Source organism: Zingiber officinale, chromosome 2B (genome assembly GCF_018446385.1).
Source record: "Zingiber officinale cultivar Zhangliang chromosome 2B, Zo_v1.1, whole genome shotgun sequence".
NCBI lineage: Eukaryota > Viridiplantae > Streptophyta > Magnoliopsida > Zingiberales > Zingiberaceae > Zingiber > Zingiber officinale.
In genome coordinates this window covers 112,216,486-112,288,574 of record NC_055989.1, presented here as the reverse complement: position 1 = coordinate 112,288,574, position 72,089 = coordinate 112,216,486, and the positions used below count along the sequence as shown (strand labels likewise).

The following is a 72,089-nucleotide window of genomic DNA, read 5'->3' as shown; positions in this document are numbered from 1 at the left end:
GGCCCCGGGCCGTTAGGCCGGAGGTATATTGTACAAGCCGCACGCTCGATAGCGAAGACCCCTCGCCCCTCGGCAGGGCGTATATAATCAGTTAAAAGTTAGCCGTAAAGACCGTCGAGCTCCGACGTTAAATATCGAGAGACGAGCCGACGTCTATAAACGTCCGAGAGGAAGACCGTCGAGCTCCGACGTTAAATATCGAGAGACGAGTCGGCGTCTATAAACGTCCGAGCGGAAGACCGTCGAGCTCCGACGTTAAATATCGAGAGACGAGCCGGCGTCTATAAATGTCCGAGTGGAAGACCGTCGAGCTCCGACGTTAAATATCAAGAGACGAGCCGACGTCTATAAACGTCTGAGCGGAAGACCGTCGAGCTCCGACGTTAAATATCGAGAGATGAGCCGGCGTCTATAAACGTCCGAGCGGAAGACCGTCGAGCTCCGACGTTAAATATCGAGAGACGAGCCGGCGTCTATAGACGTCCGAGCGGAAGACCGTCGAGCTCCGACGTTAAATATCGAGAACGTCCGAGCGGAAGACCGTCGAGCTCCGACGTTAAATATCGAGAGACGAGCCGGCGTCTATAAACGTCCGAGCGGAAGACCGCCGAGCTCCGGCGTTAAATATCGAGACGAGCCGGCGTCTATAAACGCCCGAAGGAAGACCGCCGAGCTCGACGTTAAATATCGAGACGAGCCGGCGTCTATAAATGTCCGAACGGAAGACCGCCGAGCTCGCGTTAAATATCGAGACGAGCCGGCGTCTATAAACGCCCGGCGGAAGACCGCCGAGCTCCGACGTTAAATATCGAGACGAGCCGGCGTTTATAAACGCCCGGCGGAAGACCGCCGAGCTCCGACTTTAAATATCGAGACAAGCCGATGTCTATAAACATCCGGCGGAAGACCGCCGAGCTCCGACGTTAAATATCGAGCGACGAGCTGGCTTCTATAAACGTCCGAGCGGAAGACCGTCGAGCTCCGACGTTAAATATCGAGAGACGAGCCGGCGTTTATAAACGTCCGAGCGGAAGACCGTCGAGCTCCGACGTTAAATATCGAGAGACGAGCCGGCGTCTATAAACGTCCGAGCGGAAGACCGTCGAGCTCCGACGTTAAATATCGAGAGACGAGCCGGCGTCTATAAACGTCCGAGCGGAAGACCGTCGAGCTCCGACGTTAAATATCAAGAGACGAGCCGGCGTCTATAAACGTCCGAGCAGCTCGCATTGTAAGAATCTAGTGCAAACCCCTTTGAGATAAGGCGCAAAGCTAGAGATGGTTAATTAGAATTAAAAATGTGAGCAAGTGAACGAATGACGTTCGAGTGCCGAGCGGCTACCTAGTTGCATGGCGAAAGATGTTATTGAAGGCAAGCCGCTTGAGTCCACGCTATAGCGTAAAGCCGAGCGGAGGAGTTATAAAGAACACTTAAAATGTGACGAAAGAAAATTTTCTTATCAAAACAGAAGTTGGAGGAACAGAAAAGATTATCTATTATGCACTGGGTGAACCAAAAAAGCTACTACAAAGATAAGTTGAGACGAACGGCTGGAATACAAAAAAGTTCAAAAAACGCTAATCACGCGTCAAAGTCAAAAAGTGTGTCTGGGATGGCGCCCATCACGGTCGCGAGGTCCTCGGGCAGCTCGGCGGGCAAGTGGCCCTTGGTCTTCAGGTAATCTACCACCGCCTTGATCGCTTCTTCGAAAGTGAGGGATATCTTGTCAGTAAACTTCTCTCCGAAATCCTCCGAGCGGAGATACGCCTTCCTCACTTCGTCCGAACGGGCCGACTCCCCCCCTTGATATTCTTTGAGCGCGGCGTGGGCAGCGTCGCTGGCGGCTTGGAGATCCTTCAAGTCTCCATCAAATCTTTGGAGATCGGCCGAGCGGCTCTCCTTCTCGGTAGCTAACAGAGCATCAAGATCCTTGATGCGTTGCTCCAGCCCTCGGATCTCCACCTTCATCCGGTCCATATCGTCGATGGCCTGGCGCTTCCGGGTGGTCGCCGTCTTGATCTCCTTATCTCGTTGCTTGATCATCGCCTCAAGCCGAACGACCTTGCTCGCCAGATCGGAAGCCCTTTTCCGTTCGACTTCCAGTGACTTTTTGGCCTTCTCCAGAGCGGCCGTCGATTGTTGGTTGTCCCCGGCGGCTTTAAGTTTTCTCAGTTCATCCTCCAGCTCGGCCAACCGATTGCTAATGGCAATCTGCTCCACCCAGTTCTACAAGCAAAGGTGAATAGGTTAAAAATTTAATTCAACTACACCAATAATGAAGAAGAGCATACCCCGGTGGCCTGTTGGAGGTTGCTGTCGCCGAGCTGCCCAGGAGTCATCGCTTTTATACGACGCCGAGCGTCCTCCCAAGCTTTTGCAAGGGGGCCCGTCAAGGTGATCTGCTGCTCGGGGACCACTGGCCGATCAGCAGCAGCCATATATTCCTCTGAGGGGAGGCGCAGAACGGTCTTTATCAAATTCGAGCCGCTCGGCTCGCTCTGAGAGGCATCGGCCTTACCGGTGGACGGGGAGGGAAGCTCACCCAAACGCCTGATACGGCGCAAAGTTCTAGAAGGGCTGGATGGCGGCACCTCAGAGCTGGCCCTCGGAGAGCCATGTGGGGTCGGAGTACTCTCGAGGGAAACCGTCCCGCACAACATCGGAGCATCCGCGCCCCGCTCGGGCTGTGGCTCTTCAAGGCGAGTGGAGGCAGACGCAGATTCCGGTCGGCGGCGCTTCCGAGTGACTAGCGGAACATCGTCGGCCGAACGGCCCTCCACCTCGACTTGGGTAGGAGGTTCTGTGTCGCCCGCTGCCTCCTCGTGGGAGGTAGTAGCTGCTACGGTTTCAGGGGCATTCTGAGTCCCCTCACTTGCTTCGCCGGTCAGATCAACTAGACCAAGGCCTCGTTCGGCGACCTCTTTGTTCTTCACCGCCTCAATCTGAGCGGCTTTCAGCTTGAGCTTTTCAGTCGCCTTGCCGCGCCACATGACTTCAGCTGCAGAAGCAAAAAATAAATCAGTTAGAACAAAACAAATGGGGGGATAAGGGAACTTACTCATGCTGCAGGGCAGATCGGCCGGGGTAGAAGACAAGCCAAATATGTACATTACTCCCGGGAGAAGTAGCTTGTCGATATGATAGCGTTGGCCGACCAGCCGTTCGGCTGCCTGAAGGTAGGTCGCATCACCTCTAAATTTGCCGAGCTCCGGTTGCGCTGGCATCGCCGTCTGCCACTTGGTACGAAAAGTTGGCCGCTCGGGAAAACGTATATAGAAAAAATGCTCCTTCCAATGTTTGTTGGAGCTCGGCATATTATCAAAAAGGACGAAGCCTATCCTAGACTGGAAAACAAAGGTGCCCCACTCGGCTTGCTTGGGATAAAAAAAGTAGTGGAAAATTTTTGGGTCTAAGGGGATGCCGTTCAGTTTGAACAAAACTATCATTCCGCTCAGGAGCCTAATAGAGTTGGGAACTACCTGGCCGAGCGGAATGCGAAAATAATTGCAAACTTTTAAGAAAAATTGGTGGGGTGGAAAACGCAGTCCGGCCAGAAATTGGTCTCGGAAGAAAAGAACTGTGCCGGACGGCGGTTCATGAGGCCGATCGGCCGGTGTGGCTAACACTATTTGGTGGTCGTTCGGCAGGTCATAGGTTCGAGTAAGGCGCAAGGCGTCCTCCTCGTCGAACTAACGCAGTCCGGCCAGAAATTGGTCTCGGAAGAAAAGAACTGTGCCGGACGGCGGTTCATGAGGCCGATCGGCCGGTGTGGCTAACAATATTTGGTGGTCGTTCGGCAGGTCATAGGTTCGAGTAAGGCGCAAGGCGTCCTCCTCGTCGAACCGGCTTTCCATGGCCGAATACCAAAGACCCGGAGCACCGCCGGTCGATTGCGAAGTACTGGTCATGATCGAAAGACAAGAATGCGGGACAAAAGGGGAAGGTTCAAGCGAGGAATGCATGGAAACCGACTGAAGGAGACGATTAACAGAAAAAAAAGAAAACATTGGGAGCGAGAAAAAGGGTCTTACGAGCAAGGAAGATGGTCTGAAGAAGCTGTAGGGTCGCCGGAAAGCCGAAACGCAGGGTCGCCGGCGAAAGGAGGAGCAGCGGGATGCCTGGAAACGAGGAGGTCGAAATGCGGCGAAGAGCAGGGGTCGGGAGCTTTATATGGGCGACCGCCATCAATTTCCACCGTCCGATTCAGGTCACCGATATCAAGGTCGTCATCCAGCCGTTCATTTCAAACGGCGGCTGTCCCATCGGAGGTGACGCCACCGCCATACGCTGACAAATGCACGATCGCCACGTGTCAGCAGGATACTGGCCGCAATTAATGAACTCCCCTTACCGTGCGCAACGCACGTGATTGGTAATAGGGGGGAGCATCGGACAGGGATTCTAAGAAGACACAAAGGCATGGACAAGATACCGCCGAACGGATGAGCATCCCTACGCCTGGCCGAGCGGCCCAATGCGGCAATCATTGCTCAGTCAGATCGGCAGTCCAGTCAGTCGGACTTCGCCTCTTTCGACTAGACTCGAGGGGAAGGCAAGTGATCCGGTGGTAAAAGCCCGGGACCCCCTAACGAGGGGTCAACGCCACGTGGAGGTCAAATGCCCAAGTAGCCCGCCGGAGAATGGTGAGCCGACCGGACTGGGAAGAAATGGATAAGACCGATCAGCCGACCAAGGGATATTCGGTAATAAAAGGCGCCCCGACCAGGTAGGGGTTCCGACGCTCTGTCGAAACAGTAGTTAAGAGCCGAGCGGAAGAACCAGGAGAAAATGACACTGCTAACAGTCTCTACATAGCGCCTACTGGAAATTTCCCCAGCACACCAATGTCAACGGCAGGCCGGACGCGAGGTGAGTGTCGTCCGACCAGCGCGTAAAAGGAGGAGGGGTCGGCTGGACGGACTCCCTGTCCAACCGGTCGGACGCCCCGGATTATGAACAGTAAAGAAGGGGGAACATCTTCTGACAGCCGTCAAGTCATATGGCTAGGCCATACTCCTAGTCTGACCACGGGGTGTCCTGTTGTCCCATCGAAGGCGCAATGGGACTGTTGCAGTATGGCGTCAGGTAAGCTCTCTGACAGGTGCATACCGGGGTATAGGCTGCAGACACGTATGCACCTCGGTGGACGTGCATTAGTTCTTTCACCGCTCTATATAAGGAACCTCTTACTTCGTCGGAGGTACGCACGCGACAAGTTTTGGAGCCCCTTTTCTCTCTATTGAGCTTTGCCTGACTTGAGCGTCGGAGGGTCGCCGCCGGGAACCCCTTCCCGACCCGACTTTTGTGCAGGTTCGCCGGATATTCGTGCGACCAGACGGAGGAGTACAACATTGACTAGGAGTGCGCCACGTGCCCAGCGTCCTTTGGTTCGGCGATTCGGACAGCATCACTGAATATATCTCGGTCAGGCGTTGACCAAGGTGAATAATAAATGGAACCTTGTGTTTTATAAGGCTAGCCTATACTATGCACAGCTCTGATATACATGTGTGGTAATGTCAGAGATCTAAGTGAGATACCGTTCGGTTCTTAGAGTCGCTCAAATATATGCTGGGAGTCTAGAGCTCTAAGTAAAATACTGTTCGATTCTTAGAGTCGCTTGAATATATGCTGGGAGTCTGGAGCTTTGAGTGAAAAATCATCCGATTTTTAGAGTCACTCGAATATATGATAAGCGTCTAAAGATCTGAGTGAAATATCGTTCGATTCTTAGGGTTCCTCGAATATATGTTGGATATCTAGAGATCTGAGTGAAATCATAGAAGCGGATCCCTTGAGCCCGGACGATTTTATGGTCGTCCTGCTGTATATATACAGGACCACTCGTCTTCTAAGAGAATGGAGAACTAAGTCCCTACGGACCAAACCAACCTTTCGGTTGGGCATCCTCACAACTAGGGTCTAGTCCATAATCACTAAAGTAATATCTCGAGCCGTTTAGATCCAGTCAAGTTATCGACCGCGCCTAGGACTGGGTGCTCGTTCCTCGGGCAGAATCGGCTGTCCTTGAATTGTGGGCCTTAGAACTATATGAGAGGCTGAGCTAGCCCGAGGTTCTCATTTAACACCTCATATCAATCATGAAACCCCCTTGTCTAGGGTTTCTCTCGGGTTGGAAAATGCCTCTCACTCAATTGGCCTTACTCTCAATCGATTTCCATGTCTGATCGACCATTCAAAACCTATAGAATGACTCTTTTCGCCCATCCAATCGATTGGCGATTGACAACTGGAAACTTCTAATCGATTGACACAATCGATTAAGAAGCTTTTTGTTCTCATGAAAAGAACTCCAATCGATTCGCCTAATCTATTGAACCCTACTGAATCAATTGCTTCAATCGATTCTAGCACCTCTATATTGTCGCGAGAAATCAGCCAATCGATTGTCCAATCGTCAATCAATTACCCAGTTGATTTTAGGACATGTTGTACTCCCGAATAAGGCCTTCAATCGATTACATCAATCGATTGCTCTAATCAATTACCCAACTCTAAGCTTTGATACGAGTTTAGGATTCCTTTGCCCAACACTAAAGTCAATTGTGACTCGTTAGGACTTTTCGTTGCCTAACATTCGGTCAACCTTGGCCTTCCATGACTTCTTCATCAAGTGTCCGGTCCTTCTTGACCCACTTGGACTTTTTCTTTCTAATTTCCTGTTAGACTTCCGATCACCAAGTGCCCAGTCATCCTTTGATCCACTTGGACTTTTCCTTTCCAACCTTCCCATTGGACTTTCCTTGCCTAACTCTAGTTAGGACTAGTCACTCGGTAGACTTCTCACCTGCCTAACCTTCAATTAGGTTTTCTTACCTAACCTCAGTTAACTAGTCACTCGGTAAACTTCTCACCTACCTAACCTTCAATTAAAACTTTTCGTTGTCTAACCTCCAGTTAAAATCTTCCATTGTCTAACCTCCGGTTAGGATTTTTCTTTGCCTAACCTCAGTTAAAATTTTTTGTAATCTAACTTCCAGTTAGACCTTTCCGTTGTCTAACCTCCAGTTATGACTTTCCCAGTCAAGGATTCAGTACTCCCTTCACCTACTTGACTTCTCTATCACATATTGTCAAATATCGAAACTCAAACTCAAGTCAATCCGAGCTTAATCAACTTGGTCAGCCTTAACCCTATGACGATTGCACTAACAATCATATGAGAGAGTATTTCTCTCGACTTTGTTGGAAATCGACTCTTACACCCATTCTTGTAAGTTTATCATACGATGACCAACTCGATTGTGTCCGGGGCTTGAAATTGCAACTCACGCACAAAGGGGATCACGATCACATCTCCAACTCCTCCCTAACGAAGCTTTCCTCATCACATTCGCACGCCGTCATCAACGCTACCTCTCCTCCACCAAACGCCACCATCGGAGCTCCACACCGCAAACCACCACTGGGACAGAGGGGGATTCCCTTCCCTATTCATCTCTTCCCCCCCCGGACAGCAAGCTCCATCTAGATCTATCCATCTCCATCCAACACCGGTAACCACACCTTCCCTATCCATCTCATCTCCACCGTCGACAACATCTCATCCATCTCTGAATGCAAGGCAGCGCCTCCACCTCTACCGGAGAGGAGAGGGGATTCCCTTCCTCACCGGATACACGCAGCCCCAACAAAAATACAGTTTTATTTGTTGGTTTTTGTAATGCTCATTTCATTTGACTATTTTAAGTTCTCGTCGTTTATTTAGATATAAATAGATTAGGTCGCTTATACTCCTTTAATTCCCTTGCAATCAATTTAGTGAATTTACATTTCTACTACTAAGTTATATTAGATTAGATTTAGATTTATTTAATCCAAAAATAACAAAATCTTATTACAACATCGAAAACAAAAATCTTAAAATCATTCCAAAATAACATGTGACCGTGAGATTATTATCCCGTAGTTAAATTAATTGAGACACGATTTGAATCATTCCCTATTAATTTAGGAGTGTTACGATAATATCGATGTGGGCAATAGTACTCACGCGATTCAATAAAATGTGTTAAAAAAAACATCCCTTTCATAATTTTCAAAAAGAGGTTTTTCGACTATTTTTTTAATAAATAATTATATGGTTTCGGACTATCACTCATTGCCAATGAAAAGACAGCACGCCAATATCATGAACAATTTGACCCATCAATGTTGTTGTTTCACGTATAAAACCATTTTTCTTTTAAATAAATATAATAAATATGTTAGGAATTAATCATCTGAAACACTGTTATATTTTTCTTCTTAATTTTATGATCATCAAAAGGAGTCCTATTTTTTTTCAAAAAAAAAAAAAAAACAAAACTACGTTTCATTATATTTTTATTCTAATTATATTGTAATAATTTTGATTTAAAATATTATAAATACTGTAAATATTTTAATAAAAATATTTATAAAATTAAAATCGATCAAATTAATCAAAATTGTTCTAACACAATGCAAATTGATTAAAAATTATCGTAAGTAGAAGTAATTTTGATAAAAATTACTCTAACATAGAGTAATTAAGTAAAATTATTTAGAAGTAAAATTATTTGATAATATTGATGGAGTCGATAAAAGAATTTTTAATAAAAAATATATTTAATATATAATATTTTAAATAAAATTAAATTTAAAATTATTTTAATTATATATATATATATATGGACTGACTTATTCAAAGGTCAATAATTTGGAAGTGTTTACTTGTCGGTAATGGAAATTAATTGGTAGCTTGGGTGGGCCAGCCGGCCGGCGTTCTGCAATCCCTATAAATAGCACACGGCGATCCCCAACAAAAATGTACGATAACGATCACAGAGCCGCGCTCCATCAGTCCCCCTTGCTTCCTTCCTATGGAGGAACCGCCGCCGGCCTCCTCCAAGCCCAAGCCCACCGACGACGGATCCAAAGACGATTCCGGCTCCTCCCGCATTTCCTCCCGCACTCGATCCCGGCCCTTCTCCGCTCCCACGTCTCCGACGCCGGCCTCCTCTGCCGTCCCATTCTCCTGGGAGCAGCGTCCCGGCATCCCCAAGGACCCATCGCCGCCTCCCCTTGCCTCCCTTGGATCTCCACTCCCCAACCCCCTCCTCCCCCTTCCGCCCCCTCTCCGCTTCCGCTCCGCCCTCCCTGCGCCCCGCAAGAGGCGATCCGCGTCCTCTTCCTCTCGCGGCGCCGAAGCCCCCTTCGACCCCTTCGCCGCCGCGCTCGCCCTTTGCGCCAGGGGCCTCATGGACGATCATCTCTGTGGCTCATCCCTCCCGCGACGATCGGCGGCGACCGTCGCCGATCGCTTCCGAATCTTCGATTTCTACGGATCCTGCAAGGCGACGTGCGCCGTAGTGGACGACGCCACCGTTCGCCTCCCTCGCCCCGGATCGGTGGCTTTGCTAGGTCGTCGGCCTTGATCGCGATAAGTACGTAAACTATTCCGCAATTGGGTGCTAAACTATGATGTCGATTACTTCCTTGTGTGCTGATCGTTGCCTTGTATCAATTTCTAGCGCTACTGTGATCATAAGTAATAATGAAGTTTGACAAAGTAGTTCATGATATTGAATCCTAGCTACATGTATGGAAATTAAAATCATAAATGCTAGAAAACAATTTGAATCACAACTGATGTAAACTATGGCCGAATGATGTGTTAGCATGTTTAAAAGGTGAGGAAGATTAAAGTTGGACTGTTTGGTGAAAGTAGAAAGTGGTCAGTGGAAGTAGAAAGTGGTAGTAGGAGCCACATCTATTTCTTTAGTGCCTTGAACATGCTGTCATAATCTTGCACAGTGGATGAAGTTGGAGAGTTGAGATCACACCATTCATCCATTTCAGTGGTTCTTTATGCAACTGGTCCAGCATACAAGTGGCCTTTTCGTGAAAAATTATTCACCAATCCAGCCTCAATTGTTGAGCCCTGTGCAGTGGTGTCATCTCCTCTGTCTTTATCTCGTTTTGACTTAGAATTACATGAAATTAACCTCATTAAATCCTTTCAGGTTCTTTACAGCATTCTCTTACAGGTATGAATTGTGAGAAGTGATTTCTGTTTAAAGTTGAAGTGATCTTGATCATTGGTGTAAATGACAATTCGGTGCTTCTGTCAATGATTGTTGTTCTTAACTTCATCCTGATTTATCATTAATTGTGCAGATATTATACTCTCTTTTTTCTTGGTTTCCATCAGTTGTCATCGGATTTATAGCTTAAATAGGTTTATCATTTTTGTTTTATATAGTAAAATTCCCTGTTCCTAAGATGACTCACAAATCTCATTCCTAAGAGGACTGTCAGCAACAATTAGTATGCATTTAGGATTTAATGCCAGTGAGGCAGAACAAGGACACTGATATGACAAGGTCTTAACTTTCTTAGATTGGATACCACCAATATCTAGAGTTGTTGGCAAGTTCATTCAATCCTTGTAGGTTCATGTGCTAAGCATCCTGTAAGTCAACTTAGGGGATTTGCTGACCTCAACAAAGAGACTGGTTCTGTTCTTGAGACACTTTCTTCATTACTATCACCTGAAAACTACTTGCAGCTTTGAAAATTTGAACCAATCTTAAGTATTTGAGGATTCAATTTGCAGAAGTCCTCTGCAAAGAAGTTCTAAAGAGTGCTAGCTCCAATTATTTGAGGTTGACTATACAAATAGGGTCCATGCATTTAATCACTTTAAGCTAGCTTTTATAAAGGTCTGATGCAACTTCTAAACTTTTGTCATTCAGATTTGGGACAGGCATTGGTGGATTCAAGGATAGAGATAGCAAAAATGGGATTAGTTCCATTAGATGTAGTTTTCTAATCTATTAACCGCGGCACCAATGTGCCATTTGGCAGACCTTGAACCCTTGCCAGCTCACAAATCCCTCCTCTTGAATAATTGCATGAAGTAAGCATTATTTTATGCCTTGAGAGTGGAAAGAAGATGGATCTCTGGCAGTCTTGGATCTGAATCATATAGAACAGAAGAAAGTACAGACACAACTGAGATGTGTCAGATGTGTGTAGGGTCGGGTTGCCATATGGAAATGACAGAGGAGTGTGCCTCTTTGTCAATAATATTGCCAGGTTCTCAGGAAGTGCACATAATTTATGCAGTTGATGAAGAAGCAAGCAAGCAATGTACATGGTGGACCTGATGGCCATGTTGTTAATAAGAGAGAGAGATGCTCGCACAATTGTGGTGTAATGGTAAAAGACTCGGAGGAGCAATAAAAGAATCAGGATTCAAATCCTCAATAGGATGGATATCCTAAAAGTTAGACAGTGTCTAAGTGTGCATAAGTTATGCTCTAGATTTATTTGGTGGACGAACGAGGGGGAAGCCATCTATCTCTAAGATTAGTTGGGCGAAATCAAGACATCTTTATTATTGGAGCAAAAGGTGAAGCTATCACCTTAATGATCCTCTAGAATTGCCCCATATTCTCTTAAAGAGGGCAAATCACAGGAGCATTTGTCCTACTGCAGCGGCTTTTTACATGAGAGAGGTCAAAAAATTAAAGATGAATTAAGAGACATCTTTATTATCAATTGGAGCAAAAAATGATATCGCTCATCCCAATCGATCCAGTATTATCAGTCCCATAACACGAGGGATATTTTATTCTAATAAGATGGTCCTTTGTATGGGAGAGACATCTTTATTAGTAGAGAGAGAGAGATTTTTTTTTTTTTTTTTTTTTGATGATAATGACAATAGAGCTTTGATTGGGGACATAGAATTAAATATAGTCATCCTCACATGGCATTAGCTAAATCAAGGAGACTTGAGTACTTTTTGGATCATTAGTAGTTTTGTTTCAGGGACAGCTTCCCCTTCTCTTTACTTGCTGATGTGCATAAAATTATCCATATAGTTACTTGATGATTCAGTACGGCTAATAACAACGACACAAAGTAGGGGTGCAAACAAAGGGACCCGGCTTGAAAAAAATATTTAATTTTTATTCAAAACTATCAAATTCGAGTTGGACTTGAAGCATAAAAACAATTCGAGCCGAATTTGAATTTTTAATATTTTATTAGATTGTTTATGAGTTATTAGCGAACCAAACTCGAACAAACTTTATTTATTTTTATTATGTGGTATACACATGGATTGAATACTTCGATTCAAACTCGAATTTGAATCATTTCAAGTTACAGATCGATTATGTTCGAATCAAAATTCGAACAATTCAAATCAACTCGAGCTCAAATTTTATTTTGAACCAAGCTTAAGTCACAATTATTTATATTTTTGAAATTTAAATTGAATTTGAATATATATATATATATATATATATATATATATATATATATATATATATATATATATTTTTTTTTTTTTTTTGAAACTCAAATTTAAATATTAATACTTTTATATTATTAAGTGCGATTAGATTCGCTTGCACCCCTGGCACAAAGGGAGTCAAGGCCATGTAGAGAAACATCGATCCAGGTAAATTTGAGGTGCCTCCTTGTGAGCTATTTATAAACGTCGATTGGTTTGGCTCCATGTAGCGATAAGAACATGATCTCAAGAGCCATAAATACTAAATAGGACCAAAGTTAGATCACGGAACACTACTAATGGCAAATTAGAGGTGCACACGTGCCTCCGTCTGAACTAACCAGGGTCGGCCCTGGAGAAGGGCGGCACTGGGCGATGGCCCTGGGCTCATAATTTGAGAGGGCCCAAATTTTTTTTTTTTAGTATTATGTATTATAGACATGTAATTAGGGCCTTGAATAGTTTGACTCAAATTCATATTTCAGAATCTTTTGATATTATCTTTTACTTTTATCTTTTTAGGTATGTAATTGGGGTCCAAATTTATTTTGGACATTTTTTTTCCACCCCGGACCTCCTCTGTAGAAGGACCGGAGTTGGAACTAACCACAATGTCGTCTCACTCCAGATATCATCCTTTTGTTGCAGGGCGGTAGTGACGTGACCATGGCCATGTCACGAAATATCAACAAGACAAACTAGAAGTGCACTATATCTTCGTGTGAACTAATCACAAATGCACGACTTATAATAGGGTAAAAAGTTATTCGCTCATCGTTAGTGTTTCAATTAATTCGTCTCTAAATTAATATAAAGAAAATAAATTATGAATAATTATTAATTTTAATATTCATATTAATCCATCTCTAGATTAACATAAAAAAATAAATCATGAGTGACTACTGACTATTAATACAGATAATCAGACATAGGGAAAGATATACTCAGACGTAATAAATTTCTACCTTGAGATTTTATATAGTAACACATCATGTCTTAATCATCACATCATCCGGAAAAAAAATTATAATACGGCTTATAATGTGACATATGAAATTGAATTTGTCCTTATTCAAATTCAAACCCTTTCTACTTTATCTTAGTTGAAAAATCAAAGATCAAAGGGTAGTTTGATTGAATGAAAGTCATTTATAGTCCGAGCAAGTTTGACATTATAAATTTCTTTTGAATTGTAAATTTTGGTAAATCTATATATAAAATATAGGTAAAATTTAGCGATCAAAATTTGTAATTCTTCAATTTAATTTCACTTGTAATATATATAGATTTTTATTGTAATATTCAACTTACACTACTATTTTTGTTATAATTAAAGTTATCATATCAAGGCATAATGCCTTATGAAAACACATCAAAGTGAAATAATAATTAAAAATATATAACTAAGTGGATTTTAAGGATTACAATTGGCCAAAATATCTTGTTCTTATAATTAAAATTTAAATGTAAAATTTCAATTTCTAACCCAATGACCTTTAAAACTCTAAATTATTTAAGCTCTTTTTATTTCATCAAAAAGGTATATATATTTTTAATTTTTTTAAAAATATTTGTTACAATAAAAATTATAATAAATAGAAAATTTTCTTTCGATCAATAAGAAATATCATTTTTTTAAAATGTTTTTTTTTGAATTCAGAGAAGTCATTTTTTAAAATAAAAAAAACAAAAAAATTACAAAAATTTATGTGAAATTAACCAATTAAATTTACACTTTTCCCCCCATTTCCCGACATAATTTTACAAAAAATAACTCTAATTTTCCCATAGATTTTAAAATCTCAAAATTATCATTTATGAGATTAATAGGCCAAAATTATGAAGAAAAGAAGACCCTTAATAACAATTAACCTCAAACAACATTGTGTTTTAAATTTAATTTTATTTTGAATGAGGCAAATATCAAATGCTTATATGCTCAAAGTAATCATATCAAGCGATATCTAATTTTATTTTGATATTAACATTCCAAAATACTAAGAATCAGGCAATTAAACCCTCTTGTAACCCTAGGTTATTAAACATTTTGATTTCAATATTTAATGATCAATGCATTCGGTCTCACACTCTTTGCAAGAGAATAAATTATAGGGGCATTTATCCTAGTACAATAGCTAGATTAGGCATTTTATATCCGCTAAAAATTGACCTCAATATCTATTGGAGCAATCACTCATGTAGATAACCAACTTGTGGGGGCTAATTTGATGTCCTCAATTATAGTAAAAATGATTATGCTCACCACAAGTGTCTCACACAGTCCATTTCCAAATTATGTGAAAGGATAAATCATAAGATTAACTTATTGATGACTGCCAAGTGGTTAAGGAGTGAAGGAATTTTTTTCTATAAGTATGAAATTGATCCCTTTTTTTGTAATAAATATGTCATCTTTTAACCAATTAGTTACCCTAGTGGGGGCTAATTTGATACCTCTAAAACTTACCAAACGCATTCAAATTTCATCTAAATCTTTTTAATTTGTTGAGTGTGAATATTAGATTTTTTTTAAAAAAAAAACCCTTAAATAGATATTAGTGCATGTGTCTTGTAGAGTGTGATTATAATAAAATTGGAGACATTATTTATTCACATTTATGGTTGAATATTAATGAAGTCTAACCATGCCAAGGGACCTGTCATTTAGACAGGTGAATTTGTCATCATGATTTACTTTTTTTTTTTATTTTATCATGCGGCCGACGGTGAAAGGTGTTTGAGATGAACGAGTCTTACCCCATGTTAAGGGGACACGAAAAGAAAAAATTTATGGTTCTCGCAATCTTTGTAAAAGGAAAATGCAAAAAAGGTGAGGATTTTTTTTTCGTATTGTGGGGTTTTATTTTGAGATTTTCTTAAAAAGCGTATTTAATTTTTTGAATTTATCAAGGGTGCATTATACTTTATTTTTTCATCTGAGAACGTACGTAATTTCTAAAATATCCCGCCTATTTGAGACCTAAATTAAAATAAAAAATAATTATTTCTTATTTAACTAATCAAACCCAACCAAATCAGATCAAGAAAAATAATAAAAACTTAATTATTTCATCGAGTAGTTTCATTTAAAAGTCATGATATTAAAAAGCTTATTTTTAAAAAAAAAATTATGTTACTGATTTCCTAAATTTATTCATATTTTTAAAAAATAAAAAAACACTAAAGAATATTAATAAAATAATTAAAAAATTTATTTATTTTTCTTAATCCAATTCGGTTCTATTTGATTTGATTTAAATAATAAAAATTATTTTTTTATTTAATTTAGAACAGAAATACATGGGATTAATTCGGTTCTATTTAGTTCGATTTAAATAATAAAAATTATTATTATTACTTTAATTTAGAATAGAAATACATGGAAAGAGAATTAAGGGCGCCTTTTAAAAAAAACTAAAGTATAATAATGCGCCCTTTGCCCCTTGAAAAATCTAAAATAATAAACACGCCCTTTTATTTTATTTTTTTTGTGAAATTAATAGGCATTCCAATGGGTACACATCTCCACCGTTAATTACCTCCAAAGAACTAAAGAATCTACTGTTAAAGAGCTAAATTTAGTGCTAAACAATAGGATTTCATTCACAATACTCATTATATGAAGAATCAAAATATAATAAATAACAAATACATATTCAAAATGGAAATAAGATATCTATCAATTGTTAAAGCATAAGAACTTGAGTGAACAAAGATTAGCATGGGTAATCAGTTTAAAGTTTGAATGGGCATATAAAAAAGCTGACTTATGTAGAGGTTTGAGATTTAAATAAATTTTATCAAAAATCAAAATTTTATCTAACAAGCTCTAGATTTCATAAAGCATAAAAAATAGAGGTCATCATTGCATATTTAGAAGTTTAAAAAAGTTAAATTAGCACTAGATCATCCTAGAAGTTTTAGTTTTGATTAACTATAAATAATAGAGGCTTTTAAGTAGAGTTTCAAAATTTGAAGAAAACCAATCAACGAAGAAGGTCATCTCAAAACAATTTTTTTAAAATAAATTTGTCCCCTCTCCAATGGTGTTTAGAGGTTTGAATGAGCATTTGTTTCCCAATACAACGGCTCTAACATGTTAGCAACAGAGCATTAATTGTTCGTTACGACTGAAGAGTATTTGAATGCTATTACCGGAAGGTGAAAGATGGAGGAAGACTGATGGTTGGATTATTCCTTGTCTAGGGTTAAACAAGGAGCCTTCTTTTATAGATTTAGAATCTTGGCCATCGTTACTCACGAGTTGCACTCATATTTAAATCTATTAGGTTTGATGTAATCGAAGCCCTAAATTTCAATATAAATAATTACCCTAAATCTTCAAATATTAGACTAAATTTCCATTCATATGGGAGACAATTTCAATCAATTTTTCATTCACTTTTCCAATATTATTGTTGAATCTAGACTTTGAATTGAAACACTTGGATTTTGAAGTCAATTAGTTGGTAACTTCGTGTTGAGTTCAAGCTAGACCCATCAACAACAGCTGAACTAAAAACACTGTAGTAGAACACATGTTCTATTGTAAAATTCCAAAAAATTATAAGCACACCAATGTAGAATATGTTATTCTATCATAGCAGGCAATGAATCCATGAAGTTGTCAATTCATTCGGTCAATTGGTTCAACTAGTCGAATTGCAACAGATTCAGCCAGTCAGGTGTTTGACTGAGCAATGAGAAAGTAAATGTAATTTATATTCTTATAACTACCAAACCGTTTTAACATAAATCTGTTTAAGACATTAGAATTTAAGATAAGGTAGAAAGACAGACTACAAACAGTTCATGGCCTTCCAGCATTAATAGGACTCCAAGTATATTCATTTGCAATAAAACTTCAAATGAACCCAGCTTGTTTTGCATCAAATTGGAGTTAGGCTAAATTTAATGTTTCTAATTCATTTAGCAGCCAGGCATATTGATAATCATTATCAAATTTATCAAAAATGAAATATTTATCCTTCAAATCAAACATGCAATAAGAATGTTTTAAGATAATCCAAACTCAGATTAAGTTTACCTCCAAAAGGTTCAAGCTCGAGTGACATCTTCAAATGAATTGTTTGCCGATCTTTAAAGCTCTAAATTCAATTTGGCCATGATAATTTTTCAATCAACAAAGCTTTTGAAGAACTGCAAGCTAACTTAAATCCTGCAGTATTGAACTCTGGTTTGACCTTAAGAAATCCAGGAGGCCAAGTGGAAGGAAAAGTAGCAAAAATGTATGCAATGGGTTTTTGAAATCATGTACAATTGTCTCTTTGTTTTTTTTCCTTCTCTCATCTTCTCCTCTTCTCTTTCCATCCATGTAAACAGAGTATTGAAGGCACTTGAACTCGAGCTGTTTTGATTTCGCCATCATTGTTGCAATCCTCTAGTTCCTAGCATTCTTCTATTATATCACAGAATATGATACTAATATTAGATATATAGAACTGCTGAAACATAACGGTTTAATTTCACAGCAAGTTTACAAAATTGCAGAGCAAATTGCATTTCATCAACATTTCACCGCCAGGATAACTATTAAGATCACTGCAGAGATTGTTCCTTCAGGTTCTGCAGAATGCCTTGTTCTGCAGATTTAAAGTCGAGCAAATCTTGGGTTCAACCATATCAAAGATAACTTGACTATAGATTGCGTGTTGAAGGATGAAACGGTCCAAACAAGGCATAAGAATCCACGTTCGAGCAGCAGAATTTGACTTCTATTAATCTCCTGCACATTACCATGAGCCATAAGGAAGGCCCGAGAGAAACTCACAAACTTATCTACTTCTTGTATGCATATTGCTGGAAAAGGTCACCTCTAGGGCTGTTGCTTTTGCTTGTTGACCTTGACCATTTTGGCAGAACTCTACCAGAAGGCCCCTGCATTGCAGGCACTGACTCCTCACTCTCATAACCGTCAAGATCAATATCAATACACCGACCATTGCTTGCGGCAGCTGATGGTGCACTTTCTTCATTTACTAGCCTTGCTTGTCGTTTTTTGGACTGAACAGTGCTTTCAGAGAAATCATCATTATTACGTGGGTCACTACTTCCCGAACTTCTCCGTTTCTTTGTTCCATCAGTATTATCATTGCTGCTGCTGCTGCTATTCCTACTTGTTTTGCGATACTCTGCAATTGCAGATTCTATAGTTTCCAGTAGCCGGTCTCCGTACTTGTGCACCTTTGCCCTGGATTAAAATATGTGATTATATATACCTATAGCATTCAATCTACAGTACATTTAAGAAAAACTTACTTGCCAATGCCAGTGATCTCAAGAAGTTCATCTTTAGTTCTGGGTAATTTCTTACTGATTTGCTGCAATGTGGCATTTCTGAGATAGCAATAAGAATTCATCAAGCATCATCAACACAGATTATGGATATGCAGGATATTTGTGCATTAGTTAGTGTTTGTTTTTTTTAAAAAAAACTTACCCAAATATATGATATGCCATGACCCCTTCACCAGCTTCTTTTACAAGTGCCGTTCTTAGCATTCGTAGAGCAGTATAAAGTTTGGCAGAAAGATTCTGCAATTAGAACATAATAAATGTTCAACTAAATCACTTAGCTACCTCTGTTTACCAGAACATTATGACATGTATACGCATGTTACCAAATCTACTCCATTTTGCAAAGGAGCATCCGCATCAGCAACTGTGGCGTTTAACATCTCTTGAAGCAATGAACCCTTTGCTGGTGTCCCTTGAGTTTTGCTCATTTTAGATGGTTTTGCAGAAGCAGGAAACCTGGTGTCATATGAACATTAACTGCTATCACATTTGAACATTAATATAAATGTGAAGCTGCAGTTATATACCATTTTAAACAAAATGTCATCAGTATACTAATAGTAAGTCGCCTATCTCAAGAAAGCTTCTAATCTGAAAGTAATCAACTATACACAAGGATGTTGACAAAACTCTATTGATGAAATTATTTTAGAAACATTTAACAAAAAAATTTAAACTAAATTAAAACACACACACATAGAAATATGCCATCATAAACAGGGAAAAAATGAATAGCATATCTGAGCACTACAGAGTTATGTGAAAAAATTGCCAAAACTCGTAGACAAATAATAGGGAACTGCTATGCATGCTTAGGAAGCGAGCTATCATGGTATTGTTGAATACACAGATTCAAGAATTGGAAAATCAGTTGTATTATGTTACTTGACATCTTTGTAGAAAAATTTGCGAAGTATAAATAGTTAGTACTAAGCTACTTGCCCAATTACTGAGAAGCAGGGAATCATGGAGAATGGAATAAGCTGATTGCCTCTATGTTGCAAAAATCCTGGTGGTAGATTACACTATTGATAATTTATTTCCAAACATCTCAGGTAGAAGACACTAATAAATTTAATCAAAATTTTAATAATTTAAATAGTATTAGTGATATAAGTAGGCATAGAGCTCAATTGAATGATAATATTTATATAGTTGACAAAGAATACTTGGGAAGAACACAACTTGATGATGATGATGATATTGACAACTGATGACAATGATGATCTCAGGTACCCTGCTATCATTTTTACACAGATAAAATGATCTTGCTCCCTTTGTCTATCAGTTTGCATCAAAAGTTCCATGAAACACACGAACACTGCTATAATCAAGCTCACATCAGACGAAGCTTTTAAAGCCAAGTTGATCAGTGAATCAAGAAGAAATCCAATCCCTACTATTAAGTATCGATAAAGTTGACCCAAGTGCTAGAGGGGGGGAGTGAATAGCGCCTTGACGAGCAAACAGATTTTTTTTTCGCGTGTGTCCTTGCAAAGCCAAAAAAATCTGTTAAGTGAAGTGAAAATAAGATAAACCAAAATCATGTAGTGCAAAACTAACACAAGTTGTTTTATGTGTTTCAGACTCCTAGATCCTACTTCACGACCTGCTAACTAATAGATAAATCACCACTAAAAAAATCGCTTGATATTTCTTCTTATCAAAAGTGAAAAAATCTCATATAAAAATATTTCTTTTAAATAAAGATAAAACAAGAAAAAGTAATAGTTTTTATAAAAATGTAAGTTAAAGGCAGAAATCTACCTTTTTTAGTGAGTTCACACCTAGGTAGAAATCTACCTAAAATGTAAGATTATGAATTCTCTCATATTCTCTCACATCTTACTATGAGGTCTTCAAATTGTCACAGCTTTGCGTTACCCAAGAGTACACCTTCTGTCACGTCCTCAACCTCTCAGTGCACTAAGTCACCTACTTGTTCCACATGTCATCCTTTGCTAGGTCATCTATGTAATCCACCTCTTGTAGATACTGTCAAAGTTGTCGAACCAACTCCATGTTCCTTGTCTTATAGTGTGTCATACCATTCTTTGCCAATTCTAATGGACCTGATCAAACCAAGATAGTCATGACTCAACCGTGTCTAATCACAAGCTTCGTGTGCATCCTACCAAATCCATACAAATTTCATAGCACACACCAATCGCATAGGTGAACTTAGTTTACACTCTTTGTCAAACACATCAAACATCTTGGTTGAACATGACCACCTGAGGCACAATTGCGCTAACAGCTACATCTGTTGAGATCATAGGCTCAATACATAAGCATTCTTCCCGAAACCCAAACTTTGCTTCATCAGTAGACTCATCGCTGCCCATTTGTAGCCAACAAGGCTATGGAACATTGATTTCCTCCACAATTGCAACAGAGATTCTGATAGCTTTCAACAATGTGTAGCACACCATTCTCATTTGGTAATCATCTTCCTTCCTCTTCTGATGCAACAAAGATCGTGATTGGTTTCCATTTCATCTTAGATGAGGATTGTGACGATTGCAAGGATCAAGTGATTGGCATTTTCTCTACCTTCATTACTCAAGAGGTTGAGGGATCAAGATGGAACAAAGCCTTCGCCCTCATTTCTCCTCTTCTCTCATTCCTCTTCCAATCCAAGGTTTGTTTCCTTGTATCTCCCTGCTCCCTTCTTGTGATGCTCCTCTCCGTCGCCACTAAAGGGAAATGGGAAGTCACTTGAATTATGCACATTTAATGGCAGAGACTAGAAAGGAAAAGTTTCCAATGATTTGAGTTTTTTCCCCTCTCCTCTAGAACCTCCGTATTCTGTTCCTCTCTTGATTTCAAGCATGTTCCATGCTGTGTTGGCAATGAATGCTATTTAAGTAGTCCTTTTAGCAGTGAATCCTCAGTGAAGAGGTAGGATCTTACCCTCTCTACAATATGGACTCTCCTACATTGTTGTGGTTATTCAACTGCGATGGTTTGCCATTCATTGTTATGAATCTGATCACACTTCTCTCTCAAGTTGATTCCTAGAGTGTGATCTTACTCTTAGGTTCATCATAGTTAATTTCAAGTTTGAAACAGCAAGTTCAGCATGTATGTCTCAGTTAAAACCCAAAGAACAGAGGTTCTTTGAAACAATTTTAGTGTTAGAAGTTGAGGATGGTCAAGGGAATCTAATCCTGGTTAATGACTATAGGCTGCAGAACCCTCAAAATGTGTCTAATGGTGTAACCAATCTAGCTATTTAGGTTTAGTTCGAATAAGTTTAAAGTGCGGAGATATACCAAAATTGAGGTTCACAAGTCCCCATCAGTTGTACTCCTCTTCATTTAGGTGATGATTTAATTCTAGAGTAAAACTAAGGTTAAAATCATCATGATAAAAACCTAGGCAATGAGGAAAACCTTATTTCACCTTTCATATCTTTCACTATGTTGATTTAAAGATGATGGAATGTTAATATGTGCTATCATGGTGGATCTATCCATCAGATCAATCGACCTAGTGAACTGGACAAGTTTGGCACCAAGCATGTTGGGTCAACAAAGCCACATATTTCGAGAGAAATGTTGGAAAAACAGGTGGATTGGACACAAACCACGCAGACCAAGTGAATCATTGATAGAAAGAATCAGATAGACTAAATGAGTAAAACATAGAAAAAAAACATTCCACTGCTTTGCATTGTTACAACTAAACAAAGAAATGAAATATATTGTTCCCTTTTTCATTTTGTTCCATTTCATTTTAATCTTATTCAGATTTGATTTCCTTCCATTCTACCATACCAAACACACCATAAATGCTTTGTCAAAACACAAACCTAACTCAAAGAAGAAAAAAATAAACATGAATCCAAGTGTAGGAAAACAGAGGGAAAAGTGCAAACCTTAATACAACCCTTTGTTTTCCAGAACGAAGCATTTGGACCTTAGACTCATTTACCTGCAGAATCAAAACAAGTTTGGTCGTCATTAAGTGTTGAGGGAATGTTAGATTAGCACACCACTGGGAGAAAAACAGGATCTCATCCCTAAAATAATCTACTAATAGATCACATCAAATACTTTATATTTGACATACTACCTTCAGAATAGAAGACACGGATCCATAAATATCACTCTTCTTGACATCCTCCACAAGAATATCTTCAGTAACCAAATGGTGAATAATTCTTGATGCTTCACCCTTTGCTAGATGCTTTCCAGCTCCATGAAGGCTCAAATTATCATGTCTATGTTTCTTGACCTACAGCATAAGTAAAATATTACTGGCAAAGTTCAAATTTGTTTCCATCACAGTTTGGAACATGAAATTCAGGTAACCAAGTGCACACATTTTGACTGAGGGAACCCCTGTACACGTCAAGAATATGAGATGTTGAGTACTGTTTTCCTGTCGATATTACCAACTCAACCTACAAACCAAGCTCATGGAAACATATGTAAGGAACAAAGTTTTATGGCATGCCAGTGATCTCATCAATATATTCACTTAAAAAAAAAACAGTTTCTAACCAATTGAATTGCAATATCAGTTACATCCTTGTCAACCCAGGTCAACATTTTTGAACAGTTGTCACAGGTTCTTTTGCAGTTGTTTGGGTCAAACTTCTCTCCTAAATGCATCAGTTGTAATAGTCGTCTGCAATCTACATCATTCTCACAATAGGAAACCTGCAGTTGAGGTACAAAAGTGAGCATGGTATCTTGCTTCCAACTTGCTATTAGGAAAGCACCAAGTTTGTTGAGTACCATACGAAGCAGGTTCTCAACATTTGTTTCTAATACTCTGTCGCTGCTTGCTAAAGAATTGCGTCTTGCTGTAGATGTCAAAGGACTTTGCTCAATCACACCCTGGGTAAGCATGTGCTTCACACGTATCTATTCTTGCAAGAAAAAAAAGAAAGTTGCATTGTCAAAGAAATAGTTTAAAATATAATACAAGGTGGCAAAAAGGCGACTATGCTCGCCCCCAGCGCCCCTGCCAACCCGTCCCAAGGCCAACGAGGAGAGGTAAATCATAGGTAGCTACTAGCCTTTGGAATAGTGACTGACACATAAGAGAGACATTTACTCTCGGCTATGCCGAGATTCGACCTCGGACCTCATGGTGACAGCACCTCATGCGCTAGCCGCTAGACCATCCCAAAGGGACAAGTTTAAAATATAATGAGAGAGAGAGAGAGAGAGAGAGAGAGAGAAATGCAATAAGAAGCATGCAACAGCTCACGTAATCACTATAGCTGTAGTATAATACACAAGAGGATCTTAGACCATCTCTACCAGCACGTCCACATTCCTAAGAATCAAAATGATAAACTTTTTAGTCAATGTCATACCTATCAAGAGTTCAAGGCATTATGCCCCATTAAACTTATAAATGAATTTCAAAAATTACCTGATGATAACCTTCAATGGATTTTGGGAGAGAATGATGGATAACAAAACGTACATCAGGTTTGTTAATACCTAGTATGCGCAAATTGGGATCAAGTTTTGATGTCTTGACTACAAATGGAGGAAAATTCTTATGCAATAAATGAGGCAATACCCATTCCAAATGCCACAGTTGCACATATTATATTGATCTCATCTTTACTCCATTGTTTCTGAATGTAAGCTCTTTGAAGAGGATCCATGCTACCATGATAAAATGCTGCTTTATGTCCATATCCCTGAAAATATTGCAGGATTTTCAATAGTGTCTATATCCCTGAAAATATTGCAGGATTTTCAATAGTCTTAATGATGCAAAAGACACTCAATTTTTACAATAGTTATGATCAACAAGCAATCTGGTAGATCTGTTTGCTAAACAAAAAACATAATGAACATACTTCTAATCTTTAGCAAATTTTTCTTTTAAAAAAAATGTCACTATTAAACCTTCACCCAGTGCCAAATATGGTTATCCTATGATCAAGTAATATTCTTTATAAGTCTTAACAACATAATGATTGAGGAAATAAACCAGTTAACAAACTAAGAAACGAACCAAATTAAATTAAGCTTCTAACAAAATTGCTCCAAAATCCTAAATAAGACAACCACTAAGAGACTTCCATTTAAAGATTTATTCTCCTAAAGAGAACTTGCCACAATAAACACTTGCAAATGTAAAAAAAAAAAGACTTAAATTCCTACTTTGCATTATTTTCCCCTATTAAGACTCAACTCGAGGTGAGTTATCAATTTCAATTAGGGTCCTTTTCAATGATTAAGAAAAAGGAGTAAACATCATCTAAAACATAGCCCTCACTAAAGTATAATGTCTCTAAGACTTAACATCATAGGGAAAAAAAATCTCTAAGTATAATGTCTCTAGCAAACACTAATCAATTAATTTTAATTTGCTTGTATTTCAATTTTATTTAACAACATAAGGAAAAAGAATGTTGGCAAAAAAAAATAATTAAATAACTACTTCTGTTATTCCAATGAAGCTTCTTCTACTGCAACAATTGCAACAAAGCATAATTATAAAAATTGGATAGAAAATCAAATTAAATAAGTTCTGAACAATCAATTTAGTGGTTAAACCAATAGATGAATTTATTAAATTATATGGCTATACAAACATTGACCCAACCAAATCTATTAGTTAAACCAACCTTGGTCAAACAATTAAATTGCAAATCTATTGATTGCATTCATATATTATACGCTTAAGTAATGATAATAAACTGAATTGAAGTATCGTAGCTAGACACTAGGTAAACTACAAACAATGACAGTTGAAGGAATGAAGCGTGGAGGATTAGTAACACAAGCGATAACAAGATAAGATCTATAGGATTTCCTTCTATCAACTTCAAAAGCAATTAAATAATCAATCTAATCAAAAGATCTAATATACCCTCCATGTCATTACTTTTTTATAAGGATACATTTGGCATTTTGGATGTGTAAGGTCCAATGCCCAATTTTTCTTGTTTAATTAAAACTTAACATTTGAACCCTTTATTTTCCTTTCACTTCTTCATGAACTAAATCAAGTTGCAAGTTGATTTCGATTTTGACCAATTTTGGCGTCAAGTTGCTCTAATTTATAACTACAGTTGTCAATCGGGCCGACGGCAAGGAGGACCGACCTATGGCAGGCCAACAATATGACAGGGCAAAGTAGGCCAACCCGTCATCTTGGCGGATTAGAAAATCCCCAACTCAAGACAAGTTGCAGGTTAGGCGGGTCAACCTGTGAATCCACCAAAAAATAAAATAAAATAAAAAAGTTTGCGACGGCTTGGGTTGGCCGATTGCTCATCTAGTTAAGAGAAAATGCTCATCGAGCAAAATGAATTTAACACCTATTACTCAGTAAAATGCAAGTTAAGAAAGCTTACCATAAAGATGATTATAAACAAATCTAGTAACCCTAATTACATCAATGCACTATAAAAGAACGGCAAGTGTGCTCTTAGTTTTGTTGAACATGAGAGGCATGCCAAGGGACCTCAACTACTATTCAAGGTGCATGAGCGACAACTTCAACATTTCCTCAACCCACAGACCAACCCAAGCCCACCACAGGCGGATCCACACGGGTTGCGGGCTCAAGAAAATTGGCCTACCTCAACCTGCCTTAAAATGGTTTGATTAAATTTCAACCCAACCCGCTTAAATTTTTTGGCGGGGCGGACAAACCCGATGGCCCAACCCAAATTGAAGGCTCTATTTATAACTAGTATGTGTTGTTAGATCTCAGCTAAAGGAGAGAGCAAAGTTGTAATGTGACAAGTGATTAGCATGCAATAGAGATGACAAATTAAAAAGATATGTCTTGTGAATCTTCGTGACCCACAGATGGCAATATTATCCAACATGGGCCACTAGCAAGGCCTTGGGCAACAAGCACAGTAGCGAGAATGCTCAATGTCACTAGTGTTGAAAGGAATAAGTTTAAAATTCATATTTATGTAGAAGATCCATATAAATCAAATCTAACTATGATGAAGACTTCATGTGTGTTACAAGCAGTGTTCTAAAAGGCGCCGCCTAAGCAGTGCTTAGGCAGTGGGCGACTGCCCACCCACCCGCCTTTTGCAAGGCAATGCTGGTAGGCATCCTCACATTAAGGCCGCCTAGGCGACTAGGCGTCACTTAGGTGCAGGGCGTTCAATTTTTCTTTTAAAATAAAAGCCTTCCGAATTGATTGACCGATCGATTGAACACTTCCAATAGATTAGTCGATCGATTGAACACTTCTAATTGATTAGCATGAGTTTTGCGAGAAACAGAAGTCTGCTGAATTGATTGGCCGATCGATTAAACAATTCCAATCGATTGGCATGAGTTTTACGAGAAACAGAAGTCCGCCGAATTGATTGGCCAATCGATTAAACACTTCCAATCCATTGGCATGAGTTTCGCGAGAAATAGAAGCTTACCAAATCGATTGCTAGGAGTTTCACGAGAAACAGAAGGTTGCTAAATCAATTGATGAGTTTCTACCAATCAATTGGCGACGACGAAAGGGGTCTATATTTTGATTTTTGAATCGTTTAAAAGGGGTTTTTCCTATTCGAGCAGCAGATGCCTCTTCATCTCCCCCCCCCCCCAATCGATTGAACACTTCCAATTGATTGACATGAGTTTTGCGAGAAACAGAAGTCTGCTGAATTGATTAGCCGATCGATTAAACACTTCCAATCGATTGGCATGAGTTTCGCGAAAAATAAAAGCTCACCAAATTGATTGCTAAGAGTTTCGCGAGAAACAGAAGATTGCCAAATCGATCGGCGACGACGAAAGGGGTCTATATTTTGATTTTTGAATCATTTAAAAGGGGGTTTTCCTCTTCGAGCAGCAGATGCCTCTTCATCTTCCCCCCCCCCCCCCCCCCTCTCTCTCTCTCTCTCTCTCTCTTCTTCATCAAAGAGGAGCAGTAGCCGCCTCTTCATCTTCTCCCTCCCCTTCTTCTTCTTCATCAAAGAACGGCATCTTTGCTGCCATTTTCTTCTCCAACAGCCACAACATCAGCCCTAGCTGCTGCCTTTATCCCAGCCAACAACCACTAGCACCCTGCCTTGTTTCTTGACAACAGCCGCCAGAGCTCGCCGTAGCTAGCCAAGGCTGCCAACGACGAACTGCTAGGCCGGAGGGGAGCACCTTGTTCCCTCATTTCCAGCCTTCGACAGCCTCCTTTTCTTCCTAGTAACTTTTTCTTCTACTAGGTTAGTAACAACATCCATGGTTTAAGTTGGTTAATAAAATTCAATTGTGTGTTATTAAATCTTGTATGTTATTGCTGGGCTTGAATTAATAATTGATTTTTTGAATGTTTGATAACCATTGCTCGACTCAAATGATTTTTTTTTTAAATTGATATTGATAATTTTTTACTTGTGTAGTAAAATGTCGAGTATTATATCTTCTGAAACATCTAATTCAATGATGGAGATTGATACCCCTTTGAAACGTAATTTGGATGACGTTGGATGGGAATTTACGAACTTGGTGGATCCTAAAAATTTAGATAAGTTGAAATGTAAGTTATGGAAAAATTACTAGTGATGGAATTTATAAGATCAAACATGTTGCCAATATCAAAGGAAATGTCGGCCCGTGTAAAAGTCTTCGGATGAGGACAAAGTAAAGTGTAAGAAAGCCATTAAAGAAGCAAGAACAAAAAAAGCAACAAAAGAATATGAATGAAATTGATGTAAGAGAAGAAGTTGTTCTCGAAGAAAATGAGGAAGATGAAGGGAGTCTACGGACAAGAAGAAATCCGCTTACTCTTGGCCCTATGAACTGATTTACATCCATCATTGATCCCAAATCTTTATTAAGTGGAAGTAAGAAGATAAAACAACAAATATTATCGATGCACTTTAGAAGCAAAGGACACACAATGTACACCAATATTTAGCTCGATGGGTGTACGAATCCAGTATTCCTTTTCATGCCATTGACAATGATAGCTTCAAGAGGTTTGCGGAAGCGGTTGGTCAATTTGGCCTAGGTTATCATCCTCCAACTCAATACATATTAAGGGAGCCTTTATTAAAGGAAGAAGTAGATAGAACTAAAAGTCTATTAAAGAAGCAAGAAGAAGAATGGGCTTTGAATGGTTGCTCAATTTTGACTGATGCTTGGACCGATCGGAAAAGAAGTATCATGAATTTGTGTCAATTGTAAAGAAGGCACAACTTTCCTTTCTTCTAGGGAAGCATCGAATGAAGCACATACCGGGAATTATATATCTGAATATGTGGACAAGTGCATTAAAGAAGTTGGGCCCCAAAGTGTAGTTCAAGTGGTAACAGACAATGCTTCGAATAATATGGCAGCAAAAGATTTGTTGAAAGAGAAGATGTCACATATATTTTGAACTTCATGTACAACTCACACCGTGAATCTTATGCTTCAAGGAATTGGGAACCAACCTAAATTCAAAGGAGTGAGTGAGAAGGCAAAGAGCTTAACAATCTTTATTTATGCACATCACAAGGCGTTATCAATGATGAGAAAGTTTACCAAAAAAAAGGGACATAGTGAGGTAGAGAGTAACATGATTTGCAACCGCTTTTCTAACTTTGCAAAGCTTGATGGAGAAGAAAAGTGAACTAAGAGCTATGGTTGCTAGTGAAGAATGGAATGCATGCCAACATTCAAAGAGTGCAAAGGAGAAAGTTGCATATAATACCGTTATGAGTGCTTCTTTTTGGAATAGGGTAAGTTTTTGCTTGAAGGTGTTTGCCCTTTTAGTTAAGTTGTTTCGTCTTGTTAATTGGGATAAGAAGTCATCTATGGGTTTTATGTATGGAGAATTACTTAGAGCGAGAAAGGAGATTAAAGTGACATTCAAAAATCAAAAGCTTCAATATCGTCTAATTATTGATATTATTGATGAGAAAAGTCGTAATCGGCTTAATAGCCCACTACATTTAACGGTCTACCTCTTGAATCCTTATTGCTCCTTCAATGACCGGAACATAGGAAGTGAAGAGGTGGTCACAAATGGATTTTTCACTTGTGTTGAAGCATTCTTTCCCGATGGTATTAATAGCCAAAGTGGGGTAGTAAATGTGGAGTTGTTGAAGATATCAACAAAGCGGAGGGATTTGGAAGAGCATTGGCTATAATTGGATGCACAAAAAATGATGAGAAATATGATTAGGGTAAGAACTAAGTAATAATTGCTTACTTTATTTTGTGATTTTTATTGCTTGTTTCTTGATTTTGCTTATTGTTATTGTTTGATTTTTTTTATTTAGTTGGATGGTAGCATCTTTTTGGAAATGGTGTACCTAAATTGCAAAATATGGCTAAAAAGATATTTTCTTTAACTACAAGTTCTTCAAGTTGTGAGAGAAATTGGAATACTTTTGAGGGGGGTAAGCACTTAATTACTTATTATGTAACTACTAATTAGTAATTACTAAATGTCTAAATATGTATTCAATATTAATATTTTTCTTTAATGTAGATTCATACAAAGAAAAGAAATATACTAGATACTGGAAGGTTGAACAATTTAATCTAGGTTCAATTCAATGCCAAGATCATAAACAAAAAGAGAAGACAAGAAGAAAAAGGAGTTGATGTGCTACTTGCTAGTGAAGCAACTATTGCACAAGGATGGATTGTTGATGATGGAGATGAAGATGTTGAGACAAATATTGAAAATGTAAAAGAACTTCACGAAGAAGAATTTGTATTGGATGAAGAAGAGGAAGATGTCATGAATTTTGAGTTTGAATCCGATACAAAGGAAGTATTGGAGAAATATGGAGATGAACTAGAAGAAGAATTAGGGATATAGGATTATATGAGTTCTTTTGTGTACTTTTGCTATTTTCACTGTATGTTAAAGTTGAACAAATTAATATTTTGAATTTTGATTAATATTTTGCTCCTTGTCAGTTTGTATACTTTTGCTATTTCGGACTATTTTCATTGTATGTTGAAATCAAATTATGCATATTTTGTGAGAAAAAAATATTCTACCTCAGCGCCTAGGTGTTGGACAGCGGGTGACCACCCGCCTATCGCCTAGCGCTTTTTAGAACATTGGTTACAAGGTTAAAGATAAAAAATGTTGTTGGCAAAGGAGACTAAAGATTTCCTTGCTGTTGGAGCAAAGCAGATATGGTCAACTTCTTCAAGTGGAAGTTTTGCGGAGCTTGTCACTATGGGATCCTACAAGAATGGTGGCTTAAGGAGGCGAACGATGGTTGGTGGAAGGTGAATATGGGTGCTATCAATGAAGTTGTGGCAAAGTTGAAAGAGCATAGGGCATTGGTTGAAGGCCACAAAGCATAATCGATCAAGTCTATAGGTGGTCCTCGTACTAGTTAAATAGGTTAGGTTGTGAAAGATGAGAAGGAGGTGGATGGAAGTTGCTAGGGAAGGTGGTCATGGAAGATTTTGCATGTTGTAAGGTAGCAAAGGAAAGGTGAAGATGGATGAAGTGAGTAAAAGGGATAGAAGTGATGGGCAGTGAATGCACAAAGATAAAGGAGATTTAAGAGATTGTGAAGAAGTCGATTATGAGTTCCAAGTCTAATAGTCACATAAAGAGTTGATATCATTTGATGTGGCAGAAAAAATAAACAATCTCATACAAAGAAATAAACAAACTCAATAAAAATTGACCAAAATAATTATGTAAAAAAAAAACAGCTCAAGTGAGCTCTTTTTAAAGACTTTGACCCCAAACAAATTTAGAAAATAAATTAAATTATTTTAGGAAAGAAATAATCCTACATCCAAGATGATTCAATCAAATTAAGAAATAAACTAAATTGCAAATTGTGAGAAAAAATAATTAAATTTATATTAAACTAAACCAAAACTTCTCTAACCAGATAATCAATTGACTTGGGGAGTTCCTTTATAGACTTATTTTATTGAAGATGTGAACTCACTAAAATAAAAACTTACAACTAAAAACATACAAAACATAATTCGTTAGAACTCAATCAAGAAAATTATGTACAACTGAAGTTGCAATTGGCAAGTTAATCTATAATGTAATCTTCTAGGGGAATAATTAACTTGTAGCTTCATTTAAAAAAAAGTAGGAAAACAACAGTTAATATATCACTACATTGAGGATGTGTTGCACCCCAAACATAAGTAAATAGAATAAGCATAACCAGCTAATACAACAATGTGTGAATACCCAACATAATCACACAAGAGAAAGCATAATGGACAGTGGACTGCTGAGCAAAATTTTGATTTCATCCCATATAAAATATCTAAAAAGAATGCTATTTGACCAAAAGAACCTGTAGCTTTTCTGCCACTTTTTCGCAATCCATTCTAGAGAGACAATACACGATGCCACATTCATCAAAATGATTTTCCTTGATGAAATTATGAATGTCCTCTAGACACTTTTTTGTTTTTGGTATTACAGAATACCTGAAAAGAAAAAAGAGGGGGAAATAACCAAAAACAAATTGAAATTTATAGTATTTTATTAGCACTTACCATAAGTTTGAGCGATTAAAACTCTGTCGAAAAATAATGCAATTGATTAGACCAAGAGCTTGTACAACATCTTCCTTTACACTGACGGTTGCAGTAGCAGTCAAAGCAAGTACTGGAACATTTGGAAACTTCTGCTTCAAAATGCCAAGACCCTATTAAAGAAACACATAAATCAGACTAAATTTTATTTGTTTCCAAAAGATGTTGACTTTTAGGATATTTAATTACCTGATAATCCGGTCTAAAATCATGACCCCATTGACTTACACAATGGGCTTCATCAATAACAATTCTAGCCAAGCGTTCATTAGAATGCAAAGATCCCAGATGTCTTAACAAAACATCACTCCTGTGGTCAAATATAAATTTCAAAATAAAAAATCATCAAAAAAAGCTAAGAAAGCAAAAAATCAACGTTCTTACAATTGATTGATGGAAAGACATTGCATATCTTTTACTTTTATTATAACAATCTAAATGAATTTAAATCAGGGAGATGAAATACCAAAACAACAGCATAGCAATTATTTAATTTAAAAGTTAGTCAGATTCTCCAAAATAGCAAGTTGTAACAACCAGAGTAGCTGGATATTTTATCCTCCACTGAGGTTTGTATGATGACTGAAGATAGTAGTAAAAGAAGGAACAATAGACCATTATGCACGGACATCAGTAATAACTCCAAATACTAAAACTGGGATTAAAAAACAAAACACATAAAGATAAATATAGCTTCATCAGAAGAACCTGCTTAGTTGTTAAAGTAGTTGTGCAGTCCCAAACCTAACTATTTAGTATCAACTGCATGGGCCTTCTTCCATGATCTTTAATGAGGAAAGCCTAACTAAACAAAACCTTCATATTTTGATAGTCCTAACTGTATAGTAAAACTAGATTGACATTTTCATTATATTAAGGATGGCTTCTATCACTTCTAACCAAAAAAATCTTGGAAAGTATTGTACCACTTCTCACATTACTTACTTAAGTATCGCAACTTCTTCAGTGCATCTCTATGTCTCCTTTAAACATGTCAACAAAGCCTAGTCTTCTTTATCGTGTTCATGTTGCAACACCCCACATTATTCTCTTTCTAGTTATGTCACTAACTTTTTCAATATGATGAGGCTTTTCCTTGAGTTATGGAAAGACAAGTAAAAAATTGTATTTAGGACCTTCTGTCATTTCCATCAATATCATTCATCATCGTCATCAGGCTGTGTATCTCCCAACTATAGCTGACTTTATGGACTTAGCAAGCCCTACGCAAGACTAGATCACAACTACTGTTCAAATGAAATTGACCAATATTTTCTTTGACCCTCTCTACCTATTACACACCATTCTAATTAATTTAACTCTTATCACTATAGTCTTCTAGACCTTGTGTATCAATCCAAATTATAATATCTGCTTTGACCTCTTTAAATGATGGTATAATATCAGTTTATCGTAGCCCAGTTATTCATTCATCTGAAATTCACTGCAAATTGTCAGTAATAGCTCAACTCTTTCCAATATTTTTACGTGAGTTTCGTTGTGTTATTCCTTGTATATTTTTCTATAAAAAAAAGCTTTAATGATTTTACTACTAAATGCCAAAAATAGTGGATCAAACAATGTTGGAATCACCTACATTTTAACTTTTATAGCATTAATGGTTTTGTTTGTGCATATAATACACTGTCCACTGCCTAAGTAGTTGAATTATGAAACAGCTAATGATGTCAATATGATAATCCTATGTTGTATAGAAAAAACTTACTTTGCAATTTTTTCTGGAGTGACATACAGCAGTTTGTATTTGCAAACATCAGACATCAGTTCCCGAAAAATATCCTGTTGTTCAGCCCATTCAATATTGGCACCAAGATAAGTAGCAGGAATGTTTGCCTGCTCAAAAAAAAATGTAAAACAGCTCAGTTTAGAGTATTTTACTTATGAATAGTGAAACTTCATTACACTGTCTGTAATACCTGTAATAAATGCATAATTTGATCTTGAATGAGTGAGACAAGAGGAGAGACAACTAATGTTACTCCAGAGCTGATGAGAGCAGGAAGCTGCAAGAAAACTTCTATATACAGAGCCAGCCAAGAAAAGTATATTTGTGCTACATGAGTTCCAAAATAGCAATTATGTAATGCTTCTCAAATAATATTACCTAGAATGGCAGAAATTGGTTTAACAATAAAAGTTTAAATGTGAATCACAATCCCTAATGAGGATTAAGAAAAATGGGACTAAACTTTTGTACATATTAGACAGGAAAAACAGATTCAAAATTAAGTATATAGCCTACAATGATATTATACCTGGTATGTCAAACTCTTTCCACCACCAGTTGGCATTAAAACAAAGACATCACAACCACTCATTGTAGCATTGATCACCTCTCTTTGATTGGGGCGAAATGAGTGATTACCAAACACTTTTCTGTTGTTAGCCTAGGAAGAAGGAAAATTCAATAGTACCAAACATAATAAAGATGAAAAATCACAAAGAAATTTAAAGGGAGGAAATCACCTCAAGTTTCTTTGTCCATGGAAAGTCTAAACTTTTCCATTTTTTATCTCCAGATCCTTCAATGTAATTAATGTCAAGAAGCTTTGGAGTAAATACTTGTCTGTCTGCAGGTGTAGTCCCAAACTGGTTTGCATAACAGGATGGAGTAGGTGAGCTCCAAGTCATAGTATCTCCTGGTTCATTTCTTATGTAAGCCTGGGAGTTAAAGTTGACAGGATCTGTCATACTTGAGGGAATCTCAAGTTGAAAATTCCTTGAAGTAGTTGTTGATGCCATGAAAGATGATCTCTGTCTTTCTTCATCTTGATTTGAAAGGGAAAGGTCTTTCTCAAGATGCTGAATCTTATTTTTGAGATGTAAACTGGCACAAATATTAGGGGCGACAAAAAATATTCATTAAGGAGAAAAGAGTTCTCATGTAGCAAAGCATTCAAGTACATGTATACAAGGACAAACCGCTCCTGATTAAGATTTTTGCAGTGTTCAGGACTAAGCTCAGAAGCATTATCAAGAAGTTCAGTTGAGACAGTAATGAGCCTATCTTTCATCTGCTGCAAATGAACTGAAGCTCCTGGGCACTGACCTAGCTGCATAGTTCATGCCAATACCATGAAGAATGTATAAACTAGTAGCCAAAAAGCTTGTGTTGCACTAAAGATTTTACCTTGGAGCCATGAATACATAACTCACAGAGTTTCAGTGGCAATGCGTCTTCACCAGGGAGTCCTATGTAGCTTCTAGAGACTGGAGTGAAAGGTGCCTGTTTAGATACAGAACCTTCTGGTGTGCCAGTTACTTGATAGTGTTCCATAACTATTTGGTCTACATCGATACTCTGAAATTCATAATTACTATGATTTATATGAAGCCTCCAGCAGACAACCATATCTGAATTTTAAATTAGAACTCCCTAAACAAAGAAATTGCTAAATCCTACCTGCAATAATTCATCATCATCAAGGGCATCTAAAAATATGTCATTGGCAAGATTATCAACAGAATCACACGCAGCTTCATTGGTATCAACAATCATATGAGAAGAAGTTTGTGGCATCACTGTTTCAGTGACAAATGGTTGTCTTGGTCCAGAAGATGCTTCATCATTTTTACTAAAATTTCCACAATTCTGTGTATCATCTCTAGGATGTGATCCGCAGTGTGAATCATAGATGACTTTGGAGCTCCGGTTTTCACGACATGAATGTTCAATCTTTTGTGAATTATTAACTTTTTTAACCATGTGAGAGGGTGGCAGAGATACATGAAATTTATTATGGTCCTGTATTGCAGAAGTTACACCAGGCCTTAAGTAGTTCCTGTCTGCCATCTGCATGTTGCAAAAATCTTGCCAAGCCTGAAATGATTAGAATTACAAAGTAAATCAATCAACATGAGCAGTCTGATGTGCCAAAAAAATTGCCAACATGTTTGAACAATATAAAAGAAAGAATATGCAACCTGAAGCACAAAAAAATGATAATCTATTCAGTTATTTTTAGACCAAAGATTAGGCCCAATGACCCTAGTAAAGTAAATAGCAAATTTAAGAGTAAAAGATAAAGTTCAACATTGACAATATCAAACTATTAATTATAGCCAATAAAGGAAAGATCTATAATCAGGCATAATACATTTAAATTACCTTCTCAACATGTTGTACTTGCAGAGGCTTAGATCCTTGAATTTTACAAGCAACTGACCTGATGATTCATATATTAAGATGAAGGAATGAGCTAAATTTACATTTATAATAAAAGCACATAAAAATTATTTAAATAATAAAATTAGTAATATGCCCATACAATCTCATTTTGAACAAGTGTTGGATCACTAAGAATCTGGTATAATGGCGCTGAAAAGAAGAAAATATTGATAAACTTAAATTGCAAAAACCCAACATTGAATAACATGCATGCAAATATTAAATTTGAAGGTTGAATTGTAGAGAGAAATTTTAGAAACTAAAGGTTTTAAGTTAAGTAGAATTGACAAAATATTCAATAATAAGGAAACAAGCAAATGAATAGTTATCACAAATCAACATAGAATCCCAATAAGAGTTTCAAAAACATTGATCCTCTTATTCAACAAGAAAAAAAATGTTAATGTAGATATCATAAATAGGATATAGAGTGCATGAATTAAATGGAAAGCATCTGAAGTCAAGTATCACCATCATGTTTTCTTAGGATAAAAGAAACATTTTATAAGATATTAGCACAACTATAGAAGAAAGTGTTGGGCAATTAGGGAACAACTAAGAGAAAAAGTTAATGTTGCATATTAGACTAAGATGGATATCTTGGATAACTTGAAAAGATAGAATCAAAGACACTACTGACAAGGAAAAATTAGAAATAGCTCCAAGAACAATAAAATGAAAGGATATATGTTAAGAAGATATAAACATGTTCAAAGATGTCAAATAGATTGTATAATTAGATAAGTTGGTTGAATAAACTAGAATTGAATGTGTAAGGGGTAAAGGAAGACCAAAGAAATCTCTAGTTGAAATAATTGAAAAAAAAATTAATAGATCTCAACATTGCTAGTAATATAATCTTGCATAATATTCAATTGAGAGGACTAACATAGTGTTGATGAGGATGAGGATGAATATAAAGTTTGATGAAGTGTTGCTTAAGTTCAATGTTAGAACATATAATAGGATTCAGTACAGTTGAAATGATTGCAAAAGTATGAAAGAAGTGGAATCACAGATCTTAATTCTTGAAAAATTATATAGATAACTTAATACAGATCTAAAAAGGCCCAGTTTGGTTGCATATGCAATCACCTAGCTGAATTTTGAATGGAAGCACATGGTAGCTACGTATGGCATGTGCCATCTGCATGTGCAATTGAAAATTTTCTTATTTGGTTAATTGGAACTAATTTAGAAGAACCAAATTGATTTAAAATTTAAAGTATCATATTCCATATCGTAACTTGTAAATATTAACTAAAGTACTTATCTTGCAAGTAATAAATTCTTTAGATATCAATATAAATATTTAAAACTAACTGCGCATGCTCTCACATATTGCATATGCACTATGCAATGGGTCTACCTCATACCACCTGCATACATTTCTCAAGAAATTGCAACACTGTAAAAATGCTTCTATCTTCCTCAAATTTCACTAAAATTATTGGGAAAAGGCTTGGAAATCTCTAGCTCACATGATTGTTAGGGCATGCTCAAGGATTCTAATATAATGAATACACACTCATATATGCATTTTGACAAACATTCATACCAAAAACAGGCAAAACCTTTGAGAAAAAATACCTTGTAATCAACATGTCATCAGCACCTTTTTCAGATTGAGGTTTTTGTGTTGATAAAGAGAACAAAAAGGCAGAGCTCAGAAATTTTTCTTGACATGAAAATTCCTCAAATGCAGATGTGTGATTGAACCAATTGGTCTTGATGGATTTGTTCCCATTAGCAGATTTAAACCTGCTTTCACTCTGCATCTAAACATATGAAACTTTATCGGATTTAGCAGAAAATTGTTGATAAGAACTATTTTTCTGTGCACTGTTATACATGATATGAATTTTAATATTCATCAGTAATCCTCCTTTCCTATCATGATTACATCTTCTAATACAACCTATTAGATAAATGAGGAACCAGAACTATTATGCTGAGATAGTAAAAAGAAGCTTTTTATGTCTACGGACTCCATTAACAACAACACAGTTAATAGAAAGAGTGGCTAAGAAAGCTAAACAACTCAAATAGAGACTGGTGTTCAGACTGAAAAGAAGAAATAGTATCCAACTACCTTACGGAAAAAATATCAGAGTATCAAATTTACTAGAGAAAATTAGCAGCGGGTCACATGTAGGTTAATTCAAATAATACCAAGGAAAAATGGTGCTAGTCATTTCTACATTCAATGCAAATTGTTCATTTTTCTCTTAATGTGGTAAAGTAACTTGAGCCGCCACCAACGCCTTTGAGGCATATCACATCTGATTTATGATCAGCACAGCATCGCTTTGCAGGTATAGGGGAGCTCCTCTTCATATGAAGATCCTCATAGACTTCAGAAATTCCAAGCTGTAATGTAGTTCTCTTTATGTTCATAATATTTAATTTTCCTACAAACATAACTAGTTAACTTCACCACTCAAATGAGAGGCAGGACGACGACAACAACAACAACAAGAAGCTACCCTGCTAGTCAACTGTCAAAATAGAGCCCTGATTTCGGGTACCCAAACATCAATGAACCATTTATCTCAATGTGAAGAAGTATTTAAGAGAAAGTCCAGCAACAGCTCCTATCACCAAACTCCTAAGGCGACCATGTAACCAAGAACAAGGGCAAAACATTGGTGTTCAGTAAATTAGAAGAATTGGCATCAAAAAGTAATGAGAAATTGGGGGTATAAAAGGAGGAAACATCAATCCAAAACTAAGCAGCTAGATTTTCATTAGAAGGTGTGAAAACCATAAATCAGCACAAGGGTTTGCACTGGAGGAGGAATTATAAGCAGCAAAAAACGATTGAAAGGGGCATATCTCATCAAACTGCTTTTGGAAAATATGGTCCTTGATTAAATAAACTGTGGAGAGGGGAGCTTAAAATGGGTTCCGAAACAATTAAATTGAGTTCTCAGGCCAAAACGAACTCGTTTTAGATCAGGAGCTTTCAACGATCAAGTCAGTGACCTTATAAAGGAAAAGGAAAACCACGATCTCCGTCTTGAAGACTGCGATCTCAACAAATATCGCACAGTATTGGAACATCATCAATTTATCCCCGAGCCTTGATTTTTCGCAACCAAAAGATCTAATTTTTCCGTCCCCATTCAATCGTTAAAGAAAATAATATTACAATAGCAGGCGTATTTTGAAGCAGCATACATTCAAAGACCAAAAAAAAAAAAGTTCATTCACAAAACATTCGGAAAATTTTTTTACAAAATCCGGCCAGATAGATTACTTCGACCAACAGATCCAGAAAATGCCCTAGATATCGAATCATTCGGAGGCCTGTCCAAGACAGAGATCATGACCTAAACAGTAGTGCGAATCAGAGACATTACCAGCGATCCCAGTGTTGCGAGAGAGTACAGTCGCTATAGAGAAGCCATGCCCGTGGGTGGATCTTGCCGGCAACAAGGAAGAGTGAGGGCGGGAGAATGGGAAATGCTTTCGGCCCCGCACACAAACACGCTGTTTCTTTCAAATTTGGGGAGGGCGGAAATGGGCTTCAATCATGGATCGAGAATAATGGGCCGAATCAGGCCCATGGACACGCATGCTGCAGTTGCCTAATAAACTCATTTAAGTCACTTATGGTATGGACGGAAAAACCAAACGGTAAAAGTAAACCTGCCCATTCCAATTTGGACCCCACCCGGCCTGAATAATGGATCGGTTATCAGTTCACCTAGCAAATCAGGCTTGAACCGTGATCAGCTTGACAGGGACCGGGATGCTCGGGAGGAGCTTGAGGCACCCGGACATCTGAGGATCGTTTAAAAAATAATATATAGTTTAAAAAATAATATATAGTCGTTGGAACAATATGTTATTGTTGGAAACGTCGATTAATCGGCAATTTTAACCATTGAGTTAGGTGGGTAGGTTTTTTAATATTTTTTTAGGGTTAAGATTATTTAACTATTTTTTATCAATAGCTATATTGTAGTGTCGATTACTTTGTGAACTTTATAAATAAGGAACTCATTTCATCATTTTTACATAATCTTCTCTACTCTCATTTTCATACTATTTTGGTGCATACCCTTGAGGAAAACTCCTCTTACCATGTAGCCACTTGACGATTAGTTATAAGTTAAATTCGTGATTTATCTCATTTCATATAACTCAATGACTGATTATGAGTAGACCCGAACCTGGTTTGGAACCACCGATTTGATGATTTTTTTGGAGGCGACCCTTAACTTTAATCATCCAAAATAGTTATGATTCATGATTCAAAATTGCTGGTTCACGATTCGCCACAATTGGTCACGATTCATGCACGGTTTGCCACGATTAAAAATTATTATAATTTAAAAAAAAAATATAAATTCATAAAAAAACTTACACTTATTTAAGTTAATTACATATCCCTTTAGGTGATAGAGAAATCAAAACTCATGTAGTTCTCTTACCTTTTTGCCCTTTTACCTTATGAAGTAACATTGTTACTTACTTTTATTTCTCATTCATGTAATATTTGCTCCTTGAATATCAAATTCTTGGATTTCATCATCTAAAAGTTACAATCCTTAAATTCTTTTTTTTTTTTTTTGGCTCTACTTCAGTCGTTAAGTAATGCTCAGTCGTCCAACAAGTTAAGAGATAAAATTAATCGTCGTTCGTCCAATATATTATTATCGACACTAAACATCTATTCCACGGTAACTATGGACACTAGATAAATTAAAATTTCTTTGATAATCATGAATAGGATTGGACCTTAACACAGTCTCAAGGTGCATTTGTCTCAAAGTCCATTATCTTAGGGGGCCATAAAAAAATGATCTATTATATATACATATATTTTAGCTTGAGCTATTGTGTTAAGTGGTTAAGAAAAGAAAATATACAGCCCTTCTATGTGTTTAAGTGGCCTATATATGCAATATTTTGTCAATATAATTAATAAATTAAAATCTGAAATTCTTTTCAGCCCTAAACTTCAAGTCTTCAATTAAATGTTTCAACTTTCAACCATCTTGTCTCTCGGTCTTTAAACATTGCAAATTTACAATCAGTGAATATGATTATGATTTGCACGTTGTGGATGATCGTCGGACTCAAATAGTGAAGGACAGAACTCAAAAGGTCAGAATGAGTGCTTAAAATTGTTAGCTTCAAGTCATAAATTTGGTAAACTGGAAGTCTAGAATTATATCTAGAAGGTATGGCCGAAATCCTTTTGATTTCTTATTCAAAAACACTATTTTGCTTTTTGTGATGCACGAGCTGTAGTTAATTTGATTTTTATTTTGTGTTGAAATTTTCTTATAGTTAATGTAATTTCTTAGAAATATTTGGACAACTTAAAAATGTAAGAGTTTTAATATTTTGATCATTCTTATACATTTTTTAGGTAAAATATATAATTAATAGTTCTTAATCCCAAACATCTATCTAGCTATCAGAAAAGAAAGATAAAGTAAAAGGAGGAAGCACTAATTCAAAATTAAACTTGAGATATTGATAAATATCTTTCTAGTAAGAAGAGAATGATGGTAGAAGAAATAATTGATAATCCAATGAATATGGAACAAGAGAATGAAACAACATTAATGTTGAAGTACTTGATCAATCTTTGGATATAGAATTGATTCAAACTCTCAATCTCAATGTAAATGAATCAAATGACGAAGATGATGTGGATGTGGTTAATAATCAATCTGAAAATCAAGAGACTTTATTTCCACTTAATGTTGATAATTCGGGAAATTGGGATAAGATTGATTAAAATATTTGAGATTTTTTAGTTGAAAGAGGTCCAAGTGGAGTTGATGGTATTTTGTTTCCTAAGGACAATAATGGTAAGTATTTTGATGCATCACATTACAAGAGATTACTACCTAATGGTGAAAAAATGATAGAAAGTGGTTTGTGTATTCAATTTCTTCAAACAAAATATTTTTGTTTATGTTGCATTTTGTTCCAAACTCAAAGTACCACGTACAAAATTGGTCAATTGGCTAATGAAGGGTACAAAGATTGGCATAACTTGAGTCGGTTTGAAAAATCATGCAACAAGTAAGGAACACATTAATTATATGATTAATTGGATTCAATTGGAGAAAAGGTTGAAAAAAATAAGACAATCGATGATGGCATGTAGGTAGAAATCAACAAGGAGAAGGAACACTGGAGACAACTATTAAAGAGGATAATTGCTCTTGTGCATAGATTGACAAAAAATAATTTGGCGTTTCGAGGAGATTATGAGAAAATTTTTGCTAAAAATAATGGTAACTTTTAGCAAATGATCGAAATAATAGCTGAGCTTGATCCAATAATGAAAGAACACATTCGTCGAATGCAATCGAGTGAAACCCATTAAACATATCTTTATTCTAAAATCCAAAATGAGTTGATACAGATGCTAGCACATGAAGTGAAAAAATCAATCATTGTAAAAGATAAAAAGGCCAAATTTTATGCATTTATATTAGATTGTACTCCAGATGCAAGTCATGAGGAACAAATATCCCTTATAATACGTTGTGTGGATAGCTCTGCAATAATAGAAGAATATTGGGTTGAATTTTAGAAGGTAGATGATACATCAGGACATGGACTTTTTACTGAGTTAAAAACTGTGTTGAAAAATCTTAGACTTAATATTGATGATATAAGAGGCCGAGGATATGACAATAGATCAAATATGAAAGGAAAGTATAATAGAGTCAAAGAAGATTATTAGATATTAACCCCAGAGCTTTCTATACTCGTTGTGAATGTCACCACCTAAATTTGACATTATGTGATATTGCGAATTGTTGTCCTCAAGCTATGTCAGTTTTTGAGGTAATACAACGGATATATAAATTGTTATCATCTTCTACCAAACGATGGAAAATTTTCAAAGATCACGTGGAAGGATTAACATTTAAGTCATTGTCACAAACCAATTGGGGAAGCCACATTGAAAGTGTGAGACCGGTAAAAGAATAAATTTCAAAAATAATAGATGCTTTACTTGATTTAACATACATGGGTGATGATCCAACAGCAAAGAGTGAGGCTGAGCCTTTAGCAACACGTGATATTGAAAATTTTGAATTCTTGGTTGTTTGGTAATTTGGTACAAGTCGTTGCATTAAGTAAACATTATGAGCAAGGTTCTCTAAGTTGAAGATGTAGATATTGATGTTGTTATTAAACATATAAAGGGTCTTATGTTGAATTTTGAAGAATATAGAGAACATGGATTTGAAAAGGCTATTAATGAAGCTAAACAAATGACAAATAAATTGGGAATTGATGCTTCATTCAAGGAAAAATGTATTATTAGAAGAAAACAATAATTTAATGAAATTGTTACAGATGAGGTAACACAATCAGCGGGAGAATCTTTTAGAGTTAACTACTTTTTCTTTTTGATTGATCAAGGGTATTCGTCTCTACAAAGTCGGTTTAAATAATTTAAAAAATATGAAGAAACTTTTGGATTTTTATTCAATTTGGAGAAATTAAAATGTGTTGATGATGATAATTTGTTAAGATCTTGTGAAAATCTTGAACAATGTTTAAAGCATAACGACAATTCTAATATTGATGGACATGAGTTATTCATGGAGTTAACTCTCTTGAAGCATTCTTTACTAACAAAAACAAAAAAGAGCAATAGACATGTTGAATCATCTAAAAAATGTGGATGCCTGTTATCCGAATCCTTATGTTGCTTAAAAATTTTTGTTGACTATACTAGTTATAGTTGCAACTATCAAAAGAAGTTTTTCGAAGTTGAAATTGATAAAAAATTATCTTCGATCAATTGTATCACAAGAAAGATGGAACGAATTTACCATGCTATCAATCGAAAAAAAAATTATGGAATATCTTGATTACTAGTGGTTAATTGATATTTTTTATCAAAAATGACAAGATGTGTTATATTTAAGTGACTATTAGTAATATCTATAATTGTTTAACTAAATTACATATATTGTATATACAATTTCAAATTAGTATTTTGCTTTGTATTTTGTAGATCTTAATGAAGAAGACTTTTGATTAAGAAAAATTGATCGCACAATGTGAGGGGCCCAATTTTGGAACTTTGACTCAAGCCTATGAAAACTCAAGTACAACCTTGTATAGGTTATATCTCTCAATATATTTTGTTACTTAGGGGGTGCTTGGTTGGATGGAATGAGAGTGAGGAATGGGAAAGAGATTAAAAGTGGGTATTTGGTCTTGGAGATTGGTGGTGGGTCCCATAGATTCTTTACACTAAACATCAGAATGAGCCATTATCTAACAAAAGGAGGGAAATGAGAAAAAAATACTATTCGGATTCAAATCATATTTCACCAATTTTCCACTTCTATCAATCTTATTCACATTTTCATTCCCTTTCGCGAACCAAGCGCCTCCTTGCTGTCTATCAATAGCAGTCTTATTTATAGATTAATCATTTATTGATTTTTAATTAATTTCCATTCATTTTTAGATCCTGTCGGGAATCTGAGAAGACGGAGCTACCGGTGTGATGTGGCTGGAATGTTGACCGCATCTCCATGACCCGGATGATGAGTTGTCTTCTGTGTTGACCAAGTCATCAGAAGTCCTCTGGTTAATGGTACCTGTAGCCAGTGACCGGGTTGCCCCGATCCTCTGACCCCGGGGGGCATCCTCGGATGGATCGATGAGCTGATCGCGATATTGATCGAGTCGTCGTGACCCGAAAAGGTAGATGAATGTGAATCAACTGGGGAGTCAGATCTAGGGCGACAACACGGAACCTCGTGCAGCATGGGTCCAAAAGACAGCATGTAGGTTGAAAAATAACAACGGCACCTAGGTCGGACTACCACAGCGGCTCGCAGGGCAGAACACGACATGCAAGCCGGATAAAACCAACACCCCACAATCATAATAGCGGTATGAAGAGGGAAACACAATGGCTCGATGGCCAGCACACAACAATGATCAAATCTGCACTGCAAACGGTGAAGACGACAACTGTAAAGCCACCGAAGTCACCTGTAGACAATGGAGAGAAAGGGATGGCTGGCAGAGGCGGTCAGTGCTTGTAGCGAGACAAAGGCATGGCCGTGGAAGAGATGTGGCGCTCGCGTGCGTCGTCGCCAATGTCCTCGTATGTCGGCGGTGTGAGCGAAGGGCAGTGTCAGCCACGATAGAAGCTAGAGGCTGCCTGCGACCCTGATCGAAGAGGAGAAAGGGGAGCAGAGGCGCTTGGCCTCTGGACGCGATGGTGTCTGGCTCAGGACAAAGGCAGCGAGAGGGGCTCAGATCTAGCCAACGTCGGAGACGACAAAAGGGGGCGTCGGTGCTGGAGATGGTGAAGGGGGTGTCGGTGTCAGCGGCGAACCATGCGGAGGCAGCAGCTCAAAACTATTAGTACAGCGGGGCCGACAAGAGGGGAGGGATGAATTGCCTGTAAAATAAAATATACCCTTTTCGTTCTTTCAACTCTTAAAATAGCAACAGTAAAATAAATTCAAATACCAGAAAAGAAAAAAAGAAGACTCAACAATTTGACTTGGTTACAACCTAGATGGTTGTTAATCCAAGGTGGTTGAACAATGCACTAAGAATCTCATTCTCTAAAGGCGGAGAAGTCTTTTACACACTTAAAGAGCTCAAGAGTTGTTAAGAAATTGAATACAGAGTTGAATGATTATTCCTATCTCCAGGGGCCTTTATATAGCTCTTGAAAATCCTATCTCGAGTCTTGAGGGTGCCTCCAAAGGGATAACGGGATAAAACTTTATCCGCATGCCAACGGTCACAAAGACTAGGTTGAGGGCGCCTCCGACGCCATGGAGGGCGCCCTCAACGCCATGGAGGGCGCCCTCAATGTGGAGGGTGCCCTTAACGCCATGACGACACCCTCAACACCATGAGGGCGCCCTTAATGATGCAGGGTATAAATAGCTCCAACTTTTCTTTTTCTCCTTTTCAACTTCCGAAGTCCTAATTGCTTGGGTGATTGCAGCCAACCGAAATAGGGTTCACCCGAACCCAATTTCCGACCTTCTCCTCGAGTAGGTTTCTGTCCCGGTTTCTCGTCCCTCGAATGTCACGCACGTTCTTCTCGTCCACCGGTGTACTCTTCCACAGCTCTTTCGTCCTTCGGACGCACCGAGTCCGTCGGCTCCTTTATCGTGCTGTCCTTCTCGCTAGTTGCGTCTTCCGCTCGACTTCCTGCGCTCCTAAACTCCTGCACACTTAGACATAGGGATCAAAACCAAACAGGATCTAACCTAACTTGGTTGATTATATCAAAACAATCATGGGGACCAACAAAAACCTCACCCCTTGTGCTAGCCAGCGGCGGAAACAAAAGCACGAAGCTGTTGGAACCCCAAGGTTGTTTTGGTGTGATCAACAAGTTAAGTTAGGTCCTGCGTTGTTTCTAACCTTGTGTCTAAGTGTGCAGGAGCTTAGGAACACAGGTAGTCGAGCGGAAGACGCAGCTAGCGAGAAGGACGGCAGTCCGAGGGACGAGGTGCTGCGGAAGAGTACACCGGCGGACGAGAAGGAAGAAGCCGGAGCGGAAGATTGCTTGGGGAGCAAGAGACGCAGTTAGCGAGAAGGTCGACGACCGAGGGACGAAGACTGCGGATGAGTACGCTGGTGGACGAGAAGGAAACACACGACAATTCCGAGGGACGAGAAGTCGGAGGGAAGCCCGCTTGAGAAGACCGGAAGTTGGGTTCGGGTGAGCCCTTTTCCGGATGGTAGAGATCACCCAAGTAAGCGGATCCGGAGCGGAAGACCCGGACCGAGGTGGGACTAAAACGGAGCAGAGGTCCAGGACGCAAAAGTCAACCAGAGTTGACTTTTTGCTCCGGGGCACCCGGAGCAGCCCGGGGCGCCCGGAACAGTCCGGAGCGCCCGGAACGTGAAGTTTGACCAGAACGCGTCTTTCGCGTTCTGGACGTTGGGGGATAAAGTTTTATCCCCCCAGAGCGCCCGGAACCCTTCCAGGCGCCCCGACCAAGACTATAAATATAGCCTTGGTCCATAAGCTGTTAATTAACTGAGAACTCAAGCATTCTTTCTACACTTGTACGTTTTTCTGTTTTAAGCTTCTATTGTGCGCTTCATTGCTGTAAAAGGCTTCTCCGCCTGAAGGAGATACTAGTGCTACGCTTTCTTGGATTAACAACCTTCCCGGTTGTAACCAAGTAAATCTCGGTGTGCCTTTTACTTTTATGCTTTTATTTATTTCTCTTATTTTACAAGTGTTAGTTTAAGAGTTCGAGAAGGGTATTTGCGTTTTGATTTTTGCAGAGCTATTCAACCCCCCTTCTAGCCGACCCAACGGTCCTACAGAAGCCCTCCTCCCGTCCTTGGTGAACAGTGTCATCACTTAAAACCCAAACCCTATTGATATCAAATGATCAAAATGTCTTTCCTTCTCATCTCAGCACCGTATCATATACTTTCAAATCGAACTAAACTAAAATTAAAATATTTTTTATTTACAAATTTAAAGTGAGGTAAGTTAATTTAATTTTGCAAATCATATCAATTTGTATGGCGTGATTAAGAAGGAATAAATCCCCGGTCATCCGAGTTGGTATGTGGTGGGATGCTTGCCACATGAGGTCGCGGGGTCGAAACTCAGGGTAGTCAGGGCGTAAATCTCCGGTCCCTGTGCAACTCACCCTACCTGCCACATGCTAGCTCAGGATGCATTTCGCCTTTTGCCACGTGATTAAGAAGGAATAAGAAAGTACGTCTCCACCGAATCAGTTGCTTCTTTTGCCATTTTTCTTCATTCGAAAGTCACACACTCACAACTTAAAGAATCCAGTGCAACAACCCAGTAACGTGACCACCTGATTAGGGACCACCACTACACCACTATATCTCGAACTAACTTTGAGAATGCATTTTCAAATTTTTATTCAACCCACCCACTTTTTCCAAGGTTAATCTAAACTACAATGCCAACGAAAGAAAACTTTACTTTGGCATTGCACAGGCGGTAAGATAATAGCCATATCCATATAGGGCAAAGGTCGATTTGCTTACATTAACACCTTAGTTAATTTATTTTTAGGTCAACACAAATGACATAAATCATGAATGACTACTAATCATTAGTATAAGTGACCAAAATATAAAAAAAGATATAAACAGATGTACCAAGTTTCTACCATATAAACATATGAAAGAATTTTTAATATATTTATACCCGATCTAAATTTGTAAATTAAATTGAGAATTTATTTTTAAATTTTATTATATTCATTTAAGAATTTATTTTCTTAATTTACACTATTGAATTTAAATATGAAAGTACATATATTAAGGAGATTTTTAAAAGTATATTGATTTTAGTTTGAAGTGATTCGAAATTTTTTAAATTCATCGACCAATTTTATATTTAGTTTTATCTGAATTAGGACATCCACAACGGCGTTAACGCTTGAGGCATTAACGCCGACGTGGACACATTTTTTGGTACTGTAGCATTAACGTGTTCAAATTTTTGAACACGTTAATGCTACATATTCAAATAAAGAAAATAAAAAAATAAGCATTAACACATTTGCACGTTAAAAACATTGCGGATGCTCTTAAATGATAAACTTACACCATTCAAAAATTTAAAAGTTTATATTTTTTTGAATGAAGACATGAAGTGAGTCATGTGAACCTATTAATTATGTAAGTTAGTGAGTATCATTATCCTAGACCTTTTATAATGAGCTTATTATTTTTCAAATCAAGGGATTCATAAAAATCCATTGATGATATTAATTAGTGAGTATTATTATCCTAAACTTTATGATAAATCTGTTATAAATTCTATCTAATGTTTATCAGTTTAAAAATTAACGGTTCTCAATTTATGATATTAAATTCAAATAGAAAGGCATAAATACATTAAGAAGGTAGTACATTGAGCTTGTTCGTCAACACCGAAGAAAAATGACCGATAGATTTAAAGAGAAAGAGGAGTTTTTAAAAATTATGCAATGCAATTTTGATATTTTAAAACTTGAGTAGTAATAATTGGCAATAAAAAAAATGAAATGCCTCTCTAAGACGGTCCCACCATGTAAATCATGAGGAATTTCACTCAATAATAACAACACATATAAGGAATGATTAAGGCAATCAATAAGATATTCCACATCCGATGAAAATTAATTTTAGACTTATTAATAACAACACCCTGACCTAACCAAAACCTTTAGTTATTGTAAATTGCCCAACTATTTATTTTTTAGAAATATTAGTTAATCAGCTATTAATTAGGTGAGAATGCAGATTCGTGGTTTGAAGTAGTTGCACGATACGACTATATGAGTTATTAGGGACAACTTCATTTTAATCACATACTTTAACTTATTCTTAAAAACATACCTTGTCTTACAATTTTATTAAGTACTGTCGGCGTATAGGGATAAAAATGATAAAGAGTTTTTGTAAAATAGTTAAGAAACAGGGAGTACAATGAAATTTTGTCGAGTTGTTATATAATTAGTTCGAAGACGCCAAGTTAGAGCAAAGACAAAGTCAGCTACCTGCTTCCGGCGACTGCTACTGCTCCATGGCCTTCACCGTCACGAAGACTTCCGAGGGCTACGTCCGGCCGGCGGAGCCGACGCCTCCGGGATCGCTGACGCTCGACTGGATCGGACGATACCCGACCCACCGCGGTCTCGTCGACTCCCTCCACATCTACAAGCACGGCCAGAACCCCGCCGAGGTCATCCGCGAGTCGCTGGCCCGGGCCCTGGTCCCGTACTACCCGATCGCCGGCCGGATCGTGCAGCCGGAAGGCTGCGAGCCCCGGATCGAGTGCACCGGGGAGGGCGTCTGGTTCGTGGCCGCCTCCGCCAACTGCAGCCTCGCCGACGTCAACTATCTGGAGCGCCCCATGATGCTCGAGCAGAACGACATCCTACCCTACACCGAACTCGAGACCAGTCCTGCCAATACCTTGATGATGATTCAGGTAAGTAATTTTACTGTATTTAGAAATGGAAAAAAAAACAAAGAGCCAAGGCAATTTAGGACTGCACAAACCCGCGGCTTCATTCTTGCTAGATCAAGCGGAATAGAAATTGAATAACCTGAAATCTTTGTTTGATTCACTTGAATGCTCCAGATCTGTTACTAGTTTGCTTCTCGAATCGATCTGTTGCTAGATAGATTCAAACCCCTGGATCTTTAGTTCTAGATCTGGAAGCAAGAAGGACTTCGATGGGGTCAAAGTTCATAACTCATCCTAAATTTCAATCTAAGTTATATTGTTTATCCTTAATGATAATCTGCTGAAACAGTGGTTATCCACCGCTGGAACATTGAAACTGCAGCAGTAAGGTTTTTGAAGAAATGACAAGAACAGTGGAACCCAGCTGGTTTGATGACTAACTTGTTCTTTTCTTCCTCAACGAACCATCTAAGTTCAACCTTGTAGTCTTAATTGAGAGATTATCCAAATCATCCGACTTCTCTAATATATCATCAAGATTTACTCGTAAATACATCCTGTTTTGGAATTTTGTTCTTAGAAAAGAGAAAAAAATAACGTTAGCTCTAAATCAACTTAGTTTCTGCATTCAAATTCAGACATTCTCTTTGCCAGAACAAGAGCTAGAGTATTTCCGACTAACATAGCAGACTCAAGTAGTTGAAACTCATGTCTTGTTCTTGTCTCCAATTTATGCTTATCTTCTTCAACAAGAATCCACATTGATGCTAGAAAAGAAATCAGACCATGCTTACATTAATTTATTTATGTCTCAATCATGGAGATTACCATTTGTGTAACTAGCTCTCTTAGCTTTAAGCATGACTTCTGCGTCATCATAGAGAATGATAGGATGAATTGGATGTTGCAATGCTGCGGTTATCTGCTCCCAAGTAACTTTGGTGCTTGCATTAAAACAACAGGTTACCGAGTTCACATGTGGTGGGTTCCTCATTGGTCTAAGGTTCAACCACGCATCCGCTGATGGCTTAGGATCGGCACAAGTCATTTCCGCCATTGGTGACTTTGCACGAGGCCTTCCAGAGCCGACCATCAAGCCGGTTTGGAACCGGGACAGTTATCCCAATCCAAAGATCAAACCTGCTCCACTCCCCGACTTGCCCAAGTTGGCCCTGGAGTACTCTGCTGTCGACTTCCCCACGCACTACATCAACCAACTGAAGAAACAGTACATGGAGCACAGCAATGGCAAATGGTGTTCAACCTTCGACATCATAATTGCCAAGGTCTGGCAATGCCGCACCAGGGCTATTTATTCAGACCCTGATGTCAATATCCGTATGTGTTTCTTCGCGAGCTCTCGCCATATTCTGAAGATCGAAAAGGGCTACTATGGCAACTCAATCTTCCCTGTGAAAGTATCGACAACGAGTGGGAAGGTTAACAACTTGTCAGTCGTTGAGATTGTGGACTTGATCAAGGAGGCCAAGGACCAGATGGCAGTCGACGTCTTGAAGTGGGCTAATGACGAGTTCGAGGTTGATCCCTTTGGCATGACATTCAACTACGAAACAATATACGTTTCCGATTGGACTAAGCTCGGGTTCTCAGAAGTGGACTACGGATGGGGGGCTCCGATGTATTGCGGACCATTCACCAACAACGACTACATTGCTTCCTGCATTCTCTTGAAGGCACCAGCGCCATTCGAGGGTGCCCGGCTGATAGCCAGATGTGTCTCCAAGGAGCACATTGATGCATTCAATGAGCGAGTTAACCGATTCGACTAAAGAAGTTTCGATAGTGAAAAGAGTTGCAAACTTGTATGAGTGCCATGAGACACTCAAACTTTTATTCATGTTCCTTGGTTGTGTAATGAATTATTCTGTCACTTCTTTATTTTTTGACATATTATTGGTGACTGTTTTATTTCCTTGCATTAACTCAGTTTTAAGCATGATTTCTTATTTTGAAGTTTAGTGACGATCAATAATTTATACTAACCAAATTTGTTCACTTGGCTTTTCTTTTGACTTCTGTTTGTATCTAAAGGCAAACTGTGTATATGATTATTATTTTTTAGTTATCCAGATTAATTCTTAAGGTAGACCGTCTTCCCTGATTCACCTACCAGGGTAATCAAGAGCTAGGCATATGCATACCATTGCACCATATACTTTGGGGCATATTAGTTATCTTCTTAACTAACATGTTAATACATATTAGTTACTACAAATTTTACTATTAATTTGTAAACTTATCGCTTTAAAATCTATCAAATTAATATATAACAATAATAATAACAACGTCTTATCCCTAAACATTGTGGATCTTGTCCCCAATAGGGGTGGCAATTCGGTTCGGGTTCGGATTGACGGGTTCAGGTTGGTAAGTTGGCGGATTAGCAAATGACAACCTGAACCCGACCTGATTATTAATTCGGGTCAAACTATTCAACCTGAACCTGATCTGTTTATTTGCACTTGCCCTGAACACGATCCGTTTGACCCGTTTAATCCGTTTGACTCGAACATGACCTGAATTCATTAAAAAAAATTTGTATATTAAATTAAAAATTAAAAATAACATTTATCTACACAAATTGAAAATCCATATCATAAATAATAAATCATAGCAACATTGCAATCAATAGCATATCTTTATGTTTAGGGTTTTACTTTTTAACCTTTTTAAATTTATAATTATTTATAAATAGATTCGCGGGTTGTAATTGGGTCATTTCAGGTTGACCCAAACCCGACCTGTTTATTAATTGGGTCGATTGGGTCGACCCGAACCCGAAACTATCCAACCTTAACCTGATTTTTTCGTGTTTGGTTCGGGTCATGTTTTTATGTCGGGTCAAAAATTACCACCCCTAATCCCCAAGCCTTGTGGAGCGACATGATGTTCAGTAAATTAATAAAGTATACATGGTTCGAAATTTAATTATGATGCACTACAGAACATTTTCCTTCAATGAGACATTGATTACTGGGCGAGGAGTCACTCGTACTTTTGGATTTACCTTGTTTGCGAACCAAGGAGAAGACCGTCCACCTCCAGAATTAATTGGGTCTGTAAGAGTACTTGGATTATTAAAAAATATTAATAACAAAGACTTATCTTACTAGGTAGAGTTGACTATATAGATCTTTCATTGTATTCTATCCCGTACTATCTTATAATTTATATTTAAATAAATTTTATCTTGTTACTAACAAAGTTTTTTTTTATCTTCCTCTTACTTATTTATCATAGTTTCATATCACCTATATATCAGTACCATTTTAAACATGTCTATCGAAATTTTTATAATCAAGATGGCAAAAGATGAATACGCTCACCCCCAGCGCCCCCGCAAATCTGTTCCAAGGCCAACACAGAGGAGGTAAATCACGGACGGCTATTAGCCGGACTACTAGCCTTTGGAATAATGACTAACACATAAGGGAGATATTTTTCTCATAGCGGCAACACCTTATGTACTAGTCATTAGACCGTCCCGAGGGACTAAATTTTTATAATCAAGATAATATACGTATTGATTAATATAAATTATGAATATTAAATACCTAGACACAATTCTCCTAATTAAATCTTCCCGGGCTGTGAAATTTGCACAATTTATCGCTATGAATGAAATTGAAAGAAGAAAAAAAGTTGCACAAGACAAAGAAAAATATTGCCATTTATTTATTTACACATTGAAAAAAAGGGAAAACTCAAAAGGCACCATCATTATTCTTTTCATGTAAAGAATGTCCCTTCTCTTAGAAAATAAAATAAAATAGTATTCCAACATATTTCTCATTCCGATAATACTCTTATTCGTGTAGTAGTTATTTTTGGTTCAATTTGATAAAAAAATAATAATAAAAAATTAAATTAAATTACTCTTTATCAAATTGATCAAAATTATTTCCGTTTGATTAAAATCACATTAAAATCGTTGTAACAACTATAATATAACAGTTGATTTAGTTGTTATGCTTGATTCATAACCCAATAAATATGCTTTTATATATATATATATATATATATATATATATATATATATATATAAAGTAGAATATTTATTGAATTATGAATCAAGCACACAAATAGAAAAGGAGAATGTTAAGCAAGATATGTGCTATGAGAAATGTATTTAAGATAATATAAACATGCATATTGGCAACTAATAAATATTCTAATTAGACAATATAAATTATAACAAATATATATATTAATCGAGTAAAAGAGAAATAAAAAAAATTGATTAGCAATAATAAAATAATATAAACTTTCATTAAATATAAATAAGAATATAATAGAGGATCTAACACAATGGCATAAGAGAATTCACACAACCACTAATCTCATTTAATGGAATAAAGTTTGATTATTATTGTTGACCAAATTAAAATGATCTGATCAAGTTTGAATAATTTTGATGGAATTGGTAAAGAGTATTTTGTTTGATCAAGTAAGAATAATTTTTCTTTTTTGATTGTAGCTGCTATAATAAAAAGTATTTTTGAAATGAAAAATATATTGAGGTGTTGGTTTGACTATTTTTTTAAGAACAAAAGGGAAAATCGTTTGACAAAGAACCTAATGATAAAGTGGACTATATATTATATACAATCGTTTAATGTTCTCTGGGTTTGTTTCAGATATAATGATCGTAAAAGATTGAATCTAAGTTTTAAGGTAGAATTAATACTTGCAAAGTCTTTTTGTATGATATATATAGACCCATAAAGGGATTTGGATAACCTCAAGTTCACATCTTAGGGCTATAAGATGACTTAGGAGGTCGTAAAATCATCTAAAAAAACCAATGAAATAGGTAACATCGAATCTGGGACGAAATCGTAGATCATCTAGCCTAGGTGAGACATGGGACTATTGCATCCTCCGAGCTCAATTAGTAATGAGTCTTGGTTCGTGAGAAGATCGTCTACCTCCAAAATTAATCGGACAAAGCTGAGACATTACACGAGCAATGGCATTTTGTGAAGGTTAATAGCTGGGCAAATCTCCTTTGGCAGAGGTCTCATAGCTGCACTGCAATGCAGCAAAGAGTGAGCTCTCTGCCTCTGCCAAAGAAGAGACTGCCCAGCGATGCACCGTCACTTTGTGTCTCCGATATCGACCTCCGTCTCGATGACGTTCCAGGACCAGTTCATCTCCCTACTTATAGCCAGTCCTGCCACATAAAACTTCAGCATATCTGCAGCATAATTCCTTGGGTTCTCTGAAACATGTTCTATTATGTTTACTAGAGCATATTCTTGCAAAACTACTTTGATTTCTCACTTTTCGCAAAGAATAATCCCTCGCATACAAAGCTTTTGTACAAATTCCATGAGAATCAATCTCTGGACCATCTCATTCTTTTCCTTTGCCATCATCTTGATACTTCTTACTTAACAATTTAGTTTGCGGGTAAAATTATCGATTAGTGTTCGATCAACACAGGTTGAAACCACTTGGAAATCCTGTGTTCTACCCATTGGGCGTATACAAGGGGACTTTTAGTTGGCAAAGAGCAACAATCGACTTAAAACTATTCTAGTACAACTCTTGATGCTAGATCACAACCATACAAGTTAAAATGATTGAAAGCAAACTTGAATATGCCAATCCTCACATAATAGCTAACCATTTGTGAGTTTGTGTTATCTTCTCTCCATACCCATTTTAACTACCCTAGCAGACCAATGAGGAGAATGTTGATGCTCGACCTAAGTCGCGGTCCGGTGATCGTTGATACTCGCAAAAGCACCAAATCAATCGCAAGAACTCTATAACTCGAAAGAATGTAGAAGAAGCATTCATTCTTGAGCCATTTTCATTTTTCTGAACATTCCAAAGTAAAAGAAAGCAAAGAAAACAAAAAGTCTCATTGTTGTAATTTTCTCATTTGTATTTGTTTTGCTTATCTTTTTATTCCTCTTGTATATGTTGTAAGTAATAATGAAGAGGGTTCTCCGGCCACCGAGAAGAATTGTGGAAGTGATCTACTGATAAATCCATAGGCTATCAAGTAGGAGTATAAATAGAACTGATCCACATTCAAAAATTTTGACAGTGAACAGCACCAAAAGTTTATATTAACATCAATATTTTAGATTTTTAAAAATTAAAAATATATTTATATTAATTATTTTGTTATACTAATTATTTATTGAACAAAATTAATCATCAAAAAGGAGCGTCTCTTTTTTATTTTTAATCAAATGTCATTTCATACCACCAACAACTAATGTACAATTATCCCCTATCACTCAGTCTCATTAGCCAGTTGTATGAAAAAAATAAATCTGTATTATAGTAGTTACGAATCATAGTTGTTACAATAAAAATGTTGCTAAACATATCAAATCCGTCTGACACTATATTTAATGCATATAGCAGGAGATATTAATATCAAGCAGTATTTAAAGTCAACTCTGTCATTTTATAAGGACGAATAGGGTGAGACGCCCTTTTGATTAAAAATAAAACAACAAATTACATTTTACCCCCGAGGTTTGGTTAAAGTATGAAATGACCCTCGTGGTTTCAAAAGTAACAAAAATATCCCTGAGGTTTGGCTAAAGTAACAAAAAAGTCCCTTGATTGGGCGATAGTAGTCAACCGACAAAGATAAGAAAAATACATATATACCCCTGCGTTTTAGCGGGGAAAAAAGTAAAAAATTACTTGAAGCAGTTGAAAATTAATTAAAGTAAAAAATTACTGCAGCTTGAGAGAGTCATTCCACTGATCAATTACTCTTTACAGTGAAAGAAACAAAATGTGAAAAAGAGGAGTCTGGTTGGGAGCATAAGACGAGGAGAACAGCTGGTTGTGGTTTGGAGCATAAGACGAGGAGAACAGATTTTTACAATAGATACATTTCGGTAAGAAATTTGTAATCAAAGATATTCTGGCTTTGTGGATTTAGGGTTTACACAATCGATCAGTGGAATGATTCTTTCAAACTGTAATAATTTTTTACTTTAGTTAATTTTCAACTGCTTCAGGTAAATTGTATTTTTTTTTCTTGCTGAAACGTAGGGGTATATATGTCTTTTTTTTTCTTTGCCGGTTAACTACTATTGCCGACAAATCAAGGGGCTTTTTTTTATTACTTTAGCCAAACCTCAGGAATTTTTTTGTTACTTTTGAAACCATGAGCATCATTTCATACTTTAACCAAATCTCAAGGGGTAAAATGTAATTCACCCAAAATAAAAAAGATACGCTCTTTTGATTATTTCGAAAAAATGGGACGCCTTTTGATTTTTTCCCCTTATTTATTCTCAATAGTTTGTGTGAATTTCTGGTTCGATATCTATAATTGGATCAATTAAGCTACTGGTTTGATGATCTGAAGCTTTTTCAATTTGATTTTTAGTTCCTTCTGAAAACTTCAAGTCACTATGACTCATGCAGTATGCATATTATTTAATTTAGTAAACAATTGGAAAAAAAAATACCTTTTCAAGAATCTAAACAAATAATTAGCCAAATTATAACGACATATTTTATTATTTCTAATGCATCAAAAAGAAGGGGGCAAAATCAATAGTAGCCCTTGATCAATAAAACACCAGCAACATATGAAATGACCCACCTTCGAACATACTGCCATTCCAAGAAGTTGACAAGTATTATGCATAAGAAAAAGAAAGCAAATGTGAATTTGATATTCTAGCTCTTTGACTTTCTAGTTCATGCTTGATTCATGACTTGAACTTTTAAGGTGTCCAAGTTTGACAAGTTAAACAGATAAAGGTTAAGGTTCCTGATAAATTTAACTTATGCCAGAGAGATCTTAAATATAAAGCATAAAATAACCTCCAAAATAAACAGTTTTCTATAGTCTGATAAAACACACACTTCTAAATTACAATGATCATTCTAATTCAAAATATAGTAAACCCTAAGTCACAATTTCGATATCGAAGCAAGTTTGCAGTTACAAGCATTAAGATAACAAGAGCTCAGTATTTATCCATGTTCAGGTGCAGGATGAGTAATTTAGAAAGAAATAATGAACTCAAATATTACACATGAAGAACTTAAATAATGCATCACAAAGAGAAAGCAGCTTTTGAGAGGCATCGAGACTACTAACTTGAACAGCAACCAAATCTTTTCAGTGCAGAAGAATCATCCTTGACGTTTATTGTTTCGCCTTTACTTGGTACAGAAGAGGCTGTTTCGTCACCTGCCTCGACTGCCTTCTTGCTGACAATGCGGTAAATCTGAGCCAAGACCTCTTGAAATGCTAAGTCAACGTTTGTTGCATCTAGTGCAGAGGTTTCCATGAAATACAATGATTCGTTCTCAGCGTAAGCCTTGCCGTCTTCAGTAGGAACGGCAACAAGATGACGGAGGTCTGACTTATTCCCAATCAGCATCACCACTATGTTAGGATCAGTGTGATCCCTCAACTCCCTCAGCCAACGGGCAACACTATCAAATGTAGCACGTCGAGTGACATCATACACGAGCAATGCGCCAACTGCCCCTCGATAGTAAGCACTTGTTATTGCACGATACCTACAATTGTCAATCAAATTATGTAACAAAAGAACATTCTCTCATTCAGAAATGTACCGAGTAATGCTTTATATAGTTGCAATTTGTGTAGTTAGTTGAAACAAAATCTCAAATTTCTTGGAGTATTCCCATTGTTTTGCAAAAACATCCTTCATTCTTACATCTAAAACAGCTGGAAAAGTGGTACTTCATTTCTTCATGGTTCTCCACATTCTTTAACCTACTCTATTGTGAAGGTTGAAGATGCTGATGGCTGCTTGTTCTCCACAAGAATAATTTGTCAAATGCCTGCAACTGATAGAGGTCAAGGACTACTCTTCGTCCTCTCCCCTTTTGTCCCCAATTTTTTCCTATTCAGTGTCCTCAGACCAATGTTAGAATTGGGATTTGTTAGAAATGAGGACACGAGGATTTATTAGAAAAAGGTTTAAATTTAGGATACAGATATGAGGACATGATTAATCTTAAAAATTTAAATACTAATATTAATCTAATTATGGCTAAAATTAATCTATTAAATTAATAATATGAATTAAGTATAAGAAATATAAGTTTCTTATATTATAAACTTACAAGATTATGTTATAATAAGATTTATAACTTATACTTAAGTTATATAAGTATATATGATAAGTCCAGTTTATAACTTAGGTATACATGTTTACAATTTATAATAGCTACAATATGTTATAGGTAACCTAAACCTAAAGTTTTGATTTGTTCAGCACAAGTGGAAGATGTTGTCGAACTCATACAACGCTGAGCTTCTCTTCCTTTCCATGGCATGATCTCAGCATTGCTTGTCACTGACAATGGTAGGTAAACTTCCTCCCTCTCTGCTTGCTCAGAAATTGATTTTCATACCTATATTTGTGTCGTGGTGTGTTAACACCAGTACAGGAGATGTGATTAGTCCGAGTATCAGAGGCTCAGACCACACCAAATGTCAGAAATCTTATGGTATATTTCAAATAATAATGCACCCAAGTATGACAATTAAAACAATGTATTTCTCTTGCATTATGACATGTTTAGATATTAACTTTGGTATTAACAACTGATTCCAACTGTGGTATTAACTTTGCATTATGACATGTTTAGATATATCAAGACGGTTTGACTCAGACTAAGCAACTGACCTTAATGACCTTCATGTGCATGAAATAAAACATAGACATGAAATAAAACTCAGACCTCCTGCTTCGGTGCCATGTAAAAATAAATGACTATCTAATTATGCCAAAAGCTCTAAGTTGTTAGAAAAGAAACCAATTTATACATTTATATGGACCACTGCGCTTGTCCATATGGGAACAAAGCACACCTGTAGCCTCTTAGCTTCAACAATAGGAATACTTGTTGGCTTGAAGATTTGGATTTTTATCAATTTAATGCATACTATTACATAACTCAAGTTCTAAGATCTAACCAATTAATCAGTTGATTTAAATCAACAGAATCTGCTAAGATTTCACTACATATTTTTTCAAACTTTTACTGAACAAAGTGCAACCGCCAAAACAAATATAAGACTACAGTGACCATCACTCAGAACTTAAAAGGAAGTTGAATGTCATGTGTATATTGTCTTTAGTCATCAAATTCTTAGATACTAAACTATAGGACGCATTTTAGCTTTTGTTTTTCTGAAAAGAGGAAGTTAAATCTAACAGGAAAATTGTTGAGATAGTTAATTTATTTGATTCCACAAATCAGATGAAATTGTCAACTACTAGCTCAAGTATTGGCATAGCCTACTCCAGAATTCCCAGATCCTAGATCGCTTGACACAGGGGACCGAAACCGCAACCCAAGAAACAGATCGGCATCATTCCCCAAAAGAAAACCCTAAAATCTCTAGAAAAAGAAAAGGGGAAAAGTGAAAAACCGGTACCGTTCCTGGCCGGCGGTGTCCCAAATCTGAGCCTTGAGGACCTTGGAGTCGACGGTGACGCTTCGAGTGGCGAACTCCACGCCGATGGTGGACTTGGACTCGAGGTTGAACTCGTTGCGAGTGAAGCGGGAGAGGAGGTTGGACTTGCCGACCCCGGAGTCCCCGATGAGCACCAGCTTGAACAGGTAGTCGTAGTCGTCCTCCGCGCGATACCCGGCCATTTCTGCCCTCCTTCCTCCTCCCAACCAGCTCGCTCTCGATCAAGGTGAGGTTTCGGTGGATTGGACGTGTAGAAGAAAGGGCGAGGGAAGAACAGGCGAGAGAGAGAGAGAGAGAGAGAGACGGCGAGAGGTGGAAGCTGGAAGCGGCGTGGGGTGATCAAAGTGGACCAAGCAAACGCGTACCCGACGATTTTAAGCAGATACGAACTCGGACACTACGTTGACAATTTTGACCTCAACGATTGCAGAATGTTCCGTAGAAATATCCAAATTCCGCGTCATTTAAATCCGACCCGACAGTGGATTTTTAAAATAAAATTTCCAATTATATTATCGACATTTTAGTAAATGAGAAAGTTCCTCGCTCATTCAATATCCTCTGTATCCAACTTTTAAAATTTTAAAAACACATATCATATTTCCATTATAGTTCCTCTTTTTTTCCTGTTCAAAATTTTTCTTTACCCATTTAAAACTTTCTCAATCCGTTCAAAATTCACTGCTTCGATTGAATTTAGATAAAGGGCATAGATCATTGAAGAGATTATATTAATTTTGATTTTAAATTATTCCAAATTCTATTAATCAATTTTAGATGAATTAATTTATGGATCTATATCATTCGAAAATTCATTATATTAATTTCATTTTAAAATTTTGACGAAGCTGGTTGATGAACCCATGGCAGACCTAGGATCTTGATTCAGTGCAAACAATTAGGATGCAGATTGATGCGGTGATAAGGATGGGGGATCCTCATTGGCGAAAGGTCAATGGTACGTGAAGGTCAAAGGTCAAGAGATTCTACTCTGAGACTGACCGACCGGACGAAGCGGGCCGATCGTTCCAGCGATGCAGGCCGACCAGCCGTGAATCCCCTGAACCGAACGAAGACAACCCGACTGGGGGTCGGGTTTCCGATGCTCAAAGGTAAAAAGATTTTAAGGCCGAGCGGGATGTCCGTTCGGCCGGGGCACCAGGCAACTGAGGCAGGAGCAATCTCATCCGAGCATATGATTGATGCAGAAGTGATATGCCTGCCGAGCGACTTACCTGCTCGGCCCTGGAACAGACAGGGAACGCAAGAGGACAAAGGAGACAGGGGATAACATCATCCTCGAGACACCTGTCGCCGACAAACAGCAGAGTGGCGACCGAGCCGTACACAGGATCATACGGTGGAAGCTTCCACCGTCACATCCGGGATATGCTCGGATGATTGCAGGATGACGCCAAAGGTACTTTTCTGACACAAGCTCTTTAAGGTATGTTTGGGGAAGCGTGCACGCATCGGGAAGCGTGCCTGTATTTCCCCGGGGTCCTATATAAGGACCCCCAGACGTTGACGAAGGTATGCGCAACTCTTTATTGTAGCCACATTACGCTACCTCTCTCGTTGCCTGACTTGAGCGTCGGAGGGTCGTCGCCGGGAAACCCCTTCCGGCTCAGCTTCCTTGCAGGTTCGCCGGAGAGCTACACCACCAGTCGGACCCCCAGACGTCGACGAAGGTATGCGCAACTCTTTACTGTAGCCACATTACGCTGCCTCTCTCGTTGCCTGACTTGAGCGTCGGAGGGTCGTCGTCGGGAAACCCCTCCCAGCTCAGCTTCCTTGCAGGTTCGCCGGAGAGCTACACCACCAATCGGAGACAGCGGAGCGTGCCACGTCCCCAGCGTCCGTCGACTCAGCGCTCGGACAGGATCACAGATGAATCTAATATATTCACCTAGGATCTTGATTCAGAGTAGACAATTAGGATGTAAATGAATCTAATATGAGAAAATTACATTTTTAGTCCTGTAGTTACATTTTTTTTTTCAATTTTAGTCCTGTTATGAGTCAATTTATATTTTTAGTCCTGTAACTTGTAATAATTTTCAATTTCAGTCATTTTTCCTTTAAAATTGAAAATTTTCAACGAAAAATGATGAGTTGTAAATTAAATTTGGGGATTTTGATTTTTTATGACCCATGTGCTTTTTATATTACAACCACAAACTAAACATTTTTAGTTAAAAATTTTCAAATTTAGAGGAAAAAGGATTGAAATTGGAAAATATTATAAGTTACAGGACTAAGAACGTAAATTAACTCATAACATAATTAAAATTGAAAAAAATACAAGTTACAAGACTGAAAATGTCTCATAAATTAACTCATATATTCATGATCTTTTCGAGTAAATTTAAAAATATTTGATTCGTATTTGAAATTATTAAATTTGAGTCGAACTCGATGTTCGATTATTTTTTCAATCAAATTCGAATCTATAATATTTTGTTTAATTGTTCCGAAGCTGTGAGGAACTTGAATTGAACTCTAATTTTTTTTAACACAATCTTAATTAAAATATGTTCAAATTAAAATTAAATAATTTAAACTAAATTCGAATTTAAATAATTTCAAATTATAATCCGATTCAACTTGAATCGAAATAAGTTAACCAGAACTCAAATTTTATTTCAAAATGAGCTTGAATTAAAACTATTTATATTTTTATACTTCAAATAAAATTCAAAAGCCACGTCTATTTTTTTTATGTGATTGTATCAATCTATAGCTTTAAATAAATATCTTCATGAACCTGATCTAGTTCTAGGACAAATTCATTGCACACTTTGTTTTAAGCACGGTTATCAATTCTCTCTAATGAGCTCATTTAATGATTATGTTTATTCTTTATTATTTTTTTTTACTACATGCTATCATTTTTTCTCTACGCCCGGTGTGAGCAGCTGCCTATACTGGGCCTACATGAGCTCCGTCTCTAATAGCCTAAACTATTTAAAAATTAAAAAAAAATAGTGTTGATTATTAAGTATGATTATCCTAAGGCTTATGAATAGTTTGTGATAAGTTTTGTCAAATCTTTATAAGTTAAAAATTTCACTTCTTTTAAATTACTTTGTCGAATTCAGATATGGAAAGATGTAACTGATTCAATCATTTTAAATCAAAGCTAATATATTTATAAAAGCCTCCTTAACATATTTATATCTTCACATCTGAATTTGAAGCATAAATTAAATTTTTGAATGAGTAGCATAAAAAATTTAAATGTTGAAAGAAAAAAAAGTGTATAACAAGGCCGTGGGATTCGTCTATTTGCTTAAGCTATAGCATGGGATTCGGTTGCAAAAACACTTCCGCAAACGAATTTGTATAAAATTTACATTCAAAGACGGTGGATTTTAGTATCCATGTTCAGTTTAGACGCAAACAGAAGAATAACATCAAAGAAAAGGCCGATGCTATCTCTAGATGGGGTACATATTGTTCAACTTCCATACACAAATGACAAAGCTTTCTACGAATCTATCTATCTATCTATCGATCATCGGGATCCTTATCCTGTCGATCATGGCTTGGTAAAGCAAAATCTTCTAGTTCTGTGCTGTACCTTAGACGGATCATATATGTACTAACATTCCATGTAGATCTCGCTCTTGTTTTCCAACTGATCATATCGCCCAAGAAAGGTGCCACCAGAAACCAGTTGTATCCACAAGAACTGTTCAGGGAACCAAGGCACGGCTTGCAAACGAATCTCTTGAATTGTTAGTAAAAGCATCACTTCCTGAATCGCAAACACTTGTTGTGTTTCACTTCTGTAATGGCCGATGGGGGCTGACTGCTTTGTTTGGCTTGTTTCGCGTAGAGTTTCTCCATCGCGCTGATAAATTTCTTTAGGTGTTTGATGTATTCGGGGTAAGTCTCTAAATTGCAATGACCACCACCCTTGATCCACAATGGATCATACTTTTCTTTCGAAAGTTCCCACAAGCGTTTACCATGAGTCCAGTTGACAATATCATCTGCAGTTCCCTGCATAAAACAATGTCCAATAAGCAATTTCTACATCAAGACCATAAGCTTCTTGAATCAGAGCGAAAGTGCATTTTGGACCGATTGACAAAACCAGATAAGCGAGTTGATCACGATGGTGTGAGTCAAAAGACTGGTTATAAGATGGCGATCCAACGGCACATTGACACTTCTACCTATCGCATATATTAGCTATTTTAATGAATGCTTGCGTAAAACAATTACTCGCAAAAAAAGAGATCAAAATGTGTTTATATTTACCCACATATATATTCTACACTTTAAGATTGTAATAAGTAGTCTATATTCATAATTTTGGAAAACTACTCAAAATGCCTTACAAAAGGGGAGCCTCAACGCAACGGTAAAATTGTTACCGTGTGACCTAGAGGTCTCGGGTTTGAGTTATGGAAATAGCCTCTTGAAAAGTAGGATAAGACTACGTACAATAAATGCTTCCGTAGGATCCAATATTGACGGGAGCTTCGTGCACCGAATTGCCACTTACTCAAATGCCTTACACGGGATGATCTAGGTGAATAGCCACTTGTGAAGAGAATTCTTATGCTCTTCGACTAACTAGGTTGTCGGTGCAAGAAACTCCCGCCATGCGGGGTCCCGGGTAAAAAAAGACTAATAAGTAATAAGAGATCTAATACTTCTTGCATATCTATCTTCTTCATTGTCTCATAATAGCACATTGCAAGTTTCATGAGTTAACGAAAAAATCAATAGAATCAAAATGGTATAATGATACACAGTTGCTGGATTCTCATATGCCACAGAAAACTAGATCAGTGGAAAATTTGCTGGGGAAAGAAAACTTACATGTATGACAAAAACTGGGCAGTTGACCAATCGAATTTTGTCAATATTCTGCAAAAAAAAAAAAAAGACTTTAACCTTAACAGCAAAATATATCTATTATGAAAAACTTAAGGAAAAGGAAATCCAACTCCTTACTTTAAAGATATCAAACCAGAATGTCACTTTTACAGGATACAGAACTCGTATGCCCGAGAGGATTGCGCTGTGGAGGACAACACCTCGCAGATTATGTAATTGCGAAGCAAGGTGCAATGTTGGCCCGCTGCCAACAGACTGACCATATAAGATGAGCTCCTCTTGTTTTACGCCATACTCTTTCTTCAAGAAATCGTACACGGCTTCTATATCGCAGTAGGTATTGAATTCAGATGGCTTTTGCAAGGATGATGAAAGAAAAACATAGTCAGTTGACAAAAGCTATGCCCACGATACTATATTTTGGTTTTGTCGCTAATATTTCTCAAGACTACATGTAATATTAGCTAACGCCATCCAAACTTCTATCTCATATTAATTTGTAAACAAGGAAATCGAGATTTGAATTCACATTAAGTTTCATTTTGTCAATTGGTTTTCAGTACATGCATCTAAATTGAACAAGGAGGTACAAGATAACTACGGGTAGAATATGAAAGGGAAATTTTGTGTTTCTTATGAATTTGTCAATGTTTACCTTCCCCGTAGACGCTCCATAACCTGAGTAATCGTAACTGCAAAATGAAAATCATTAAATAGATTAAATCATGTGTTCGATCGTAATTTGACTATTTTTTTTTTTGAGCTATAAGAACCACAGAAATTAAGAAATATTCCTATGGCATCCATGACAAATGAAGACTGAGAAAGGATAATAAGAGGACGAATGAAATTGTTACTTGAAGAAACTATCTCAGAAACCTAAGGTTGCAACATCTAAATTCAACCTTCTCAATTCAGTTTCTTAGAAAAATTCATAATCAATGGACAAATCATGTAAAATTTCCCTAAAAGAAACAAAATTTGCTTAAAAAGCAAGGGTGGGGACAAATTTCTTTAAGGGGATCATATAGAGCATGTGAAAAAAGAGGAGCAACATAGGGTTTGCAAGATTAAAATTCAACCTTTTTAAGTTCAATTTCTTACCAAGTTTACTAATCAATGATGAAATCATGTAAAATTTCTCTAGAACAAATAATTTTTTTTTTTTTTCTTAAAAAAAATGCAATCTTGGGGACAAAATAAGGTGATCATAAAGCAGGTGAAAGAAAAGGAGAAACCTAGGGTTTGCAGCATCAGAATTCAACATTTTCAGTTCAATTCCTCAGAAAAATTCCTAATCAATGGTCAAATCATGGAATATTTCCCTAAACGAATTTTTTTTTGTCTTAGACCATGCAATCTTGGAGATGAAATAAGGAGATCAGCAAGCAGGGGAAGGGGAGGAACTGGTCTCGCTCTAGGTACCTCATGATGTTGACGCGGAGGTGGGCGCGGAGCTCGTGGAAAAGGTCAAGCATCTGACCGAGGTCGGCCGCGTTGCCGTGGGAGTAGAGCAGAGTGAAGCGCGCGGCGGGGTGGCGCCAAAAGGTGGCCACCACCCTGTTCCCGGCCTTGGTCTCCACCACACGCACTTCCACGTTCTTCTCCGGCGCCAGCCCGGACAGGCGCAGCCGTCCCTCCTCTCCACCCCTCTCCGGGAACACCTCATAAGTCGCCGGCTCCGGCGGGAAGAACGCGAACCGCGCCGCCACCGACGACGTCACGTTCCCCATCTCCCCCTCCCTCAAACTCCCACCTTTGTTCAAATCAACAGCACAATCTTCCTCCCCCTTTTCTTCCTCTTCTTTTCTTTCTTCTTCCCTTCTTTCGGCGCCGCCTCGCCGCTAATTTCAGAATGAGAGAAAGGAGAGAGAAGAAGAAGAAGGAAACCTGGTGCAAGATGGTGGCTTGCTATGGATTAAATTCCACTCTCTCCCGACCCGATCCGATCGGATCCGATCCTGCCTCGTCTCCTTCATCAAAGTGGGAGCTTGCACGCATCTGGAGGTGGGTGATGGGGAAGCGGAGGTTTGCGATTGGGTCAAAGGTAGGGAGGGGAGATGCGTCGGCGATTCAAAGGAGGACCTTTTCCTCCTCCTCGTTCTTGTCGTTCTTCTTCTTCGGGGCGGTGGTGGTTACGATGATCGAATGATGGATTTAGATAATGTTTAGTTCGATGGGATTGGACTTAGCAGGTGGCGACTCAGCGTTCACAAAGTTGGACCTTTTTATTGATTTAACTGACGAACAGGTCAATTTATTATATGCCAAAAAAAAAAGGACATCTTGATTATCCAAATTGTCAAAAAAACATTTAAAAAATAATAATAATAAGGATAAAAATGAAAAGAACTTTCTTTCTTTAGTGGAATAGTGATTAATCATGTCAGATATTATCAAACTTGCGACAATTGATCGGATCTCACATAAGTTTTTCATCGGTCGAGGAGAACTATAAAAGACGTTCATGCTAGGGATGACACGATTGGAAATCCGGATATAAAGGATTCTTTTTTTTAGATTTGATTAAATAATTGAATAATCGTATATGAATTTTTTTTTATTTAGATATGGAGAGAGTCTGATAAAATCTTATATATATGTCCAATCTAAATATTTAATTAAATTATTAGTATAGAGCTGATGCTATTTTTATAGGATTACGGTATTGGGATAAATTATTTTTTCTTTAATAATTTTTATTTTTAATCTTTTTTGTTATTATGTTATAAAGAATTTGGTAAATATCTATAATTTTATAGAAATAATTCAAATGTGAAAAAAAATACAATGATAGATGGTAATAGAATATTTGGAATATGGTATGGGTATCTAATTCTAGACAAAACATATAAAATCTGACCTAAATTTGATTCATTGTCATCTCTAATTCCTCTTTTATTTATTATCAAAAAAAAATATCTCATCTCGTCATTGAATATTTTACTTTCCAAAATTATTTTTAGTAGTTATTGCATAATTATAATAACTACTATCTAGTAACTACTATATAATTATACCAACTATCATTTATACCTACTACAATATAAATATTTCAATTTGATCTATACTAATAACATTGTGTTTAAATCATTATAGGACATAATTATTCCAATATGAATATTTCATCTGGTTAACATTACTCAATATTATATTATAAACACTTTATCTTTAGTTAATACTGATTAATATTGATCAATATTTTATTATAATAATTTTAAATCATAATAGATACTCTAATTTAATCAACATCAGTTAATATTATGTCATATAAGCTATAATTTGTAACTACTATAATTATATAATTACAACAGTTATTGAATAACCATTATAATTGTACACTAGCTATGATATATTAGCTGCTATAATATATTATTATTATTATTATTATTTATTCATTTTTTAATGTTTTTTTACTTTTCTTTTTCTTGTATATTTTTTTACTTTTTTATGTGTTTTTTAATTTTTTAATGTTTTTATATTTATATTTTTTATTTTTTTACATTTTTTTAATTTTAATTTTTATTTATTTATTTTATTTTTTAAAAAAAATTAAAATTTTTTAAAAAATTTTAAATTTTTATAATTTTTTAAACATTTTTTAAATTTTTAAATTTTTATTTTTTAAAAAATTATTTATTTATTTTTAAAAATAAATTTTTAAAACATTTTTTTTACATTTTTTCTCCTTTTTTTCATGTTTTTTCTTATCGGAGGATATTTTTGGTAAAAAAAATTCGTTAACCCCGGAATCAAGAAAAATCTTAGTTTTCTGAGGTTTTCCGATTCCGGGCTGCATGACCCTTCTGCTGGCGTGTCGAGCATGGAACATTACTTGGGAATCATCGAATACCTAAACCAAACAAGGTTTTTGTTGATAACCTTAGATGGATAACTAAGATTATCAAGAATAACCCCGAACCAAACGCACCCTTAATGATATACCTGCTCTTTTAATCATAAATGAAAGAAGAATGCTTTTAATGATTCCAATGAAAAAGGGTTTTTTTCCTCATATTAAGATACTTTTATTCCATATTATTTTAGTAATCATAAAGTAGATATATTGTAAGAATAAATTAGTTTAATTTTAGTAATGATAAAAGTACTTTAACTATGGATTTTTTACCAAGTTATATTAATTTATTTTTACGCGTTATTGCAGCTTGTAGCTGCCAGTGCAATAGTCGTTTATTGATGATTTATTACAACGTAACTCGAACTAAATGTTAACACCTTTAATTGTACTGGGTATTCATCTCTTTGAGATGACTAATCTAAAGGTACATTAGTACACTATAAAATCCCCTTTCTAGGAGACGGAGAAGCCTAGTGCAAGCTTCAACACGAGAATACATGAGAAATATAATAAAATATACAACAAAAATAAGGAAATGAATACTACAATAAGGAATCTTTGTTTTTATCTCTTATTATTATGGATTGCCTCTTGATACTTGGGAATGTAACAACACTTTGCTCCATACCTTCAAGAATTGGCGAAAAAAATCAGAAAAGAAGAGTTGTTTTTGAATCTCATTAAATGTCTTTATATGTTACGATTTAGAGTTTCCAATCGATTGACCTTACCCCCAATCGATTGTCATATCAAATCCAAGTGATCCCAACTGTCTAAATCTCACAACGACTTTTTTTTTACATCTCCCAATCGATTATCTGATCGATTACCAATCGACTAAGAATGTCTCTGTGCTCTTGTGAAAACTCCTCTCAATTGATTGCCCAATCGATTACTCCGCTTCAATCGATCACCTGATCGATTCATAGTCCTACCGTTCACTTTGTGAACTTCTCCCAATTGATTAGCACTTTCCCCATCGATTCAGCACAAAAGATATTGTACTTCACGAAACCCCCCTTTAAGCGATTGACTTCAGGGTGAATCGATCACCTGATCGATTCACTATGCATGCGTCGTGCAAAGATGCGCTCAATCGATCACTTGATCGATTCCCAACCCTAACTTACTTAACCCAAGTCTAGGGTTCCCTTGCCCAATCTCCGATCAACTGTGACCTGTTGGGACTTCTCCACCAAGGTCTGGTCAATTTTTTTTGATCCACTTGGACTTTGCCAACTTCCATTAGACTTCGGATCACCAAGTGCGGTCCTCCTTGACCCACTTGAATTTTCCTCTTGCCTAATTGTAGTTAGGACTTAACCTTACCAACGTGTGGTTCCCCTTGACCCATTTGGACTTCCCTTTGCCTAACCGTAGTTAGAGTTTTCCTTTGCCAACGTGTAATTCTCCTTGATCTACTTTGACTTGCTTGCCTAACCGTAATTAGGACTTTCCTTGCCAACGTGTGGTCCTTTTTAATCTACTTAGACTTTCCTTTGTCTAACCATAGTTAGGACTTTCCTTGCCAACGTATGGTCTTTTTTAATCCACTTAGACTTTCCTTTGCCTAATCATAGTTAGGACTTTCTTTGCCAACGTGTGGTCTTTTTTAACTCACTTGAACTTTCTTTGCCAACGTGAGATCCTCCTTGACTCACTTGAACTTTCCTTTACCAATGTACAGTCCTTCTTGATCCACTTGAACTTTGCTTTGCCTAACCCTCGAGTTAGGACTTTACTATTGTCTAACCCCTAATTAGGACTTTACCAGTCAAGTACAGGTCCTCCATGACCTACTTAATTTCTCTCTCATATGCCCCACGATATATTATCCAAACATGTTGTCCATAACATATTGTCTAAATATTGAAACTCAAACTAACTCCACTCAAAATTAGTCAAATTAATCGACCTTAATCTGAAAAATAATTGTACCAATAATCTTCCAACGAAAAGGATGTCATTAAAATAGTATTAGTTGAATATGTCTGGACGCCATTAAAATTGGTATTAGTTGAAATGTCTTTGAAAGAAAAAAATACGTATAATCTACATGTTAATGATTGTTGCTAAGAAAAAGCTCAAGAGTGCTTTTTAAAAAGAGTTAATCATCATGCATGCACCTATCCAATCATAATTAACACTAACTTTAGGATCTTCATGGTTCATAGTGTGTCTGCTTCGATCTAAATAAGTTAATTTAAATATATAGGATTATATTGATCTTAATTACTAGTTGATAAAATAAAAAACAAATAGTTTATGTTGTTTTGAGATATGATTGAAAATGTAAAACTTTGAAATGTAACTTATTTTCATCTTCAATCTTCTCCCCCATAAATTCATTATCATATTTACTATTAATTTTATTTTAATTATGGTTCTCACCTCCCTTGTTGAGAGATGAGAGAGAAAAACTAAACAACAATTGACATTTAAAAAATTTCTTATTTAAATATATTCACAGCATCATTAATTATGATTCAACATAAATCAATTATATCATATCAACCTATTTTATGGAAAGGAGCGCTATTTGTTTACCCCCATTAGCTTGTAAGGGTTTGAATGCAGATTTTGATGGGGATCAAATGACTATTCATATACCTTTTGGGGGATTACACCACTGATGGATTTCGTTATGGCTCTATTTGCAACATTTCTATCTATTATTTTGAAAATTTATAA

General features: G+C 37.1%; 4 protein-coding genes across 7 annotated transcripts; 1 reads left to right on the top strand and 3 right to left on the bottom strand.

Moving 5' to 3' along the window:
- Nucleotides 1-17,712: 17,712 nt before the first annotated feature.
- LOC122046828 (ATP-dependent DNA helicase Q-like 4A) lies at nt 17,713-39,763 on the bottom strand. 4 transcript variants are annotated; one of them, XM_042607726.1, is made up of 26 exons: nt 39,632-39,763; nt 37,860-38,047; nt 36,210-36,267; nt 35,505-35,921; nt 35,232-35,402; nt 35,024-35,154; nt 34,568-34,928; nt 34,357-34,488; nt 34,018-34,104; nt 33,807-33,934; nt 32,270-32,390; nt 32,042-32,193; nt 31,837-31,972; nt 24,153-24,276; nt 24,000-24,070; nt 23,832-23,900; nt 23,354-23,482; nt 23,117-23,275; nt 22,936-23,016; nt 22,686-22,847; nt 22,489-22,544; nt 18,932-19,064; nt 18,751-18,845; nt 18,570-18,647; nt 18,125-18,501; nt 17,713-18,036 (listed from the first exon to the last, which is right to left on the bottom strand). In XM_042607726.1, exons 2-26 carry the CDS (start codon nt 38,045-38,047, stop codon nt 18,029-18,031), a joined length of 3,624 nt encoding a protein of 1,207 aa, XP_042463660.1. In that variant the 5' UTR covers nt 39,632-39,763; the 3' UTR covers nt 17,713-18,028. The 4 variants fall into 4 exon arrangements, with proteins under 4 accessions (XP_042463660.1, XP_042463659.1, XP_042463661.1 ...); XM_042607725.1 differs by having other exon boundaries at nt 17,713-18,501; XM_042607727.1 differs by lacking the exon at nt 23,832-23,900 and having other exon boundaries at nt 17,713-18,501.
- Nucleotides 39,764-49,763: 10,000 nt separating this feature from the next.
- LOC122046827 (acyl transferase 9-like) lies at nt 49,764-52,154 on the top strand. Its single transcript, XM_042607724.1, has 2 exons — nt 49,764-50,232; nt 51,174-52,154. The coding sequence occupies exons 1-2, from the start codon at nt 49,825-49,827 to the stop codon at nt 51,999-52,001; spliced, it is 1,236 nt and encodes a 411-aa protein (XP_042463658.1). The 5' UTR covers nt 49,764-49,824; the 3' UTR covers nt 52,002-52,154.
- A 5,886-nt stretch (nt 52,155-58,040) lies between these two features.
- LOC122046826 (ras-related protein Rab11D) lies at nt 58,041-61,046 on the bottom strand. The gene is made up of 2 exons (XM_042607723.1): nt 60,647-61,046; nt 58,041-58,752 (listed from the first exon to the last, which is right to left on the bottom strand). The coding sequence occupies exons 1-2, from the start codon at nt 60,865-60,867 to the stop codon at nt 58,320-58,322; spliced, it is 654 nt and encodes a 217-aa protein (XP_042463657.1). The 5' UTR covers nt 60,868-61,046; the 3' UTR covers nt 58,041-58,319.
- Nucleotides 61,047-64,002: 2,956 nt separating this feature from the next.
- Nucleotides 64,003-67,749, bottom strand: LOC122046825 (alpha/beta hydrolase domain-containing protein 17C-like). The gene is made up of 5 exons (XM_042607721.1): nt 66,965-67,749; nt 66,195-66,231; nt 65,657-65,893; nt 65,522-65,569; nt 64,003-64,693 (listed from the first exon to the last, which is right to left on the bottom strand). Exons 1-5 carry the CDS (start codon nt 67,270-67,272, stop codon nt 64,439-64,441), a joined length of 885 nt encoding a protein of 294 aa, XP_042463655.1. The 5' UTR covers nt 67,273-67,749; the 3' UTR covers nt 64,003-64,438.
- Between the last annotated feature and the right edge of the window lie 4,340 nt (nt 67,750-72,089).

Bases quoted from the DNA above. Each gene is read 5' to 3' on its own strand.
- LOC122046826 (XM_042607723.1), bottom strand. From the start codon at position 60,867: ATGGCCGGGTATCGCGCGGAGGACGACTACGACTACCTGTTCAAGCTG. The intron at 58,753-60,646 runs GTACCGGTTTTT...TGACAATTGTAG, and splicing joins GACACCGCCGGCCAGGAACG to GTATCGTGCAATAACAAGTG.
- LOC122046825 (XM_042607721.1), bottom strand. From the start codon at position 67,272: ATGGGGAACGTGACGTCGTCGGTGGCGGCGCGGTTCGCGTTCTTCCCG. The intron at 66,232-66,964 runs GTACCTAGAGCG...TTCATTTTGCAG, and splicing joins CTCCGCGTCAACATCATGAG to TTACGATTACTCAGGTTATG. The intron at 65,894-66,194 runs GTAAACATTGAC...TCCTTGCAAAAG, and splicing joins ATGGAGCGTCTACGGGGAAG to CCATCTGAATTCAATACCTA.
- LOC122046827 (XM_042607724.1), top strand. From the start codon at position 49,825: ATGGCCTTCACCGTCACGAAGACTTCCGAGGGCTACGTCCGGCCGGCG. The intron at 50,233-51,173 runs GTAAGTAATTTT...TTAAAACAACAG, and splicing joins ATACCTTGATGATGATTCAG to GTTACCGAGTTCACATGTGG.
- LOC122046828 (XM_042607725.1), bottom strand. From the start codon at position 38,047: ATGCAGAGTGAAAGCAGGTTTAAATCTGCTAATGGGAACAAATCCATC. The intron at 32,391-33,806 runs GTAAGTTTTTTC...ATTTGACCACAG, and splicing joins ACTCCAGAAAAAATTGCAAA to GAGTGATGTTTTGTTAAGAC. The intron at 18,648-18,750 runs GTAAGTTTTTTT...TTGCTATCTCAG, and splicing joins ATGGCATATCATATATTTGG to AAATGCCACATTGCAGCAAA.